General features: G+C 34.7%; 1 protein-coding gene across 2 annotated transcripts; it reads right to left on the bottom strand.

The window, feature by feature from the left end:
* Window positions 1-11554: 11554 nt before the first annotated feature.
* Window positions 11555-36707, bottom strand: LOC120092643 (protein KINESIN LIGHT CHAIN-RELATED 1-like). 2 transcript variants are annotated; one of them, XM_039050787.1, is made up of 9 exons: window positions 35216-36707; window positions 34186-34257; window positions 33994-34073; window positions 33775-33825; window positions 33489-33548; window positions 31921-32072; window positions 14540-15154; window positions 12833-13750; window positions 11555-11993 (listed from the first exon to the last, which is right to left on the bottom strand). In XM_039050787.1, exons 7-9 carry the CDS (start codon window positions 15118-15120, stop codon window positions 11756-11758), a joined length of 1737 nt encoding a protein of 578 aa, XP_038906715.1. In that variant the 5' UTR covers window positions 15121-15154; window positions 31921-32072; window positions 33489-33548; window positions 33775-33825; window positions 33994-34073; window positions 34186-34257; window positions 35216-36707; the 3' UTR covers window positions 11555-11755. The 2 variants fall into 2 exon arrangements, with proteins under 2 accessions (XP_038906715.1, XP_038906716.1); XM_039050788.1 differs by lacking the exons at window positions 31921-32072; window positions 33489-33548; window positions 33775-33825; ... (1 more) ...; window positions 34186-34257; window positions 35216-36707 and having other exon boundaries at window positions 14540-16863.
* Between the last annotated feature and the right edge of the window lie 35382 nt (window positions 36708-72089).

Raw genomic sequence — 72089 nt, 5'->3', positions numbered from 1 at the left:
TTCTACTAATGGAAGGTGTGTCGATCTAAAAGGGAGAAAATTATTTGGTCTTAAAAGTCATGACTATCATATTATTATGGAATATTTGCTTCCATATACAGTTCAAGGTTTGATGAGAAAGGAAGTTCGAGATGTATTGATTAAATTGAGCAACTTTTTTAAGATCCTATGCTCAAAAGTGGTTAAAGTGGATGATATAAATCTTCTTGAAGTTGAATAGCAAAAGTTCTTTGTAAAATGGAAATGATATTTCCTCCATTGTTTTTTAATATAATGGTGCATTTATTAATCCATTTACCAAATGATGTTAGATTTGGTGGACCAGTTCAATATATGTGGATGTACCCATTCGGAAGGTATTTAAGTAAGTTAAAAGCTTATGTACATAATCAAGCTCATCCTGAAGGTTCTATTGCAAAAGGTTATATCAGCAATGAATATGTAATGTTCTGCACTAGATATTTTCACACCATAAAAACTAAGTTCAACCAAAAAAGAATAAATGAAGATAATGATCATAATCCTTATGAAAGAATATCTATCTTTAAACTAGTTGGTCGTCCTATGGGACCAGGCAAACAAACAAGAAGGTTAACAATACAAGAGTGGAGACAAGCTCATCTCTATATTTTAAAGAACTGTGATGATGTGCTCCCATATATTAGGTATGTAAAAGTTCTCTTATTGATAATTTTTTTAAAAATATTTTTAAATAGAATCTAAAGTAACTTCTTAATTTTTTTAGTGAGCACATACAAGGATTACAACATCTTGACCCTAGAAACGCACAAAGAAAGCATGATATAGAGTGTGTAGAATGGTTTGAAGATCATGTAAGTGAGAAAAGACAATAGTTATGATATTTATTCATCTATAAAATTTCTATTCATTTTAATATATGATAGTATTTCCTATGTAGGTTACTAAATTATATATCGATGGAAGCAACAAAGTTGACAAACAATTATTAGATTTATCTCGAGGTCCATCACAAGAAGTAACATGCTACAAAGATGGGATTTATATTTCGTATCAAGAATGATGATGATTTAAGAAAAACACAAAGTAATGGGATAATACTGAGAGGAACTAATGATCAAGAGTACTTTGGTGTATTGCATGATATTGAATTGCAATATATGGGTGGAAACAAAGCCGTTTTGTTTAAATGCAAATGATGGAATATCAATAGTCTTGGTAAAGGAATTAGAGTCGATGATCATGGACTAACTAGTGTGAATATAATGTACACATTGGCTACAAATGAGCCATTTGTATTAGCATGCCAATCTAAACAAGTTTTTTACCTTGAAGATAGAAAAACCTCGCTTTGGTATTTTGTGTTGAAAATTGATCCAAGAGATTATTACAATGTCCCATTGATCATAGATGAAGATTGTCAAGAAGAAGATGATGAAGAAGACGGAAATAGAGGAATTTAATTCTTAATTTTTTTTTTCTGTCGTTTATGTTAGGTAATCTCTTTTTAACTTTATAATATATGATATCTTTTATTTCTTAAACTAATATTCAATTTTTATTATGTTATTTATCTAGCTTGCTTTTTCCAACAAGTTCATTATTTGTGTAAAGAATGAAAAAAGTAAGAAGTAGATTCAACAACAATACTAGTATAGATAGTCACGAGAATACTATGATTGCATCTACATCTAACCAAATAGTTTAGAAGCTTCATCATTGTTTACGAGAGAAATTGGATCAATTGCTAGTCATGAAAAATTTCTTAATAGAGGTAACATGTTTTTTATAATATATATATCATTTATGTTTGATTTGTTAGTAACTTACTTTATTTTCTTTCTTTTTACTTTAGAATGTTCTTTTATAGTAAGAAAAGTATGTGGTCCCACAAGTAATCTCAAATTAGTTAAACTACCTCATGGGACTAGATTTAAAGTATCATGGAGGAAGAAACGGCCCGTTGGAGATAATGCTAATATCTTTAAAAGACAATGCACTATCTTAGCAAGACAAGTCAACTTTACTCATTTACAAGTAAAAAGTCAGAGAGATAACGATACAACAACAAAAAGGAAACTATTTGAGCTTACATTGATATGTGAAAAAATAATAGTTATTTTTTTCTTTAATTTACTTCCTACATAATTAGATTAAAACTACAATTTTCTTTGCATGAACCATTTAGAGTTGAAGGTCACGAGGCTTCAGTATTGCTTCAAATTTACTGATCTTATAATAATTGGAGAGGCAGTTTAAAGAAAAAATTGTTGTACAAATATGATACAGTTATAGAAGCTTTAACAAATATTCTACTAGAAATTACAAGAAAAGATGCAAAATATCTTTCAAAGTTGTGGAAGTCAACTGAATATCAGGTTGTATTCTAATATCTTTTTCTTGTACATAAAAAAAGTTGTGCTTATTGATTTATTTTTTATTGATGCTCATACGCTACTTTTGAAATACAGGAGATGTGTGAAAGAAACCAAAAGAACTGTTCTAAATTGAATGTATATCACATATGTGGTTCACAAAGTATACAACAAAGAGTTAAAAAAAGAGGTAATTAAATGAAAAACTACATAAACTTCTTTTAATTTAGTCAAATTATCTAATATATAATATTTTTCACTTAAATAGGTTCGAGTCACTAATTAAGAACCGAGTTGAATTAGAAATTTGGGAGCTAACTCATTTGAGCAATAATGGATTGACTATGAATGAAACTACACATGAGAAAATGGTAAGTACAAAATAATGGATAGATATGATGTTATTGGTTAAAGTTTGAGTAAGGGTCATTAATTTATCATCTTTGTTGCTCTGTTTTGGAAATGATTGATTTAAAGAAGTCTTCTTAATGTGTGTTTTGATTTGAACTTGGATAGAATTTATGTAGTGTATAAATGTTGGGTTTGCTTTAGAATCTTCCAATTTGGAAATTTCTAACTATACTTGGTTGCTGCTGTAATGGGATAAAGAGAAGCATAGAACACATTAGCTTTCAGTGCTTTTTCTCAGTTTTTGTAAGTAAATTCTTTGTTGATCTTATTCTTTTTCTTGTTTTTAACATATTAGTCAGAAAACATTTGAATTAAAATAGAGAACACTACAAATTGGATTGAATAATGATCTATTTCTTATCCAATTATATTATATAACACAATTACACCCATTAATAGTCAAGAGTTGCGTTAAAGTTAATATATTATATTAAGGCATCAATATTTATTTTTTTTGTAATTGAGTGCAATTTGTTGTATCAATTTGAATGATAGAGTATATTTTGATGATAAATGATATGGAAAACCTTGATGTTGCTAGATGATGTATAGATTTTCATGAAGTGACATGTGTGTTGGGTTGTATGTCCTAAAACTTGTAGTTTTGTAAACAATAAACATATATGAAGTTTATTCAGACGAATGTTGTTGATTGTTTAATAACACTAAATCCAATAAACTATGAATTCTTGGCTATTGTAATGAATACTTAGACGTTATGTGGAGACATAAACTAGATCAAGTTCGAGTAAAATAGCCTAAACTGTCTATAGTACTTGGATTAGGTTGGGTACCTATTTTTAGAGATACTATTGAATACGACCCGCTTTATGATTGTTACAAATGTTGTAAAGTGTCATAAACGATGTGACGAGTTTGTTCATGTAGAGACATGTGAGTGAGGGTGTTCTACATGATGAGATTATATAAGACAGACGATGAAATAATCACTGTTACGTATTAACACGGTTTACTGTAAACACTGGTTAATTTCACTTCTTGATGACCTAGATAACTTGATCTGAATCCTGAGCTGTCTATAAACTCCTATTTATTCGCGATTGTCCATTGATCTGCATTGGTGAGGGTAAGCTCAACATTGTTGCTCAATATGCCTCCCGTTTCAAGGATAAAATCAGGTAGATAGCTGGGGATATAGAATTTACAAGATAGAATTCACTCCTACCCATTTTAAGGATAGTAGAAAGGTTGTTCCCTTAAGAGCTGATCTCGAGTCTTGACCAAGGGGCCCATCCTTTCATTGGCCTGAAAGGGAATGAATTTAGTGATCATGATCTTAAATCAATTGTTCATTAGAAGGACAATAGTACTTAAGGATGAAAAAAATGTAACTCAGGGTATTTCAGTACTTGATGTAGCTGAGGTTACGAACAACTTGTGAAGGATCAACTTATCGATGACGGTTATATCAAATGGACACATAATATATCTATGTTGGGGTAGTGAAAGTACAGATTATAGTAGACAGTCCTGTTAGTTAACGAATGTTGATTAACTAGGTTAAAGAGTTTGACTGATTAGTCTCGGATTGTTGGAGCCCATGATCTGTAGGTTCATCGGGTCTCCTTGCTAGCTCACTACGGAAAAAATTGAAGAACTAAGTGAAGTAAGAATTTGAAACGTTCAAATTCAGACTTTAAGAAAAATTGTATTTTATATGAGATATAATTTACAATCAAATAATTAATATATTAATTAATTATTTTTTAGAGTATTCTTGAACATTAGCATGAAAGTGCTTTTTAAACTTGATTTATATGATTAATCAAAGTTAGGTGTCAAAAACAATTTAATATATGACATTCAATTTTTTTTTTTTTAAATATGTTCTAAATTATGAAAATAATTTTTTCATAAAAATTGATTTATTGATCTTTTAAATTAGCTAGTGGAAAAATCCAATTAGTTGATTTTCCCACTAACTATGTGGACTTTGAAGTGACACTTCCCAAACTTGACACCTAAAGATTACATGCTGGTGGAGTTTGAGGTGGAAGACATGCAAGATAGGATTTTGCTTATAATTTGTCTATAAATAGTTTGGTTTTTGAATTTTGTAAAAAAACTAATGCTTCTTTGACCTTTGACCTAAACTCTTCCACCAAAATCTCTTTACTCTCCTTTTACTAAAGTGAAATTCTCTTGTTTTCACTAACAAAACGGCCCCACAACCGTATTCTTCAACCGGAGAATAGCGAGGATTTACCGTTAATGGTGTCGATCGAGTTCGGGAGAGGAAGATTGCGGTGGATTCTACAAAGGTTATAATTTCTAACCCTTTATGCATGCTTATTCTTGTTTTTATGTAATCAGAACGTTATCGATCTTTGCTTCCGCTATTGCATGTGTTCTTTATATTCCAACAATGTGTTTGTTGTAAACACTTGAATTTATATGTGTTAGTTTTGAATTATAATATGTGAATTTGTATTTGTAGTTGGAACTTAAAACATATGTTTCTCAAGTAATTGATGGTACACTTGACACAAACGAGGATGTGATTTTCGTATGAGTATTTGGATCGGAGAAACATGGGCGTGTTCGTGGTTATGGGGTAGGTGTTACTTCTTTTGAGTTGTTTGGATAATCGTCTACTATACGCAATCTTGAGCGTCTCCTTAATGAGTTCGAACAACGGTTTCAAGAATCTGAACGACAAAGAAAAGAATCTGAACAACAAAGAGATGTTGAGGTAGAAGCACTTAGGCGTCAAATAAACGAATTAAAAGATCGTTTTAAGGATAGATTTAATAAAATAATGACAGAGATGCGTAAAAAAATTGTTTCTAGTTGATCGATTGTAGTTTGATGTTATAAAATTTACATAGTCTTTTGGTGTACTTATATGACATATAAGTTTACTTTCATTCATGTCATTGTCTATTTTTTCTACTCTATTCTTATACTTTGTAATTTATGGTACTACAGGTAGATGAATTAGTAAAAACAACCTTCCGAGATTTGTCAATAAATGTGCTAAAAGGTTTTGTAAGAGAATTTTTGAAGGATATACAATTATTGTTAAATAAGCTTTTATGAAGGTTTTAAAATTTTTGAAAATAACATGATAAGCCTTTAAAAATAATGAAAACTTTAAAAAAAGGATAATAGATAATTATTGATAAATAATTTGATAATTATCAAAGATATATGACCTTTAAAAATAATAATTTTCGAAGGTTAATCAACCTTTGAAAAATAATACTTTTTGAAGGTTAGTAAAACCTTTGAAAAAGTTTTTTCGACGGGATCTATTTCGACACTTTGCAAAGATTGAGATAACCTTTGAAAAAAAATCTATCGAAGGTCTATTAAATATTTTTTCGAAGGTTTTGACCTTCGAACCTTCAAAAAAGGTCAATTTTCTTGTAGTGAGTGGCACAGAATTGACGAACTAAAACACTCCAAGCTTAAATGAAATTGAGGAATTAATGCAGGAAATGAGCTAATAGAACAGAATATTCTTGAATCCAAGCTCACAATAAAGTAGTCATTGCTTTCTAGATTTGGGATCGTAAAAATATCGTCAAAGTTTTGAAAAAATCGGAGCTTGAACGAATCTGACTCGGAGCTCGAAGATTGGAAAAGATCTTAGCTGAAATTGGGCTGGAAGAACGGTAGACCTAGCGAACGAACGGTGGACTTAACAAATCACTATTAGCAACAGTGGATAGGACGACGAGGACCTGACGAGTGGATATGAATCATGACACCTACGAGCGATTGCACGATTGATGGATTTGTACAATGAGTGATTGCACGATTGATGGATATGTATAGATCTGAAGATCTGCACGATGAGTAATTGTGTGACCAGCAGATCTACGTAAATCCGCAGACCTTCACAATGTCGACACTGAGTTGAAGCTGGCAAACACATCTCACGATGCAGATATATCTGCACAATGCCGACGTGAATCTAAAGGATTTGGTTGTGAGAGCGGCGGGCTGACAGAGACGGTGAAGGCAATGACAATGAGAGGATTTCGAGAGGAGGAGTGTTCTCCTCGTGAATTGAATCTAAAAGTGCTATAGATGATGAAGAAGCATGATAATAAGTGAATAAGATGAATGGAGATGAATGGTGGATCACTTCTTTTAAGTAAGAAAAGTAGGCGATATGTTGCAGATGCAAGTATAAATCTAACTTGGGTTTCATGGTAAGTCCAAGATCGAACACGGGATTTTAGGATAGTCTAACGCAGTCCTTGCATTTGCCTCATTTGTAAAGAGTTCCTAGATTAATGTGAGTGAAAAGTATTTACACTAACCTCAATGCACACATATAAGAAGACATAGGAGTTCAAGGGAAAAATAGGGATTTATGGTTGAATGGCGCTAAGTGTTTGGGATATACGTTGATTCCAAGTAAGATGAACAAGCATGTGTGAATGTGGTGAGAATGAGATGAAAATAATATGGTTGTGTGCTTACAAACTAAATGTATGTGTATGCGTTAGGGTTTTCGTCCTTAGATCATATTGTTCAACAATCCTCAATGCAATGGCACATGTATTCCTATCTATAGGGTGCATGCATTAGTCATAGAAACAGGTAGAAACGTAAGTACTTTTATCTCTATACCTACTATGTGTTTTGACTCAATGCGTTCAATAGTTAAGCTACTCTCTTAAATGGTTTAATTATTTAAAAACTTCAATCAAGTGATCAAGATGATTAAAGCATGAAATTCAAGTATATGTCAAGTCAGACAAGTGACAACCACATACAAATTTGAGTGTAAATAAGGAAACAAAGGTGGAATGATCAACTGCAAGATTGAATTTAAAGATAGCAAGTGTTTTTATAACAATCTCAACTCAATCGAATGAAATGTGTAGCGAAAGTAGAAGTAAACAGAAAGAAGTTAACCCCCAGAGTTCAATCTTTTGTCCAATTTGGCTTGATTTTAGTGCTTGTTGCGACCAACTTGGAAAGAAGTGATGAAGAATCCTCTCTTGAGCTTAATCTCCAACAACTCCTCTTCTCTTGATCAACGATGGAAATTGATCTTTTCCGCCTATCTTCTTCTTGCACCGGTAGAGCTTCTATTAACTATCTGAATTCTCTAAGTTTTCTAATGTTGTCTCTCCCCCCTTTCTTTGACAGCAAGCTTTCCTATTTATAAGCATTTCTTCAGCAACTTGTGACAAGATTTGCATTAAATTCCATATCCTGGTCAGCCGCTTGAATCTTTGACTTTTTAGACGCCGTCAGTCAGTTGTCCATACCTGCAAGTGGTGATTTTACATAAAAAGCATGAACAAATGTATCTCTTCTAAGTCGAACATTTCTGGACGCATGCCCTTGCATTAGCTTGGTCTACAACACTTAGTGAAATTTCTTGAATTCCTGCAATAAAATGCGCTAGTGAAGCAGACTTAACAAGAAAGCTACTTTTGGATGAGTTGATGATGTGTAGGGAATTCTATGTGTTTTTCCTTAGACTAAATGCATTTTTATCCCTAAAAATCCTAATTGTTTCAATCTTTAAGAGACAATAACTTGTATTTCTATAAGTTATCAAGGGAAATTTTTGTAAAAAAGGAGAAGAAATGAAAGAAAGGATGTTTACTAAAGAAAAAAAAAAGAATAAATGGTAGCTACAATGTCGGTTTTAAACTGACATTGTAGTCCCATTAAATATATCTTTAATGTCAATTTGAAACCGAAATTAAAGATCTTTTTTTTTTTTTTTTTTTTTTTTTTTTTTTTTTTTTTTTTTTAGAAATTGACATTGCAAATCCGTGTTTAGTATTTTTCGACCGACATCAAAGGCCAAATTTCTTGTAGTGTATGCTCTTGCCTAGTAAGTTGAAGGGTTATCCTGATTTAACTTCAAAACTCTATTTGGAATAACCTTGGTCATCTGCTCCTATAAGTAAATTATTGTAACTTTATTGATATAAAGTCCCAAACTGAATCTCAAACCCTTAAGTTTTCATATTAAATCACTCTTTGACTCAAGTATCAAAGTGTATATGCAAGTACCACACTAGTATGTAGGTTCCCTTCATTTTAGATCATATTTTTAACGACCCGACCTCCTAGGACTCAGGCTAGGCCGTTACTAAATACATGCATGCATGGAACTTAAACGACATCTTTGTATTGTGAAATAAATGCTAAATAAATAAAGTAAGTTCAAAAGCCCTTCATTAAATTCAAATATTAAAATCAACAATAGGATACCCATAAATCATAAATATTAATAAATAAATCTAAAAACAATTCTTAATAGTAAGTTTCAAACATCAAAACTTAAAGTTAAGCAAAATATGAAAAGAAATCTAAATCTCATGGGCGGAAGGATGACACTAGTTCTAGTGGCTTGATCACGAATTCTGCTTGTCAATTGTCGGTGCATTTCTACCTTTACCTGAAACAACAACATGAGAAAGAATGAGTATAAAATACTTAGTAAGTAACTCCACTACTGGAGTCGGGCTAGTCATCTATATCCTCTAGATGCCTACCTCTGGCCGAACATAAAAACTGCTCTAGTCCTCATTGGACACATACATACATGCAAAACTGGTTTCTATCCTATTGTAATTAAGTATGCCCACTATCTCTGGTGAATCCCGAAGGAAATACAACCCCTAGTGAATCCTGAAGGAAACACAATATCTGATGAATCTCGAACGAAACATAATCTGGTGAATCCTAAAGGAAACACAATTTGGTGTCCCGAAGGAAACACAGTTTGGTGAGTCCCGAAGGAAACACAATCTGGTGAATCCCGAAGGAAACACAATACCTAATGGGCATCTAACTAATCAGTAAAGACACTATCATAACCTCAATATCACAATTATCACAATATGGTTTCATAACATACATATACACCTCAACATCATGGCTATACAACATGCATATACGCCTCAATATCCTCATATCAAATACAACCTCAGTGAATCAAATATCATCTCTTACTAGCATGCAAGTATCTACATGCACAAATAAATCTTGTAGATTCTCATACAAGAATATATATCGGTCATACTATACTATCCGTTTATCATGTCATCGCTCTGTTATGATATTCGTCTATTATGCTAGCATATATCTAGTGTCTGGCCCGTGGGTAGTTCCAGTATTAAGATACTTATCTCAAATTTGGTCACAAATTAATCCAAGTAATTAACCCTCTTACAACTCTTGGAAGGCTTTGAATCCACCCTATAACATACATTGAGCACCCCTAGTCCAAAAATAATAAATCCAAAGTTTTAAACTCATCTTTGGGGTCTAAATCTAATTAACCAAATTATTTAAAGATCTTCAATTTAACTTTACCTAAATCGAAAATCCACAGATAATATCGGACAACCAAGTAAGACCCTGACATAAGAACGTAACCAAGTTTTAAAATTAAAACCAAGGCCTAATCACACATAATTGCCAAATAAATTCGAGTAAACTCACCCAAGGTGTGATATAAGGCGCACCAAATCTGCTAAAACAATTCCAACTTCACCTAACAGCACCTTAATACCTTCAAGAACATGAATCCAAAGTTGAAACATAAAGGCCTCAATCGATTGGTACCAAAATAAATGGATAGTCAAGAATCAACTGAAAACAACCCCAAACAGCAGAATCTTACCCAAATTGATAAATCTGATGATGACACAAGCACTGACAGTGATGACAGGAGGAAGAAGAGAGGGAATTTAGGTTTTTTATAACAACAATAATAATAATAATAATAAAACTAAAAAGGAAATAAAATAAACTATATTTTATTATTTTCCTTATTCCATTTTATATTATTAAATTCCTTTCCTTCCTAACATGAAATTAATTCTTGCTGTTAATTTCCAAATTGAATAATTTCAACGTCAACAATTAAATTCCCGCAATTATACTTGAAGTCCAAAATTCCAAAAATGCCCTCAAATAATAAAAATTACTGAAATTACATTATTATTAAAAAAATGCGGGGTGTTACAATGTTCTTCCCCCTTCTAAAAAATTTAGTGTTATTGTCACATGATTGCCAAAATCTTTAGTATATTACTACAAATTTGAGTTTCCATGATACAGATGTATAGCCAAATTGAGAGAAGCAAGAGAAAAATGTAAACTAAATTGTATTATTATCGTCAATATTGATGTATATATTGGGTTGAACTCTAAAATAAATGTTTATTTTTTTGTTAGGTCTTGCACGAACTCACTAAAGTGGTGACACAAAATAAGTAAATAACATTTTAGTTTGTAGTTTTTTTTTAAAATTTTAATTTAATTTTATTTTTAGTGGCAAGATTTGGTTTCAATATACTTACTTTTGGCAACACTTGTTCTATTTAGTTTCTTTGTAAAAATTACTTTACCAACTTTAGTTATAGTCTCTTTGTATATAGTTCCTTTTGTAAAAACAATGTCAATATGTTTCAAAATTGGATTAATTGATCATGAAAAACATACTTGACTGTTGGAGTATTAAAAAAGTAACTTTCAATCATTATAAGTATTTCTTTAGACACTTAACAAACAGTCTTTGAAATAAATTTAATTGACAATGTAGGAGTGTTATCATATATATGCATTTCAGTAACAATAAACATGTATTTTGATTGTATGATAATTATTTACTAAAAAATATATATTTTCATTGCCAAGATATTCATGATAATAAACAGTGACATTATTAACATGTTTGTGGCATTGCAAAAATACCAAAATATATGTTTTATTGACAGTACAATTGATAGTGACAGTTTATAATTGTCACTGTTAAGTCATTAAAGAATTAATTATGATAGTTTTAAAAAGTATCGTGATACTCTTACTTTGATGGTCGATTCAACGACAAAAAGAAGTCAAAAACGATAATTGAGTCAAATTTTAAGTGTCATGGAATCCAATTTTCTTGTAGTGAACAACAGTGGGAGTATGAAGATTTGACCAGTAAATTAAGAGTATATGGGAAGCTTTTAAATATAGTCCAAAGGAACATTTTGTCAAGCTCTAAAACTGAAGCCACCAGACCATCTCTTTGCTACTTCTTTCTTCATCCTTAGGGGGTTGGAGCCAAGCAAAATTTGTAATGACTTTGCCTTTTTATTTCTAGCCCTTCCTGCTTCCTTTAACAATTCCTCTAGCCTTCTTTTTTCTTCATCTACCTCTGGATTTGCAGTTCCAAGCATTTCTTCCCTCACTTTAAGGATATGTTCTAATATCTCAATTGCTTCTTCCACACTACATATGTAATAAATCAAATAAGAAAAATTAAAAGAGATAGACAAATTTAGTCTCTAAATTCCACACTAAGTATGTGTTTTAAAAGTGCCTAATAAATTTATGGAATTTTAATTTTGTGTCCAATAGATTCTTGAAATTTAAAAAGAATCAAGTTTTTAATTTAATACTTTGGTTTTTGTGTCAATATGTTCTTGAATTTTTCAACTTATATCTAATAAGTCTTAAACTAATTCATTTTACTAGACAAAAAATAAAAAATCTATAGTTTATTCCAGTTGTCCATATAAAATTAAACTTTATATTTAACAAACAAATTAATTTTTAGGAAATTTGAACATGTCAATGATCAATTTTGTAGAAAATCTCTAGAGACATATATTACATACTTTTTTAAAGTTTAAGAACTAAATAAATTAATTTAAATATAAGTTCAGGACCATAACCTAATAAAAGAAGAATGTTCTTTTGTTAGAAAAAATTCTCGAGCTAAAGCCAAAAGACTAAAAACTTCTAAAGGATGACCTGCTTCCTAAAAGGTAATTTCCTTTTGCACCTTCTTAAAGTGTGAAATTACGTGTGTACCTCAAAGTTATTAAAAATAACACAAAACTTAGTTACTTTTGTTTACTACTTGATTGATTTTGAAATGATTAAAATGATTTTTTGGGTTCAAAATCATTCTAAAACACACGTTTAAACAAAGTTTTATTATAGTATTAAAATTGATTTTGAATGCTTAGAAACATTTTTAGAGTGATTTTAAAAATGACAAAAGTGATTTTAATTAAGGACGACGGTACTTAACTAAAAATATATATAGTATGTAAATGCTATACCTTCCCATAGCATCATAAGCGGCAGCAAGATTGCTAGAAACAGCAAGAGTATCAGAGTGGTAGACACCATATTGTTCCTCTAACACCACTTTGGCCTCTTGAAACAGCTTAACTGCTTCCCCAATTTTGTAGAGCTGAATACAAGCCAATCCCATTTGATTCAACAAAACTCCAAACATTGCTGACTTAGCCCCAGCTCTTAGCTTCCCAATTGCCCCTTCAAATGCCTTCCTAGCCTCTCCATACTTCCCCACCATATAAAACATCACCCCCATTTGAGCCTCTATCCCGGCCACCGCTCCACTCCCGCTCCATCGTCCGCCTCCCACTCCCTGCTCCAGTACCATTGTCGCCCTTTGTAGAACCCTAAATGCCTCCTCCGGTTCGTTCGTGGCTTCATACACGCTGGAGATCTCCACTAGCCCACTCGAAAGCTCTTCACATGAAGCCCCCGATGGAGGCTTCAGGTAGATTCTCAACGCATTGTCCACGTATGACTTTGCCTCCCGGGACTTGCCGGTGCGGTTGTAGAGCTCGGCGAGACGGATGAAGAGTGAGGCGACGGAGAGGTGGGACTCCCCTTTTGTGGACTTGAAGATTGTGAGGGCTTTTTGGTAGGCAAATATGGCCTCGTCAAAGCGGCAGAGGGAGGCGTAGATATCACCAATGCTAGCGTCGATGGCAGCAACCTCGGTGTCGTGGCCGTGGGCGATCATTGCCATGCTAGCTAGAACTAGATGCTCCAAAGCAGATTCAGAATCGCCTAAAGCCTCACAAATTAAAGCCATTAGACGGCGGTCAGTTGCTTCTTGTGGGGATGCTGGTGGACTATGTTGTTTGTGGATGTCTAGTGTTTTCTTGCAATATTTCTTTGCCTTTTCGAATTGCATTGCTTGTACATGTGCCTCTGCTAAGTACCTGTTATTTTGTTAAAAAAGAAAAAAAAAAAAAAAGGGTCTCCATTAGTCTTAGTTTTATAAAATTTGAAAGCATTTGAATGATTTTCTATAAACATTAACTTCGAATAATATTTTAAGGTTGATTGAAAATAATGAATTCAGATGGAAAAATGAAACTCAAAGTATATATATGAAATAAAATTGTATTTTAATCTTTTATTTTCATGATATCGGTGAGTCATCTCTATCTTAGTTACTCTACTTAGAGACGTCCATTTATCTCGTAGGGATCCATCCCTAATGGGGTAGAAAATCTCCGTTTAGACAAGTAATGGGAGAGAAAGTGAGGAAAAAATGGCACGTCATTTATGGGATGGACAATCTCCGTTTAAGTAGGTAATGAGAGGAAGTAGGCGAAAAAAATTTCCTATGAACTAAATGGGAATGGATGCAGAAAATACATTCTTCATATCCTCGTTCCCCATTCCGCATTTTCCACCCCATTTGTTTTCATTATTATTTTTTAAAAAATCGTACACACACAAATGCGCACACAAAAATATTATACATGCACAAATTGTATTCTCCTTAGTGAGTCGATGTCATATGAATGTTAGGTGAGCTCTATGGACCAGATTCTGCCATCTAACCATTTGAATTCACTCAAAATTCTTAACAGCTAAACAAGCCATTCTATAAAGCATATATGATTGATCCAATTAGAAATTGGAAAATAAAATTACTCAAATCATCCCTTAAGAATATATATATATGTGTATATATAGTAAGCAAGTCAACAAGCTGGTACCTGCAAGTCTCAGCAACTTGAGGGTCAGAATCAGTAAAAGCATTAATCTGGATCATCAAACCAGCCTCATAACAAGAAATGGACCTATCCAACTGCCCCAGCATGGAATAAGTATCCCCAAGCTGCATGTACCCAGAATATTTCGCCAAAGCATGGTCCAGTCCGTTACCGGCTTCCGCAACGTCGATGGACCGCTCGAGAACTGAAATGGCCTCATCAAACTGGCCGAGCCGACAGTGAATGGCAGCGACCACGTGCAAGCTCATGGGCAGCTCGACGCCAAGGCCTGGAAATCTCTCGAATGACTTGGCAGCTCGGACTGCATAGTCCAAGGCCTTGGTTGGACTCTCACCCGAAATTATTGTGTCCCGAGCTAGCTTTAGTAGGTATGGACCGTGGTCCGGGTTGTCGAGCCAGGTTCGGTTCGGTTCTGATTTTTGTGGAGATGGAGATGGAGAGGGAATGAGTTTTAGCCATGGTGGTGTCATGGTTTTGTAATTGTTGTTTTGATGTTGTGTGTCATCGTTTACTATGGGTGGGACTTGAATGCGAAGATGGGGCGTTTTTGGTTCTATTCCCATTTTGATGATGCAAATTGGTGAAGTTGTGAGAAGTCTGAATTTGGGAGAGGGATCAGATTCACAAAAAGAAATGAAGCCATAATACCCTAAATATATGCGCTATATTTGTTTTTCTTTTTAAATAAAATTTGGTTGGTGATGGTTTCTTTTTCCAACAAAGTCGAGTGATAGATTGATTTTAATAGATCTCTTGTTCATTTAATTTTGTGTTGAAACATAATTGACGTACATTTTGAAATTACGGTGTATGAATAGAGATGTCTGGAAAACCTTCCCCGTCCCCTATTTCAATCCCGAAATTCCCTGCGGGATTCCCCAGCAAAAATTCTCCATTTTTTAATTAATTATTTATTTTTAACTACTTTTAAACTATTTAGCTCAATCTTAATAAAAGTTTATTAGTCAAATAGCTCATTTCCAATGCATTATTTTCAAAGAAAAATTTGTAAACTTTTCTAACAAAAACAATATTATTTTATGTGCAAAGATATACATAAAAAATTTAATCTCATAATTATTAAATGGGGACGGGGATGGGGATTACATTTTCCGGTCCCAATCCCGTCTCCGCCCCAACCCTGCGGGTTAAATGAATATCTCTAGACATGATACACAAGTGAATAATGAGAAGTTTAAAAAAATAAACAAGTGACATTTACGAGAAGAGAAATAATTGAAAATTTGTCAACATACAACTTTGAAGAGAAATTGGAAGCTTTCCTAACTCTTACTCTAAATTTTTGCTAACTCAGCCACTTAAATCAATTATAGCCAATTTTAACATTAAGGTATCAAATAAAATTGAAAAATTATTTAGATATTAGAAATTAGCTACTAGAACAAGTAGTTAATATAAGAACGGTCAATCTAAATATAATTCAATTGATAGAGTTATTATTATACAATTTTAAAGGTTTGGATGATGATTCGATCACTTACTCCTGCAATAGGGAAATTAAAAATTAAAAAGAAAAAGAAAAAAGAAAAAGAGAAGTGCCCATGTCAAGAAAAATGAAGAAGAAGGTTAAGATTTGTTGGTGGTGGGGCTAAGGTGTTAATTGTGGAAGGGTTGCTTAGAAGAAACTCTTCATGATTATAAGGAGACAAGCTTTTGTATGAAAAAGATGAGCAAAATTCATAATGAGTTTTGGAAGTGCATGTTGGTTTGGAGTTTTTGGAGCCTTTTTATCAACCTTTATCTTAAAACATTTTTTTGCTTCTTCAGCAATTCTTGCTTTTTGGGACTTAATATGAACATTGTATTCTAATTTAGTATCCAAATCAAAACATCTATCAAATTTATTGTGAAATCTCTTTGATTTTGTTAGTTTCTATGTGTGAGATGATTTTAAATTGTAATGTTGTTTTCTCTTTTTCTTCTTTTTGGTAATATAATTCAAGTGTAGTGGGTGTTGAACTTGAAAGTTGAAACTTTTGGTTTGGTTGTGATTCTTGTGAAAAACGCAAGAATAATACAAAACATAATTTTAAAAAAAAAATCTTAATTTTTATTCTAAATTACAGTTGGGTATGTTGGATAATGATTTCGGTCTTAGTTAGTAACTATGTGGCATTTAGTTTTTCAATTTTTGAAAATTAAGTCTATAAACAACGTTTCCTCATTTCTTGCAGGTGCGGTGCTAGTTGGTTATTATAATCAGTCATTATATTATGTAGACTATAAAAATTTGTGTTTGAGGTACATACTATTTTAGTCTAGGTTAAAATAGTCAGTGTTTGTGGTGAAGACTATGTTAGTCTAGTTAGAATATAGTAAACACGGTAATGAAGAGAAAAAGAGAGTATCAGTGGAAATAGTAAACATTATAACAAAAAGGAATTTCAAATGATAATATTGAAAATAATATTGGTGTACACTACAACAAATATCACACGATAGCTTTAAAAAACGCTATCATAGACTTTCCATAGTGTTTCCGAAATGTTATCGTAGTCCATGTTATTGAAAGTCTCCGACTTTCCATAGTGTTTTTTTAACGCTATAAAAAATCAACTTTTGATAGCACATATTTAATGTTATGAAAACGTTTCATAGCATTGGCAAAAAACGCTATAGAAAGTCTTTTATAACGTTTTTATAACGGTAAAAAAACGCTATAAAAGACTTGCTATAGCATTTTTATAGTGATAAAAAAAACTCTATAAAAGATTTTCTATAACATTTTAGGAATGTTGTTGTAGCCAATATTATTGAAAGTCCCTGACTTTCCATAACATTTTTTCAATGCTATAAAAAAAACTATGAAATATTCATTTTCTATTACATAATTTTAATGTTGTTTTCATAGCATTAAAAAAATGCTATAATTAGTTGCAGTTTTTACAATAAAAAAAAAAAAAAAAAATTAAAAGACCACATTACATTCTGATCTCGCCTTGATAGTCGGTTTTGATCAAATTGTATATAGTTTATACCAGTAACAAACTATTACAAATGAAGTTATAAAATCAACTGTAATCATGTAAATCTATAATATTGTATATAGTTTACATAGCACTTGCCCAAACAGCTACAACCTTTTTTTCTCACTTAGCAGTGGTGCTCTTTATTTCACTTAATAGCTACAACCTCTTTTCCTCGCAATTCATGTGAAACCTAGATTTCTATTTTCCTTACTTAAGCAAGTGATAAAAGGAATTAACTAAGTGAAAGTTAAAACCTATGTTAAAGGGAAGAAAATTTCTAAGTGTTAAGTAGTTTTTTCTTGAATAATTTAAGTTGAGCTTTAATTGGTAAAATTATAATGAAATTTGTATAATAAGTAGGTTGATGAGAAAGTTAGTATGGAATGGTGAAGAAAGGGATGGAAATTTGAAAAGAAAAATATGGAAATTGAGTTTGGGAAATTTGGGAAAAATTGGCTAAGTATGGAATTAATGTGAAATGCGTTATGACTGAAGAAAGGATTGAAGAACTGAGAAAAATATAGAAAATTATTTGGGAAAAATCTGGAAAATTCATGTAAAAGTGGCACAAAGTAGTGGACAAACGTGTAGAAATTGCACGGAGATAAACAAGGTTCACAGTAGCTAACAAAAAGATTAGCGAGATTGGAAAGAAAATAGGAGGAGCAAGATTGAAGAGAATAAGATCTTGGGAGAGAAAATGGGAGAGAGAGAGTAGAGAGAGCGAGATTTTGAGCGACAAAGTTGGAGAGAGCGAGACTAGCAAGAAAGTGGGAGAGAGCGAGAGCAACCTATGCATGCAGCAACGGCTCGTCCGGTGCTGTTTTCGAATGCCTCGCCCACGCAAACGTCGAAGGGCCTCGCCTATGCATTGAATGGCCGGGCAAGCACCTATACATTGAATTTAGCTGCGTTATTGTGAATTATGCGTTGAAAACCCTAAGTTGAACACATACGGAGGGTGAGGTAGGGAAAATGTCAGCCAAACCATGTGTCTTCTTGGGAGAAATTCTTACGGGCTAAGGAATTGTGGTGGACGCATATAAAAAAGACACTTTGGGCCAAGATGATGCAAGCTTGCGTTGATAAGGGGAGAGATAAACACTTGGCCATGCAGCCAAGTAGGTGGTGTCAATACCAGGGAAAGTTTGGACGCCTATAAATAGAGCCTTTGGAACTTCATTTTCAAATCACAAAATCAGCAATTTCGTAAAAGAGAGAGAGAGTAGTGAGGGTTGAGGAGTACGTATCAATTTGAGACGAAGAGATCTCCCAATCTACTCTTGTGTTTGGAGTGATTCCAAAGCCATCTGAAAGCTCTAAAAGTCTAGTTTTCAAAATGTGGCTGCCGGAGGGAAAAACTCAAAGGAACCGAGCTGGAGATTGAAAAGAAGGCAAAAGGGTCAGACTGTCGGATCAGTCTGGGCCAGTCTTGAAGATTCTATGATTCCGGCCAAAACACGAGAATTTATGAGCTGAAATTTTAGGGTAAGCTTCCTGAGACATTTTAGAATACGTTTGTAGAACGAAGTACTTCAAAATAAGGTTCAGAACTACGAGTAATCTAAGCTGTAAATTGAATCTAGATTCTAAGGGTGAAAAGGAGCCCGAGGACCCACTAGAGTGAAAAGCTCCTAAGAAATCAAGGTGAGTGGCTAAAATGTTTTGACTAAACTGTTTGATTACAACGTGTTATAGAAAGCATGTTTTCAAGAATATTCTCATGCCTACTAGTTTTATGAAGTGATTTCCAAGCAAGTTGTGAATTATGTTTGAACGCATGCATGTGTGAGAAATTGTTGAAAAACTATTTATATGTGTTGATTTGATCCAACATATGTAACATCTTTAAAGTCATGTTTTATATGTGTTATACTTTACATGCTTTAAAGAGAAAAGTCGTTTATGACTAGTTTTTATTAAAATGCGATATCGAAGGACATTTGATAAGGTATCCACCCAACTAGATACTGAAGAATATTTGAGAAGGTATATATTGGTACTGAAGGACGTTTGAGAAGGTACCAAGCCAACGGGATACTGAAGAACATTGAGAAGGTATCTGAGCAGAAGTACCTAATGTGTGAGGGTACATAGTGTGACCACAAGTGAATAGAGTCAGAGATTGAGCAAAAAGGTTCTCTGTGGACTAGTAGTTGGTGTTGGGATTGTTTTACCCACAGTAGGGTACATTGGATTGAGAAATGATTTTACTGTTTTATGATTAAAACAGCTTTATATGTTTTACACTTGGGAAATGTTTATGCTGCAGTACAAATACTGTAAAAGTTTATGTTTCAGTTAAAAACTCATTTGTGAAATCATGCATGAGAATTTACTATGTTTTCTCGGTCACTCACTGAGCGTAAGCTCACCCCGTTTTCAAATGTTTTTCCCCCCCACAAGTAGCGGTCAAATCCTCTGGAGATAGCTTTGCGTTTTCTTTGCCACTAAAGGACCAAAGACTTGTAACCATTTGCTAGGTGGTTACTGTTAGTATTGTACACATGTTACTATTGTTCATATAGAGACTAGGGTTTGTGGGTTTTGGGACTTGTAAATCAAGTGTTATAATGACTCCAAACATATTATGTTTCTAAGTTAATAAATTATGGGCCTAAAGACGTCCCATTGCATATGAATTATAATTGGTATCAAAGTTATTCTGCAAGAGTTATTAGGCAGTAAGTATAAGCCCAGGGGTTGGTAACTGCTACAGTCACGCTTTTCTCTAGGCTAAGAAGGTGGTCTAGGGGTATGAAAATTCAAGCATTCTAAAACTTGCCCAAATGTTCCTAAAGAGAACAAAAATAAGAACAGGTTATCGAACTTTGTGAAATAGACAAAAGAAGAAAAAAAATCATTACAACAACTCCGACTTCAACATGCATGATTCACATCACAAAACTCAAAACAATATACCTATAAATTTCATCAACAATAAAAGCAAAAGCAAACATTGATAAAAAGATAGTAATAATAACCAGATCAAAGCTCATAAGAGTGCTAAAAACCATTTTGGAGTGTTTATATAAATTTGTACCAAAATCTACAGCTCATTTAATAATGAAGCCCACAAATTATGTATAAAAGTAAACAATGTTATACCATTATTGAGATTTACGGCTTGCTAGTGCCAAATACACAACTCTCAATTTACTCTTTCTCAGTCTCTGTTCTAAGCTAGTCGACTCAAAGTCAAAATAAGATTACATCACACATGTTTGGAGATTGCATATTACATCTAGAAATCACCATTTTTTTAATCTTTATTTCTCTTTTGTTCTCTCATTGAATCTAAAAACTTTATGGTATAACAGTTGCATGGGTAGACCTAGTCTTGAACACACACACAACTATTGTGCCTCAATTATCTTATTATCAAGCTACCAAAAAGAAAATGAACCTTGATCCTGGTACATCATTGTCAAATTTGAAACTATCAAAACAATTAAATTTCTCCACCAATATGCTAGCCTTATAAGTAAATGTTGATGTGTTGTTGTTATCTAAATACATCTTTATTTCAATTATTAAGTTGGGCCAGAATACTCTCCTTTATATTCATTTGCAGGTGTGGGCTTTTGCTATGCATTAAAGTTGGACAACCCATTAAGAAAGAGTCTTGGATCCAACTCTTTGATAAGGCCTCATTGGTCTTCGACTACTGAGTTGGAAGAGGAGAATATTTCACCTAGAAGTTTGTTATGAGGGCTCAAAAATTCACTGAGATAGAAAATCTTCACCGGAGGAGCGTTGGCTTATGATAGAGTAAGAAAGGGAGCTAGAGGAAGCCATCTTTGTTTTTGTTCGTTTGTAAGGAGCATGGCTGGTGGGCAGTAGTATTCAAACCTTTCAGCTGTGAGTGAGTTTGTATTTTTCATATTATTGCTACTATTGAAAAGTGTAAGTCAAGTGAACATATACACTTTGTGTCTTCTCCCTTTCTCAATCATCTTCTTTATAACTTTGTTCACAAAAATCAGTAAAAGTGTTTGAAAGATCTTCAACAGTGGATGTAGTTCCCATCTTGGGATTGAACCACTTAAATCTTTTGTGTTATTTCTTCCTTTACATCTTAATATTTCTGTTGCTGATATCTTCGTCATTTTCTTTATTTGATCTTCGTTTAGTAGTTTTCTACTAACAAGTGGTATCAGAGACATCGAACTTGACTGTCTGGAATAGTTTTTTCAATTCATGTCCATGGAAGCCAAATTTCAGATCGAACGCTTTGATGGGAAGTGTGACTTTGCACTCTGGAAGAAGAAAATGAGGGCACTGTTGGTACAACAGAAAGTAGCCAAGGCTTTGGATGAGGACATTGACCTTACTAGGACCATGAAACCTGAAGAGATCGATGAGATGAAAGAAATTGCCTACAGTACGATTATTCTATATCTTGCAAATAATGTTCTGAGGCAAGTTAATGAAGCTAATACAGCTGTTGAGGTATGGAAACAACTCGATTCTATTTACCTTATTAAGTCCCTTACTAATAAGTTGTATATAAAGGAGAGATTCTTTGGGTTTGAGATGGATCCTGCTAAAGATCTTGAGTATCACCTTGATGAATACAATCGTGTATTGCTAGATCTTAATAACATAGGAGAAACCATGTCTGATGAGAATAGGGCAATTATTTTGCTAATATCTCTCCCAGATACTTTCAATGAAATAAAAATGGCTATAAAATATGGTAGAGATAGTCTCACAATTGATATAGTGTTGAATGCTTTAAGATCTAGAGATTTAAAGATGAAGAAGGGTAAGGCAAAGGAATCTGAAGTCCTGATGGCTAGAGGAAGACCTAAAAAGAAATCAAATAAAAATTCTGGGCGTGGTAGGTCAAAATCTCAAGGTAAAGTGAAAAAGTGTTACCATTATCATAAAGAAGGTCATATAAGGAAGAATTAGTTTGAATTAAAGAACAAAAGAAAGAATGAAAATAAGAAAGATGATTCTCAGAATGCTACTGTAATTAAAGATTATCAAGATGCTGAAGTGTTGATGGCTATAGATGGAAAATTTAAAGCTGAATGGATACTCGACTCAAGGTGTTCATTTCATATGAGTCCCAACCGTCACTGGTTTCAAAACTTCAAAGAGATTGATAGAGGTAAAGTTCTCTTAGGGAACCATCATGAATGTAGTGTCAAAGGAATATGATCAATTCAAGTAAAAATATTTGATAACCAAGTCAGGGAACTCAATCCTGTTAGGTATGTTCCAGACTTAAAAAGGGAAATTTACTTTCTCTTGGTGTATTTGACACAGCTGCCTATTTATGTAAACTTGAAAATGGTACTATTAAAGTTGTAAAAGGTGTGATGATGAAGCTAAGAGGGGAGCTACTTCATCCTTTATATGTTTTAGAAGGGCACACAATAGTAGGATCCACAACAAATGCTTCACAAAACCAACAAATTGAAGCTAAAGTGTGGCATCAAAGGCTCGATTATATTAGTGAAAATGGCTTAAAACATCTCAGTAAACAAGGGCTGTTGGGATCATCATCAATAGGAAACTGTAAGCTTTTAACCCCTGCAAGTCGAAATAAAATAGCAACAAACCCGAAGAAGAGAAAAACAGAGAACAAGAAAGGATGAAGATGATAGAAATGAAGCTTTACTACTCCTTGCTTTTATTTATAAACGATTTCTTCTAAAAGGACCTCTCGATATAGTCATTCAACCAGTCCCACTCGTCCTTTCCCCAAAATAGAGAAAACTTCTCCCCCAAAATGAATCTCCTCTGTCCTTCTGAAAGAAGAAATTACAAGCAAGGACACCTAAGCACCTTAGAGAGAGTTGGGCACTTCTCTCCTCACCAAAAGCCTTCTCACTTTCAGCAAATTCTTTTTCCTACCCCTTCAGTACGATCCCTGTCCTTTTGTAACAGCCTCGTGGTCCCCTCCATCTTCTCTCCCCACATTCTTTCCTTGGTCATCATTGGTTATTGTGTCATTTCCCTTTTTACCTCTCATTTTATAAGTATATATTATTTGTGGCCTTACAATACCTCCCTTCTCGAAATGAACCTTGTCCTCAAGGTTGAAATGTGGGAACTGCTGATTCAAGACTCGAACATCTCCCCAGGTCGCTTCATTTTCGGATATCCCCTTCCATTTGACCAACCACTCGTGTGTTGCCATATCTTCATTCCATCGTATTCCCAAAACAGTCTCAGGTGTCATTTGCAGCTCAAACTCCTCAGTCAGCATGGGAGGGTGTTGTTGGATCTGTTGGCTTTGTCCTAGCTTCTTCTTGAGCTGAAAGATATGGAATATGTTATGTATTTCAACTTATGGTGGCAAGTCTAATCTGTAGGCTACTTCTCCCACTCGTTCAGTTATTCTATAAGGTCCATAGAACCTCGGTGTCAGCTTCTCACTTCTTTTTGCCAATGTTTTCTGTCGGTAAGGTCTCAATTTCAAGTATACCTCTTCTCCCACCTCAAAACTCAATTCTCTCCTATGTTTGTCGGCTTGCTTCTTCATTCGATTCTGAGCTATGGCTAAATTTTCCTTCAAGGCATTGAGTGCTAAGTCCCACTCTTGTAACTGCTGTTCCACGGTGTTGTTGAAGGTCTTTCTGTCCCCATAAGTGATGAGAGGTGAGGGTGGTCTCCCATAAATGGCCTGAAAAGGAGTGGTCTTGATTGAGATATAGAAGGTTGTGTTGTACCACAATTCGGCCCATGCTATCCATTTGTTCCATTTTCTCGGGTATTCATCACAGAAATAGCGCAGGTAAGTCTCTAAACAACGGTTTACCTTATACGTTTGTTCGTCAGTTTGAGGATGGAATGATGTACTTCTTTTAAGTTTCGTTCCCATCATTGTAAACATCTCCTTCCAAAAATTGCTCACGAAGATTTTATCTCTATCAGTCAAAATAGACAAAGGTACTCCATGGTATCTCACTACTTCCTGAATAAAAATTTCCCCTACTTGCTTTGCTGAAAAAGGGTGTTTGAGAGGGGTGAAATGTGCATACTTACTCAAGCGGTCTACCACAACCATTATAACATCATACCCTTTGGCCTTTGGTAACCCTTCCACGAAATCCATGCTCCAATCCTCCAATATCATGTATGGAATAGGGAGTGGTTGAAGTAAGCCTGCTGGCATGAGGGTCTCGAACTTGTTTCTTTGGCATATTTCACACCCCTCAACATACTTCTTTACATTAGATTTCATTACTTGCCAATATAGCTCTCCACTCATTCTCTTGTAAGTTCTTAGGAATCCTGAGTGTCCCCCTAACACCGAGTCATGGAATGTATGCAATAGTGAAGGAATTAAACTAGATTTTTTAAATAGTACTAACCTGTCCTTGTAGGTCAATTGGTCATGTTGCCATTTATACCTCGGTATCCCCTCTGGATTTTCCCTCAAAAGGGTGATGATTTTCTGTAGTTACTCATCTTCTTCTACTTCTTTCAAAACAACTTCAATATCTATAATAGTTGGTACTGATAGTGCACGGTTCTCCTGTAGCTGGATTCTTCAGAACCACAAGTGCTCGCACTCTTGACAAGGCGTCTGCGGCTTTGTTTTGTAACCCCAGTTGGTATAGGATTTCAAAATCATATCCAAGTAGCTTGGTTAGCCACCATTGGAACTGGGGCTACATTTCTCGCTGCTCTATCAGGAATTTCAATGCCTTCTGATCTGAGATCATTATGAATTTGCTTCCCAACAAATAATGCCTCCATTTTTGTACTGCTAGAACTACTGTCATCAACTCTTTTTTATAAATAGACTTTCCTTGGGCCCTTGCTGATAATTTCTAACTGAAATATGCTATAGGCTTCGAGTCTTGGGACAGAACAACCCCTAAGCCGATTCCTGATGCATCTGTTTCTATCACAAATCCTTTTGAGAAGTTTGGGAGGGCTAGGACCGGGGCCGTGACCATGGCTTGCTTCAGATTTATGAAGGCTTGATTGGCTTCTTCACCCCATTTGAATGAGTTTTTCTGGAGAAGCTTAGTAAGTGGGGTTGCGATATTCCCATACCCTTGCACAAAACGTCTATAGTACCCCGTGAGCCCCAAAAATCCTCTTAATTCAGAAACATTTTAAGGTTGTGGCCACTCCCTCATAACTTTGACCTTCCTATCATCAACTTCTACTCCTTAGCTGATATCCAATGGCCTAAGTATTGGATTCGTGCCTGGAAAAAGGTGCATTTCTTTTGATTTGCAAACAGCTTATGATCTTGAAGCACATTGAAGACCACTCCCAAGTGTGTTTCGTGTGTTAATAAGTCAGGACTGTATACCAATATGTTGTCAAAGAAAACAAGTACAAATTTACGAAGAAAAAGACGAAAAACCCGGTTCATTAATGATTGAAAGGTGGTTGGTGCATTTATGAGTCCGAACAACATGACAAGGAATTCATAGTGACCTTCATGAGTTCAGAAGGTTGTCTTCTAGATGTCCTTCTCATTCATCCTGATTTGATGATACCCTGACCTCGGATCCAACTTAGAGTAGACTGCTGACCCATGTAATTCATCTAACAGCTCCTCAATGATCGGTATAGGGAATTTATCAGCCACTATTGCTTGGGCTACATTGCGGTGGCTCACGAGTTGGACTTCATACATACATTCCTCTAGGGTGGTTGGTTTTCTACTGATCACTTCGGCCTTCAAGGTTGGTTCCAGTCCATTTACAAACGCATCTTTGAAAACTTCTTCAGCCAGGTCGGGTAGGGTACCGAATACGTGACAAATTTCTTCACGTAGTTCACATAGGATCCTTCTTGCTTTATCTTCAATAACCTCGCGCCCAAGCTCCTTTCCCCGGTCGGTCTATAGTATTCAAACATCCTCCTTTTCAACTCCTCCCACATATTAATAGGTCTCCAGTTATGGCTCCATTAAAACTAGTCCTCTTCCTCTGGCCCAAAGTTAATGACCGCGACCTTAACCTTCTCCTGATCAGATAGCTCGTGGATTTCGAAATAGGGTTATGCCCTGTACACCCAAGACTCCGGGTTCTCTCCAGCGAAAACAGGTATTTCCAGCCTTTTGTACTTGCTTTTATCGGATCCTCTTCCTCCATTACTAGGGGTCGAATTGGTTTCGTCAGCCTTCCCTTTCATTTTCATCCTCCTCCCATCAGACGCGCCTGACTCCTCAGCTTTCCATGCCGCATTACTTTCTCTCATCTACTCTGTCAACTTCTCGATGTTCTTACACAGACCTAGCAATATTTCTTTCATCTCAGATACTTCCCTCTCATTCTTTTCCAGCCTTTCCTCTATTTTATTCTGAGCCATCACCCGCGTACGCCCCAGGATGAAGTGGCTCTGATACCACTTGTAAGCTTTTAACCCTTGCAAGTTGGAATAAAATAGCAACAAACCCGAAGAAGAGAAAAAAAGAGAACAAGAAAGGATGAAGACGATAGAAATGAAGCTTTACTACTCCTTGCTTTTATTTATAAACGATTTCTTTTAAAAGAACCTCTCGATACAGTCATTCAACCAGTCTTACTCGTCCTTTCCCCAAAATAGAGAAAACCTCTCCCCCAAAATGAATCTCCCCTGTCCTTCTGAAAGAATAAATTACAAACAAGGACACCCCAGCACCTTAGAAAGAGTTGGGCACTTCTCTCCTTACCAAAAACCTTCTCACTTTCAACAAATTCTTTTTCCTGCCCCTTTAGTACGATCCCTGCCCTTTTGTAACAGCCTCATGGTCCCCTCCATCTTCTCTCCCCACATTCTTTCCTTGGTCATCAATGGTTGTTGTGTCATTTTCCTTTTTACCCCTCCTTTTATAAGTATATATTATTTGTGGCCTTACAGAAACCTTGGCATCTGTGAGCACTGTATATATGGTAAATCAACAAGAGTATCCTTTGCTAAAGGCTTGCATACTTCCAAACATGTATTAGAATATGTTCATGTGCTAGCCTTTGGGGACTAGAACAAACACCAACTATGGGTGGACCTCGATATTTTCTGTCAGTTGTTGATGACTTCTCAAGAAGAGTATGGACTTACCTATTGAGGAGTAAAAATGAGACATATAGGAAGTTTGTTGAATGGAAAAATTTGGTTGAAAAACAGACTGATAAGAAGCTGAAGACTCTGAGAACAGACAATGGTTTGGAATTCTTGAATAATGAATTCAAATTGTTGTGTGAGAGAGAAGGTATCCAAAGGCATTTGATAATTAGAGGCACTCCTCAACAAAATGGCTTGGCTAAAATAATGAATCGTACATTGCTTGAGAAAACAAGATGTTTGCTGTCAAATGTTCATTTGCCTAAGATTTTTTTTTTTTAGGGGGGGGGGGGGGGAAGCATTGGAGATTGCAACCTATCTTGTCAATCGTTGTCCTTCATCTACAATTGAGTTCAAGACACCAATGGAGAAGTGGACTGGACATCCTCTTAACCTATCAAATTTGAGGGTCTTCGGATGTGTAGCCTATGCACATTCAAAAGAAGGTAAATTGGAAAATAGGGCAAGGAAATGTCTTTTCCTAGGTTATCCTCAAGGAGTAAAAGGTTACAAGTTATGGTGCTTAGAAGAAGGACAAGAAAAATGTATTATAAGCAAGGATGTCCTCTTTGATGAATCTAAGATGGCAATGGCTAATAAGAAAGGGAAACAAGCAGTTGAAGATCAGCAGAAAACTCTAGAGACGTATGTTGAGTTTGATGCTCAAAAACCATCTTCTGATGAAATACAAAATCAGATAAATGTAGAGGATTCTTCTTAGGTGGGGACCATAGAGGGAGAGCTTTCTCAAATAGAAGATCTCCAATCTTATAATCTGGCCAAAGACAGAAGAAGAAGGCAAATTAAACCACCTACTAAGTATGCAAATGCTGATTTAGTTCATTTTGCCTTCACTATTGAACTTGAAGCCATTCATGAAGAACCTCTGACATTTGAGGAAGTAATGAGAGCAAAAGACAGCGATAAATGGTACCAAGCAATGTAAGAAGAAATGAATTCACTTATTAAAAATCAGAAATGGGTGTTAGTAGATAAACCAGAAAAGCAGAATAATTGCTTGATGTAAGTGGATTTATAAACTGAAATTTGAGGCTCTAGGGTTAGATTCTCCAAGATAAAAGGCAAGACTTGTTGCTAAGGGATTCAAACAGAAAGAAGGAGTGGATTATAATGAAATATTCTCTCCAGTTGTAAGACATACATCTATTAGAATGTTGTTGTCATTGGTCACTGAATTCGATATGGAATTGGATTAATCAGAAACAATCTACATGAAACAACCCTCTGGATTTATAAGAAAGGGAACAGAAAATCAGGTATGTCTACTTAAGAAATCCTTATACGGTTTAAAGCAAGCTCCTAGACAATGGTATCTTAAATTTGATTCTTTTACGCTGTCTTGTGGTTTCAATAGAAGCATGCTAGATCACTGTGTATATTTTAAACATAATGATAAAGGTCATGAAATTTTCTTGTTGCTTTAGGTTGATGATATGCTGATTGCTAGTATAGACAAGCGAAAAAGAAATAAGCTAAAAGATGAGCTGAAAGAGACCTTTGATATGAAAGATCTAGGTCCTGCAAGGAAAATACTAGGAATAAGTATTGTTAGAAACAGGGAACTTGGAACAATGAAGCTCTCACTGGATGATTATTGTCTAAAAATGTTGACAAAGTTTAGAATGAATGAGTCAAAGTCTGTTTCTACACCCCTTGCATCTCACTTTAAGCTGTCACTTGATCACTCACCTCATACTGATGAAGAAAGGGAAGAAATGAAGTCTATATCTTATGCAAATGCAGTAGGGAGTCTTATGTATCTCATGGTTGGCACAAAACTTGATTTAGCTCATGCCTTAAGTGTAGTTAGCAGATTTATAACCAATCCAGATAAACACCATTGGCAAGGAGTTAAATGGCTGTTGAGATATGTAAAGGGTACTGCTTCTTATGGACTTTTGTATTCCAAACACTTAAACAATAGAGAAGTACTCACTAGCTTTGTTGATGCAGATTATGCAACTGATAGGGATAAACACAGGTCATTATCAGGACTTGTTTTTATGTTTTATGGTAACACAGTGAGTTGGAAATCTTCTCTCCAAACAGTGGCTGCTCTTTCAACCATTGAAGTAGAATATATGGCTCTTACTGATGCATTCAAAGAAGCTATTTGGTTGGATGAATTGGCTGTAGAGTTTGGGATTAGTTTGGAAGAAAAATCTAGTCATTCGTTGGGACAATCAAAGTGCAGCCTTCCTCACAAAGAACCAAACCTACCATGAGAGGACCAAACATATAGATGTTCGATATCACTTTATAAGGGTTGTCATTCAAGAAGGGAAAATCCAAATGAAGAAGATAGCATCAGCTGAGAATGCTGCTGATGCTCTTACAAAAACTGTGCCAGCATCAAAACTTGAGAGCTGTTTGAAGGCTCTCAAGATTAGTTCTTTTTTAACTGATCTGTTAAGGAAGACCTGCTTCAATAGTATTTTTACTGATGTATCTTGTAACAAGGTGGAGAATTGTTGATGTGTTGTTTCTATCTAAATACATCTTTATTTCAGTTATTAAGTTGGGCCAAAATACTCTCCTTTATATTCATTTGCAGGTGAGGGCTTTTGCTATGCATTAAAGCTGGACAGCCCATTAAGAAAGAGTCTTGGATCCAGCTCTTTGATAAGGCCTGGTTGGTCTTTGATTGTTGAGCTGGAAGAGGAGAATATTCCACCTAGACGTTTGTTATGAGGTGGTTTTGTGGGCTAAAAAATTTGCTGAGATAGAAAATCTTCATCGGAGGAGCGTTGGCTTATGACAAAGTAAGAAATGAAGCTAGAGAAAGCCATCTTTGTTTTTGTTCATTTGCAAGGAGCATGAATGGTGGGCAGTAGTATTCAAACCTTTTAGCTGTGAATGAGTTTGTATTTTTCATATTATTGCTACTATTGAAGAGTGTAGGTCAAGTGAACATATACACTCTGTTTCTTCTCCCTTTCTCGACCATCTTCTTTGTAACTTTGTTCACAAAAATCAGTAAAAGTGCTTGAAAGGTCTTCAACAGTGGATGTAGATCCCATATTGGGATTGAACCACTTAAATCTTTTGTGTTATTTCTTCCTTTACTTCTTCATATTTTTGTTGATGGTATCTTCGTCATTTTCTTTATTTGATCTTCGTTGAGTAGTTTTCTACTAATAGTAAAGTCTTTAGAGTATTAAAGAAGAAAGTTATCTAAGATTGTGGCTCACAAATTTCCTTGAAAAAGTACTCTTTTCAACCATCTCGGGTTGTATAGGTGTTGTGATTAGAGAGCAATCTGCCAATGATAGAAACAACATAACTAAACAATAATAACTTCTATATTGATTTATAGGTTTACATCAAATGGATTAGAACCATCTAAAAACAGTCACTAGAACATAATCAAGAGCTTACCAGTGAATTAGAACCATCTAACAAAAGAATGACTTATATGTATGATAAAATTACACCAAATTTATACTTTAAGTTTGTTGTTCATTATTCCCATAGGAATCATGCTTCCACTTGTCATCTTATCTTTGTTTAGAATGCATATTGTATGGAAAAATGAAAATGCAAAACAAAACATGGAAAACAAAAGCAAACGTAAACTAGAACCCTACAATTACTTAATAAAAAAATAGATGAAGAATAATTAAGAAGAAGAAGAGAAGAACCAAATAATGAAAAGAACAAAAGGATGAGAATAGCAAAAAGTTGAGAAGAACAATAAGGTCAGATAAACATTCATAAATAAACAAACAAAAAAACTCAATTAAGTCCCTTGCCCCCAATGTTTTTTTTCCCCGCAAAGGTATTGTAATTAAAGTAGGGTGGGGGAATCAAACCTCTAACCTCAAGATCGATAGTACAAGTACTATGCGAATTGAGCTACACTCATGTTGGCCTTACCCCCAATGTTTGTTTCTTTATTTTTCATTAACAATTAAGGGCCAGACTAACATTCATAAATAAACCAATCAATCAATTAGGTTTGCTAAATAGAACCCAAGCATGGTAAGCTTCTTCAAGTTGATAGTCTTTCATTGGTGATACTGAGTCCCTTACTAATTTTAACATATCAACCAATAAGGAAATAGACAAAGCATGACCATCAAAACAAGTATTGGGGGAGAGAAAACAAAACAATTTCCTCTTAGGTATTTTCTCAAACACCATACCTGCATAACAGGCCAAATTAGTTTTAGACAAGGGTTAAAGTATTAGTTTCATAAGTGTGTAGTCGGTTGATCTTAAAATGATAGGTGTCATCAACATTTCATATGCTCAACCCCAAAAGTAAGAAACACAGATTGAAGATAAAACCCCTAAAGAGAACGAGAAGGTTTAGTAGTAGAGTACCATTGAAGGAGGAAGTTTTAAGCATCCTTTAATTCAGCTTCCTATCAACAAATTGTGTATTGACCTTGTTTAGCCGTGAGACTTGCTGAGAGGTGATTAAAATGCTACCAGAATCGAGATTCAATTTCTTGAATTTTCATACAGACCTTGCCCTGATATACCACAAACGCTATGTAAGAAAATAACAAATAAACCTCAAAGTAATGGTTTAAGGCAGGGGTCTTCGTCAAGGAAAGAAAGTCCTTAAGGCTTTAAATTTTCCATTCTTATTGAGGAAATAATATTAAAGAAATAATTTAAACCAAAAGAAACATTATCAAATAAGCTAAAAAAAACTAGGATAATTTTACAATGTCAACAAATCTAGTCAACAAGTTAACTATCAAATCATCTTTTTGTTTGCCATCTAACTTTCAAAGACTTTTTAGAATCATCTCAAAACAAACAATCAATTCTTTAAACTTGGGGTCAAACAGAAGTTGATCTTCAAACACAGACTAAAAGTGTATTTTGTCCATCTATCAAGTAACAAGGATGTCAAAGAAATAGAAAGAATGCAAATACCATTCTGAAAGTTTGAACTGTAAGCTATGTATTTCTAATGTAAAAGAGATCAAAGTAGGATTGTATTAACATTCGATCGCATGTACTTTTCTTCGTCCCATTTGTTTAAATGTAGTTGAGAATATCTGCTTATTCTTTCCAGTTTCTATAAGGTGATCGATGATCTGGTATGATCATTTAGATTTTGGTCAGAAACAATAATATTTCAAGTTTGTTCTTGAATTTCAAGTTTAGATTTGAAACCTTAGCTTACCCTATCATATGGTCTTGTACTCGTAACTAAATAAAGCTACATCATGACAATGTTCAAAATAGAAAATTACTTAGTCTCTACCATCAATAATGAGGAAGTAAAAGGATAATCATGACGTTTCAGTACAGAACCAATCATGACCAAAAATTCTGAAAATCTAGTTATTGAAGTATTTTGAACCCGTAATCACTTGTTTTTCCACAACCTCACAATACTCATCATGAATTGTTTGACAAAGGGCCTAAAATATGATATGAGGATAAGAGAAGGTAAATAATGATATCAACAATAACAAAAAGTGTTAAATCACTAGTCAACTCAAAAATTATATCAATACTCTAACATTCTTCCATTTATGGGCTTGAAAACTTGTGGAAAGACCGAAATAGATACCATATAAATCGTTGATCAATCTAGAAGCTAAACATGAAATGCATATTGTCTTTGAGATAAGTGTCATAACAGGAAAAGAAAGTGGTGTCTAAAACTAGAAGACAGACTTGCACCAAAAGAAAGATGTAATTAACGCCATTTGAAACGTCATCCCACCCAATATTCTTATTTTCTGAGCACTTATAATGACATTCAACGATCAATAGACAAATAATCAAACAAAAATGAAACAACCCAGAAAAGTTAACACAATCAGTTGAGTTGGATGCTTAGAAGCTAGAGAATAAGAAAAGGAAACTCCTTTTCTAGTGGATGCTTACAAGATAGACAAAGATGTAATCAATAGACAAATGCTTACTTTTTCTAATGGTGAAGGATCAATTGGAGAGACATAAGAGAAGGATACTCTTACCACCATCTGAGCAACCAAATTGAAAAGAAAAAAACATTGGGTAGCATTATAATGTGAATCGAATAAATAACTGAATACAAAGAATGTAATATATCGATAAAATGTCATAGAAAGTTGAGTTTTTTTACATGCAAATGTGAAAACAATTAACTAAAAGTTTAAAAGAGGTACTCAAACTACATCAGAGTGTTGAATTTATAATTAAAACTAAAAGTCTCTACAAATGGCATACCTTGAATTTTGCTTCCAAAATCTCTTCTTCAGGAGCATGATCAAAAATAATCTGACAAGTAGAATGAAAGAAAAAGAAGATAAAACTTCATATACAGAGTAAATTAGATTAAAACAGAGTTTTCCTTGTGTGACGGTACTTGAAAGAAAAATGTAGAGAGATCATAACATAGTTTAAGGTAAACTATGTTTTTATCAAAGAAGCTAATTGTAAACCTACTTATCACTTGGAGTGGTGGTTGCAATGCCCACCCAACAAAACTGTGTTTGCTTAACTTCTGTGTCATGCTGATGAAAAATCTTTGATGAACATCAATGACATGAAAAGAGGAGAAAGAATGAGACTACACCTTTTTGGCTTAAAAGCATACATAAAAGCAAAATTATTTTCACAAAGAAGTTGACAAAATACCTTCAAATAGATTTAAGCCAAGTTCTCAAGGTAATTGAATTTGAGTTGGTTGATTTCCCAGATTTCGCCTTCCTGACAAACTATGAAGCATAAACACAGATACAGCTACATGATATGGATACAATCGGATACGACAATTCGTCAATTTCTAAAAAACTAAGATATGGATGCGTCATTTTTTATATATATTTTTTAATACATATATTTCTAAAAAACGAGGATACTGATACTTTGAAAATGTATTTTTTTAAAAAATAAATCTAGGATATAGATAAATTTAGCATATAAGTTAATAACAATAGAACAAAATAGAATACAAACACTGAAATACAATACAAAAAAAACAATATCTAAGATGTTGAAGTACAATAGTTAATAAAATGCAATAGAAAAGTGACTCATATTGGAAAGAAGAAGAAGAAGATTAAAGGGAGAAGTATGAAGATAAACGAATAACTTTTTCATTAAATTGTTGAAGCTAAACAAATTGTTTATATTTTGGTAGACTTCGTGGGGAATCAAATGTGAAGATGGAGATTAGATGATTCTAGTCTAAGGGTTGTCCATTATTTTATTTATTTTTTTTCCTTTTAGTTTTGGACTCGAGTAGTAAGCTTTTTAAATAAGTTGTCTAGTTTTAGATTGGAAAGATTAAATGAGTTGCTTATATTTTTTCTTTAAAAACAAGTACGCGTAGAAATAAATACGTCAAATCACATGTCAGATATGTATCTGGGAAGTATCTGGAAGTATCGATATTCGATACGTATCTAATACTAATTCTTTGTCTCATATGAAATATTTGTGCTTCATTGATTGTGCTTATTTATTTAGTTACTTATTTTAGCATCCAAAATCAACCTTTATGGATTGAATTTAGAAACAAAAGCACAGTTAAGTACCCATATAAAAAATAACACATCATTTCTAATGTAAATGAACTCAATTGAGGAACATATCCTTGTTCTCCTAAAAAAAATAATCCTTCTCTTTCCGAAACCATTTAAAATCCAAGAACTTAGTTAGTAACCTTTCAGCAGCCTCCAACAACAATGCCTTCCCTGTCGATTTGGCCAACAAGTTCTTGCTCTTGAAATGGAGATTTTGAAGCAAGTCTTCCTTAAGAACTTGGGTGTAAGGATACCATAGGTTTTCAATAGAGGATCAAAGGTTGCTTGCCAAAATGGAAACATTTGTAACGAGTGAACAAATCAAATAAAACATGATGTGGCAAATAACCATGCACATTGAAGAACATATGAAGGCTGTGGAACGAATTTTGAGATATTTAAAGGCTTCTCCAAGCAGGGAATTAATATTTAGAAAGTCAGACAGACAAATATTTGCATACAACTTCACACGCCATTTATTTTAGTGACGAAAATCCAATTTTGAAAAGAAACTAGTGGCTTTTCACATGCCATTTATTTGCATACAACTTCACAAGCAATTCATTCCATACCATCTAATCATAACAAATATTTGAGTTTCTCTATTCTAGAAACATCAAAAGTTGCACATGAACTCCATATATTAATCTAATTACTCAAAAACTGTTTAGATTTTACAAACCGCACAAAAACCTAATATTTTACAAAAGCCTATCCAATACTCTTATTTAAACACCATTATTCGATTCAGCAAGCTTATAAAAAATGAACACAAAAGTTAATTCCACGTAGTTTTCATCAATCAAATGCACAAAGAATGAGAATGAATCCAAAAAAGAACAACCAAAATTAGTAACAAATCTATAATCCAAACATAAACTGTCATTAAAAATTTCGTAAGGTTTGCCTAATGAAAATCTGGATATCAGGCAGAAATGACTAATCCAAAAAAAATGAATTTCAAAAAGAAACAAATGAACACAACACGTTATAATAATGAACACCTTATATTTCAATCATATATTTAACAAAAGTGATTGATATATATATATATATATACACACACATCATATTATGACATACCTTCACAAAGTTTTTAAGTGCCTTAATCGATCTACTGGAAGAAGTAAAAACCCCTCAATAATACTAGTGAATTAAAGCATCTCTTTGGAAAGCTTACTAGCAGCAATACGAACACCATGAGAAGCAGGAATTAAAAAGCGATGACAGAATTAAACGAAGGCTTTAAACCTAGTCTTCTGCCCGACTATGTTTGTTTCTGCACAAGGATGATCTCCATGTCCTCATGCTTGAGGTTAGGGCCGATAAGAGTGTCGACGATCAGGTTCCTTTTTATTGGGAGAGAATGGAGGTAAATCTTTTAAGTGTTTGAATCTAACCTTCCTTGACAAGGCAACCGAGCTTGGTGACTGGAACCCACTTTTCCTTATCATCACGGGTCCCTTCGCAACAACGACAACTACCATAATCGCCTTGCCACTACAACCTCTGTTATTGAATCCTCTGCCAAACCTATCGCGGTGTCGTCCTCCATATTCAACCAAAGATTAGGGTAAGCAAAAAGAAATAGCATGGAAAATTTGAGCTTTTGTGTCGCGTTTGTGTTCTGCCTTTTTTTCCTTTTTTTTCATAGCTGTTTTTTAAAAATGTTATAGTGAGATGCCACAAAAAGCTATTTTTGTTGTAGTGGTACCTACCGCAAGTTAAACGTTGTTATGAATAATGTTACAACATTTCACAAAATTTCAAACAGACATAAACAACAGATAAAAGGAACACCAAAGTTTGGTAACACAGTTCAGTGAATACCACCTATGTCTAGGTATAGTATGCGCAGAAAGATAACTTCACTAATATAAATGATAAGCAATTACAACATAATACTTATCTATAATGACAACATGATTACAATGACTTCTGTAGAGCTTAATCACTCAATCATTCACCTAGGCTCTCCCTAGATTTGAGTCTCTATCTCTTGGTAACTTAGGCTTCCCCTAAGTAGAAATATTAGTAAAGAACTTCACAGGCTCCCCCTAAAGTCGAGACCCCTTCTCGGCTAGCTCTTTATCTTTCCCTTTCGAGCAGTGACCACTTCACACGTTTCAAGCTCCTCTAAGCTTGATAATCTCTTCCTAAAAAGTCAACCGATGAATTATACAAATATCTTGGAGTACGTCTCCAACCTCACAACAAAACAACCTTTGACGCCTTCGAAGATTGACATAACACTTGTGACAAAAAAGTACTTCACAAGACAACGACACTCAATATCTTTCGTGAAAAACTGCCAATCTAAAACAAGATGTTGAAAGCCTTTAAATATGCATAGTAAACACAAAGATGAGCAATCCTAACTTCTAAAAATAATTGCACAAAGCTAAGATAATGTCTACAAATATACGGTAGATAGAATTTTCCACATACGGAAAATATTTTGCAGAAACCACATTTTCAGAAGACAACCTTTAGTTAGATAAGTCGAAAGAAGAGACAACTCAAACAACATCAGCCCGACTTAGACAAATATTGCCAACACACCATTTGTAACAAATATTGTAGTTAATGGTAGATTTTAATAGTTCGAAATACTATCATAAATAGAGCCCTAAACATGGAATGAGTTATAATAACTCGAAGTTGGGCCCAAAAGACCCCTTTAGTTTCTATGTTTTGTTGCCTACATTTTAGGAGTATTTTCAAAATCAAAGTCAAATTTTGAAAACTAAAAAAAGTAGTTTTCTAATTGTAGCTTTTGTTTTTGAAAAGTGGCTAATAATTACGTTTATATAGAAAACACAAAAACATGAGTAAGAAAATGTGACAAAAAACACCATTTTTAAAAAATAAAAAAACCAAATGGTAACCAAACAAGACCATCAATTTTAGTTTTTTGTTTTCAAAATTGAGCTTGTTTTCTCATTTTCGCTTCTTTTAAAAAAACCATTTGATTTTAGAAAAATTAACATACATATATATATATATATAAACCTTTTTTTTTTTAGTTTTCTAAATTGGACTTTGATTTTGATAACTCCTAACAACAAACTTTAAAAAAACCAATAGGTGTAGTGTAGTGTCTAGAAATTTTGTTAAGAGAATTTTATTTAAAATTCAATAAAAAAATTTATTTGTAATAAATTCCAAAATTTATAAATTAACTAAACAATTTTCTTTTATAATTTCCCAATATATAAAATGTGAATGTTACTAAATGTACAAAAGTAATTGAAGCATGAAAGCTAAATTTGTACGAGTAATTGAAAACATGAAAATTAAATATACCTTACAAAAGTAATCTTCAAGTTGTACGTAACAATTTGATTTGAAATATGAAAAATGCAAGTGTCGGATAACTTAAAAGAAGTTTCTTTTTAACACAGAATCTACATATCGTTGCTCTTGCAAATGCTATTTCTGAGTTATTAGGGCTGTATTGACTTCTTTCTGATATGGGTGATCTTTGATAGTATGCTATTATACTTCATTGTGACCATCGTACTGCAATCCAAATTTTAACAATGATGTATTCCATGAGCGTACCAAACAAATTGGAAATGATTGTAATTTGTATGTCAGCATCTCTTGGCAATACTATATATCCTCTTCCAATCTATCTCCATTATAGAGCAACCAACAGATATCTTCAAAAAAGAAAAAAAAAAGTTTTTTCACTTAGTCGCTTTCTTTGTGATAGCATAAAAATATGTGTTATATTCCTCTACTTAATTCAGATTGTTGCTCCATTTAACGTGCTTAATTGATGATTTTACAGATCTCAGACATCTAAAAGGTAGAGCAAGGCGTTTTGAGCAAAATAGTGCTAAAAAGAACTAATTGGAGCTCAATTGTATCAAGGGTGAAAGAATGAGGCAAAATTATGAAAATACCCCTGAGGCTAGCGCACCACTATGCGTTGCATTTAAAGGCCAGGAGCACCTATTTATTAAACTGGGAGAGCGTTGTGGCGCTATGACGTTCCGTAACTTGACGTGTAAGGCCTACTCGCATCGAATTGTCACTATACTACGCATAGGGAAAGGCTACGCTTCACAAGGGGACCTCCCAACCCTCTAGTGTCGCAGCGCCTGTGCATTAGTATAAAAGAAATTTTTGCCCGATTTGATGGGGATCGTATCATTTTTCCTCTTTCATGCCTATTTTCTTCTCTTCTCCACTGTTAACACGGTTGTTTAACCATTTTTGTCTCCATTGAGTTTAATCCCTCATATTTTGAGGATGATTAAAGGCTAAAGGTAACACTTCTAGCTTGGGTTTGATAGTTTTCCCCTTTCCAAGGTTAATTGTGAGACTTGTTCTACATCTTACATTGTTCAAACTCTTGTTTAAGGATTTATATTCTGAATTCTCTACTGCGAATTACATTTTTATGTATTTGATTGACAACCAATACTTGTTTATGTGATTTCATGCTTAGGTTTAACCTTGATAAGACAATGAACTATTAGGAAGTAAAAAAATTATATTAACTTATTTGATGTGAGTCGACCCTTATAAGTAATGCTTGAATCAATCTTGAGGTAGAAATCATATTGAATGAGTTAATTAGACATTGGAAATTAATTTGTTCATCATAGCATATCCTTAGAGCTTAATCGATTAGTTAATGTGTTTAGAGCATATTCGTTTTCTATGCATCTTGATTAATTAGATAATAGGACGGTTGATTAGAATTCTAATTAATTTGGTTAGGCTTAATCAAAGAATGTTTGATCTAGAGTTCCATGATCAATTAATCTAATTGATCAATAAACCCGAGCTAGATCTTTTCACTATTAAATTTCACAAATCTCTCTCTCTTATTTCATTTAAATTTCATGTAAATTTATTTTCGAATGAAACAATTCCAGTCAAACCCTCCATCATTTCGGTTACTATACTATGAGCTTTTCAATTAAGGAATTATTGTGGCTCCCTCTGGTTCGACTCCGTATTTCACTTTAATACCTATTTTAGAGTAAGGCATGTGATATTATTTGATTTGGATCGGAAGGTGTTTACGACACCCTTTCGGTTCGATCAAGTTGGTTACTACTCTACCACTTGATGTTAGAGTACACATTCAACATGCAAAATGAAGTTTCGATCATAAGCACTCTAATTATATCAATTTTAGTAAATAACCATACAAGGTCAAACATAACAAATTAGGGTTAGAGTGCAAAACCTTTGTAGAACTCCAAAAATGATGCAATCCCTCTTTGTTTTCTAATCACAAACGATTCATAGACAACCAAAAGAGTCTTCCCCGCTATTCTCCGGCCTTAGAATGAATTTTGGAATCCAAATTGTGAAGAAATTGAAGGGAATTGGGACTGAAGAGATTTTGGTATGAGAATTTGAAAGAACAAAATTCTTTCATAAAACAAATTTGCACGAACTTTTTCCTCCACCAATTTTCTTCTATTTATAGTGTGATTACATGCAAAGAGACTTAATGTCAAATTGACTCTTAAATTTGCATGCATTAAATGGAATTTGAGGTGTTTTAGTAAGTGAAAAAAGTTGGATAATTCCACTCACTATGAATTTGGGATAATTCCACTCACTTGAAAAATGTATTTAATATTTTGAATTTCAAAAAAATCAATTTAAATAAATTTTAATTTAAATAAAATTAATTCAAATAATTAATTTTAAATAAAATTCATTTCTTTAGAACTAATTTTAAATAAAATTAATTCTAATAATTAATTAAATAATTTAATTAATCAAATTAATTTTAATATTAAATATTAAATTAATAAAACACCAATCCCGAACGTGAATCCCCATTCACGTGTATAATTTTTAAATCAAATCTAAATAGTTACAACTCTCCAATTTTGTTTAATTCAACAATTATACTATATAATTACGTTAATTATATCATATATCATTAACGATTATTCCTTAAACTGAATTGAACGTTTCGAATTCTCTCATCACACTATCCTAAGATTTAATCCGATATGAGCTATCAGGGGGACCTAATGGACCTACATATTATGAGCTCTAACGATTCGAGATTAATCGGCTAAACTCTTTAACTTAATAAACTAACATTCATTAATTGTCGGGACATTCCACTAAACCCCAGTAACTGCACTTTTCTCACTGTAGATATATTTCTGTCCACATTATTTAACCATGACTAGTAAATCGATTCTTCACAGGTTGTTCGTATTACAATTGGGTCAAAATTATCGTTTTACCCCTATAATTATATCTTATCCTTATGTTCCACCAATCCTCTAATGAACAATTGGTTTGTAGTCCAACCACTAAACCGAGTCCTTCTCGGGTTAATAAGAGGGTGGAACCCCTTGTTCAAGACCCGAAGTCAACACTTAAGACAGTAACCTACTATCCCTAGAATCGGGTAGGAGTGAATTTTGACTTGTAGGACTATGTCCCCAGCTATCTACCCAGTCTTACCCTAAAATGGAAGGCCTATTGAGTAGACGATGTTGAGCCACTCTTACCCATGCAGATTAAAGGATAATCCTGAATAAACAAGAGTTCATAGTTAGCTCAGGATTAAGATCGAGTCACCCAGGTCATCAAATTGAAATCAGTAAAAGGCATTATAAAGAAAAGTGACTATTTCGTGGTCTGGTCTTATGCAAAAATCTTTTGCATAAGCTGTCCCCACTTACAGTCCCTACATGAACGATTTCAGGATCATATTGTTTGTATCAAATACAAAGTGGGTCGCATCCTTAGTACCCCCAGGATAAGGTACCCAACTTTTTCCTTATATTTATAGACCGTTTTAGCTATATACTCAAACTTGATCCTCTTTATTTCTCCACATAAAGTTTAAGTATTCATGCTAAAGCTAGGGGTTCGTTAGTTGATTGGATTTAGGCTTTAACATGTGAAATTTACATATTCAATAATAACTTTATTAAATAAACCTCAATAACATCTTTATTCTAAATAGAATATATTTAATGTTAATAAATTGCGAGTTTAAGGACATACAACCCAATAAACTCCCACTTGTACGAAAACTCCAGTGAGTTTGCATATATATATATATACAATGTTAAGCATGAGAAAATAAAATATAACTACAATAAACTAAGGCATAAGATACCCATGAATTCTCCCACGTGTCTTAGATTTATAAATCTTGTAATCCTAATCCAACTAGGTGATCCTCGAATACTTTAGCCGTGAAGGCCTTTGTAAACGGATCAGCTAAATTGTCTTATGAGGCGATTTTCATGACGATCACATCTCCTCGGTATACTATCTCCCTGATGAGATGGTACTTGCACTTGATGTGCTTCCCGCGCTTATGGCTTCTTGGTTCTTTTTGAAGGAACCATTGAAGGTCCCTTGAGCGGTAAATGGGATCGAACCCAAACCCAAAATTCACAGAAAATCAATTTTTCAGCAAAAACATATATAAATTATGCATCTGAAATTAATTTACAGTATGCTAAAACTAATTTACATAAAAGTAAAATGGGTTTCAGAAACCCTTACCTTTGAAGATCGATTCTTCAAGAAAAACCCTTGAACAAGAAAGACACCACCACGAGAATTCCACCGTATTCTTTAGATGAGAATTCAGGAGGTCTGGGCTTTGGATATTTTGGAAGAGGGGGAATTTTAAAGAGATGAGAGCAAGAGATGGAGATGAGATTGAACAAACTTACATAACCTTTTTGTAATTTTTCTTCAGGAAGAAGAAGATAAATAACCAGCAAAAAAACAAAATTAAAACTCACTCTCACGTTCTAGAGAGAAAAAATGAGAGGGGTTTACAACTCCCTCCCTAAAATTGTTTTTAAGATTAAAATTAATATAAAAAAATTAATTTTAATAAAAAATTTAATATATATTTATATGATAACAATTTTATCGTATAATATATATTAAACTATATGTTATATCAAATATAACATATAACCTATAGTTTAATATTGTATCCAATACAATATAACTTATAATTTAATTTTTCAACAACGATATTTAATATAAATCCAATTTATATTAGATTTAATTATATGAATCCAATTCACATAATTAATATTTGAATCATATTCAAATATTTAATTTCTCTCAAATAAACTTTATATTATAATGAATCAAATACATTATAGTAATTATATCATATATAATAAAATAAAATTAATTGTATAATTAATTTCTTCAATTAATTTGAACAATTCAAATTAATCCAAAAATTGAATCTAATTAATTCCTGTTGAATTACAAAGAGGACCTCATGGACCTGTAGCTTGAAGCTCCAACGATACGTGAATAATTAATTAAACTTCTTTAATTAAATTATTCACCATCCATTAACTGTTGGTCACTCCATTAAAGATCGAAAGTTATACTCTTCGCACTACAGATATATATTTGTGTCCATTGGATATAATTAGTCACCAGTATGATGATCCTTCACAAATTTCTCATAAGTACAGCTGAGCCAAAATTACCGTTTTTCCCCTGTAATTACATCTAACTCCTTAAGTACCACTGATCCTTCTAATGAATAATAAATCATAGTCCAATTTGTTGGTCTCAGTAGCAGCAGAAGAAAACATAATCATTAAGCACTCTAATTCATCAATTCTAGCTTCAAATCAAGCATGCTCATATAATATGAAGAGGATTTTCAAAAATACCTTTGAAAATCTTCTTGAAGTTTCAAAATCAGTTGCAATCTTCTCGTCTACTAGTTGTGAACCACCACATGATCTTCCCTACTATCCTTTAGGAACCTTAGATTGAGTTGTGGAACTCAAAATAAGCTAGATCAGGGGAATTTTGAGGAGAAGGTCTGATTTTTCTGCAACCTTGAAGAATCCTTCTTCAAGCTCTAGATTTCAGCAAAATCCATGGTTTTTCATTCATCATCTCTCAGCATTAGGAGTTGAATTTTGTATCAGCACTTCATGCAATCAGCTTGCACACAAAATCAACAGCTCCTACTTTGAGATTTGCATAGACTGAGAGCGAAAATGTGAGTGAGGTGTTTCAACTTTTGAGTGGGAAAATCCAACTTTTGCGAGTTTTCCAAATTCCAAATTTTCTTTTTAATTTTGAAAAAACTTTTCAAAATTAAAACCAATTTTTTGGTTTTATTTCTTTAATTAAATTGAAAAAAATATTAATTTTACAAAAATAATTCAATTATTTTTTAAATAATAATAATTAATTAATTAAACAATTTAATAAATTCTATTAATTTAATATTTAATTAAACACCAATTCCACCACCATGAATCTCTATTCATGAAATTAATATTTAAATCATATTTAAATATTTTCCAATTCTCCAATTTCGTTTAATTCTGTAACTAAACATGTAATTATATCATATAGAATTACTAATTCTCTTAATTCAAATTTGAACGTTTCAAATTCACTCATCACGCTATTCTAACGTTTATTCCATTTGTGAGTTAGTGGGGGGACCTAATGAACCTACAAATCATGCACTTTAACGAACCGAGATTAATTGGTTAAACTCTTTCAACCAAATTAACCCTTATTCATTAACTACCAGGTCACTCCACTAAAGCCCAATAGTTGCGTTCCCCTCACTATAGATATATTGTGTCCAATCGATATAACCATAATTAGTAAGTTAACCCTTCACAAGTTGTTCATAATAACGGTTGGGTCAATAACTATTTTACCCCCGAGATTACCTCTTATTTCTTAAGTCCCACTGATCCTCTAATGAACAATTGGTCTAAGATCCAATCATCAAAATGAGTCCCTCTCAGGCAATGAGAAGGTAGGACCATTTGTTCAAGACTCAGAGTTAGCATTTAAGGGAACAACCTCTGTATTAACCCTAAAGCGGGTAGAAATGAATTCCATTTTGCACCCTATGTCCCCAGCTATCTACCCAATCTTACCCCTAAAATAGGAGGCTTATTGAGCCGGTGTTGTTGAGCCAACCCTCACCCATGCAAATCTAAGGATAATTTCGAATAAACAAAAGTTCATAGTTAGCTCAGGATTAAGGTTAAGTTACCAAGATCATCGTTTTGAAATAGTCAGTCTTAAATAGTAAATAGTTTTATAAAATAAAAGTGACTTATTTATTGGTCCAGTCTTATACAAACTCATTGCATAGGATGCCCCCACTCCTCATGTCTCCACATGAATGAATTAAGATCACTTCGTTTGTAGCATTTTATAACGATTGTAACAACTACAAAGTGTGTTGCATCTAATAGTATTACCAGAATAAGATACCTAACCTTATTCGTATACTATAGATCATTTTGGCTATTTACTCAAACCCAATCCACTCTTATATCTCCACATAAAGTTCAAGTACTCATGTAATAGCCATGGATCTTAAGTTTATGGGATTTATTTCTAAAACGAAATGAGCAATTCATATATTCAGTAACTATTTTATTGAATCAAACTTCAATAACATCTTTATTGATTAACAAAATAAGTTTATTATTTACAAACTATGAGTTTTAGGACATAAAACCCAACACAACTATGACCAAACCCCTCTCGGACCAGAAAAGGGTGTAGCATCACATTGTTCAAGCATCAGAATCAGCCTTTAAAGGAGCAATTTATCTACTTACCCCGACATTGGGTTAGGAGTGAATTCCTTCTTGTGTAGTTGTGTTCTCAGCTCCACAATCAGATGAATCCCTAAAATGGTAGGCTTGTTGAGTCAACAATCTAGTCACCTCACCCATGCAAATCAAAGGACCACCTTCATAGGCAGGAGTTCACAACTCACTCAAGATTCAGGTCATATCACTTATGGTCATCTTGGTGAAATGTAAGTGTCAATTATGAATGACATTATATAATAAGACTAATAATTTTGTGGTCCGATATTATACAAATTCCTTTGTATAGAATACTCCCGCTCAAATGACTCTACAGAAATGATCAAGATCAGGTGATTTATAGCACTTTAAACAATTGTAACATCTACAAAACGGGCAGTACTCATAGTGTCACTAGGATAAGGTATCCACTACTACAGATCATTTAGGTTATTACTTAAACATGATCCACCCGTATATCTCTACATACATGTTTAGGCTACAAGATAACCTTGGATATTAGTTTATCGATTTGTGGGTTTAATGCAACTAAATGTCAAATAAAATATCACATATTTTATTAGATAAATAAGATGTTTGTACAATACAATTACAAACTATATAACCCTATAGATTTAGGGCACCAATCCCAATACTTTCGAATTAGCAACTGCTCCACTATTATCACAATACAGTATGATAGGCAGATGCATATTTGGAACTACTTCCAAATCAGTTAAGAATTTACTAAGCCATACCGCTTCTTCCGCTGATTCACATGCAGCTACATACTCCACGTCTATGCTGGAGTCTGCAATATAACTCTACTTTATACTTCTCCATACTATACCTCCTTTATTTAGAGTGAACATTGATCCCAAAGTTAATTTCCTTGAATCAATATCGGTTTGAAAATCAGAGTCAGTGTATCCTTTAAGGATCAGATTCTTAGCATCATAGACAAGCATATAGTCTTTCACTCTCCAAAGATACTTGAGGATGTTCTTAATGACAATCCAATGATCATATCAGGATTGGACTGAAACCTGTTGAATATTCCAACTACATAGCATATGTCTGGACGTGTACACAACATGGCATACATCAAACTCCCAACTGCTAATGCATAAAGAATTTGTTTCATAACCTTAACTTCTTAAGATGTCTTAGGACACTGTTCCTTAGATAGATGAATTTCATGTCTGAAGATAATAGACCTCTTTTGGAATTTTGTATCTTATATCTACACAATATATTGTCTATATAAGATGCCTGAGATAAGGTTATCATTCTGTTCTTGCGATTTTTTAGCATTCTGTTCTTGTGATTTTGAACTATTTGGATTCTAAGAGCATATAGAACATCTCCCAAATCTTTCATTTGGAACTGTGATGCTAGCTCTCTTTTAACGTTAGCAAGGAATCCTTCCTCATTCCCAATGAGTAGAATATCATCAACATATAATACCAGAAAGGCTACAGTTTTGTTGACAATTTTCTTGTAAACACAAGGTTCGTCAACATTCTGTTCAAAGCCAAAAGATTTGATCGCAATGTCAAATCTTATATTCCATGATCGAGATGCATGTTTCAATCTATAAATGGATCGTTTGATCTTGAAACCTTTTACTCTTGACCCTTTTCAATGAATCCCTCTAGCTGAGACATATAAATACTTTTTTCAAGATTGTCATTTAGAAAGGCTTTCTTGACATCCATTTGAAATATTTCATAATCATAAAAGGTAGCAATGGACAAGAGTATGCTAATTGACTTAATCATGGCAACCGAAGATAAGGTTTCTTCATAGTCCACCCTTTCTTTGGGTAAACCCTTTTTGCCACAAGCCGAGCTTGGTAGGTTTGTACCTTACCAGCTTGGTCTCATTTTCTTTTATAGATCTATTTACAACCAATAGGTTTTAACCCATCTGGTTGATCTACAAGTTCCCAAACTCAATTGATGTACATTGACTCTATTTCGAGATCCGTGGCTTTTATTCACTAGTCTCGGTCTACATCTTCCATTGTCTTTTTATAGGTCAATGGATCTTCTAAGCCATCATCAGATATGATGACTTGAGTTTTTATCAAACCTATGTATCAGTCAGGTTGTTGAACAACCCTCCCACTGTATCGAGGCATTCTCAACCCTGGAGAAGGATATGACTGACCATACGTACCAGTTTCATCAACAACTCTTGTTGATGGACTGGCTTGATCATCAACTCTTGTTGGTCTCTTTTGTAGTTTCCTTGGACATTTCATTCAATACTAGTTTACTACAAGGTTGATGATTTCTTATGTGGTACTCCTCCAAGAATGTAGCATTTGTCGATACAAACACTTTATCATCTTTAGTATCATAAAATAGACCACTTTTGTTTCTTTGGTGTATCCTACAAATAGGCATACTTTTGAACAACAATTAAATTTCTTTGGATTCTGCACCAACACATGTGTCGAGCATCCCCAAATCCTAAAGTGAAAAAAACTACCTTTACACTCTCTCCATAACTCATACAGTATTTCAGAAACACTTTTTGAGTGAACCATGTTCAAAATATATATACTGCAGTTCGTACTGCGTATCCCCAAAATGAATTAGGTAATTGAGCATAACTCATCATTGAACGAACCATGTCTAACATGATTCTGTTTTTCCTCTCCACTACACCATTATGTTGAGGTGTACTGAGTGTTGTGAGCTAAGACTAAATTCCGTGTCTATCAAATAGTCCTAAAATTTCAAGTCCATATACTCACAAACATGATATGATCGAAGTGTTTTAATCTTTTTACCTAATAGATTCTTAGCCTCTGCCTTATACTCTTTTTAACTTTTTAAGAGTTTCAGACTTATGATGCATTAGGTAAACATAGTCATATCTAGATGAAACATTCAGATCCTCCTCGAGCCTTAACATTCATAAGACCACAAAGGCTTTAATGTACAAGCTTTAGGGGTTCTTTGACTCTTAGACATTTTCTCGTAAAAGATCTGTTGGTCATTTTACCCTCAAGACATGATTCACATGGAAGTAAAGAGTTGTCTTTTAACTGATTTAGGAGTATACTCTTAACTAATCTCCCAATCTATTGAGATTTATGTATCTAAGTTTTAAGTGTCAAAGATACGTATTAGAAGAAATTTTGCATTTTCTATTTTGAGTTTCAGATGTTTTAAATATCTCTATATTTAAAATAGCTTTTGACTCAATTAGTTTTAGTACATACAAGTTATTTTCAAGTTTAGTAGAACATAATTGAACACATTTTGAACTAATGAACACTTCATTGATTTCAAAAAAAATTTGTACATATGTTCTAATAAACAAGAGATTGATATAAAGTTCCTTCTCATGTTAGGTACATAATAATCATTTTCTAACGAAATGTAAACATCTCCAAAAAAAAAAAAAAAAAATCAAATCTCCCACTGCATGGGCTGAGATGACCTCTCTTGTTCCCACCTTGAAAGTCATCTTGCCTTCTGCAAGTTGTTTCCAAGAACTAGTTTCCTAAATAAAAGTAAGGATATGGTTGGCAACGCTCGAATCTAATATCCAGGTCAAATGAAAATTCTCCACTAAACATGTTTCAATAACAAGTAAATCGTATTTATCTTGTTTTTCCTTCTCGACTTTTTTTCTCAGCAAGATATCCAAGGCAATTCCTTTTTCAGTGCTCATCTTTGTTGCAATCATAACGTTTACCTTTCGCAACCTTAGCCTTACTTTTCTTTGCAGGAGCTTTCTTTTTCCTTTTTCCCTTCTTCTTCGTCGGGATACTCTTATCCTTAGAAGTTAAAGGTCCAGACTTTGTACTAGAGGATTTAGTCCCAGAGAACGATCCTTTATGGAATTTACTAGGGGTTATAATATTTGCTTCCCCTTCCTATCCCTTATTTTTCATCATAGATTGATAAGTCTAAACCTCATTTAGAAGAGTAGGCAGATTATATTCTATTTTGTTCATCATTGCATTTGTTCTAAACTGTAGGAAACTCTTCAGAAGAGATTCCATGATGAAACTAACCTGGCTCTTCTCATCAATGAAAGACTCATTTGCCTCTACAATATTGAAATAGACCATCATGTTCAGGACATGTTTTTTAGCAAAGGTCCATTCCTTCATACAGGAGTTGTAAACGTATTTGAGAGTATCATGCTGAATGGATGTGGACGATTGCTCAAACATCGCTTGTTATGAATCCATGATCACTTAGCGGTGACTATGCTCTCATGCTTCTTGGTTAAAACATCTGATATGCTTGCTAAGATATAGGCTCGAACTTTCTCATTTTCCCTAACCCATTTGTCATATCCATCTCGAACATTTCGGTTTGCAATCAGGCTGGGAGTTGGAGGACATTCCTCCTTTAAAATAAACCTCAAATCATCTATTACTAGTATTGTATTAATATTAAATCTCCAGGTATTCAACAATCTTCATTAAACTTATTGGAAGCTAAAACTTGAATGATAGAGTTCGACATGCTGAAAATATAAAACAATTCTATTATTAAACTTCTTTTAAAATCCAATTTAATTTTAGCAAAAATAACAATGTACCCATACCTCATTATTACTTGCAACAATAATTTAAGGAGTCACAATAGATGCTATCGAGGGGCAGTCAAATATTCCTTCACTGAAGCAAGACATTCTTGACTAAATACTAAGGTCAGAATAACTCTTTATTCCTATAGTCATTTAGCCATCATTTTTTGTCAAGAACTTACTAACACTTAGTAACTCTTGTAAGTGTGACCCTTCATTTTAAGATTTCAGAGAATGGTATCAACAAGCTCCCGAATTGGAAGACAATGCTGAAGAAGGAACTAAGAGATCCTACTTATTTCTGAAATTTGCGGTGTTTCGATCCCTATGTTACAACAATCAGAATTGGTGGTCACCTAAAAATGACAAGTAGATGGAACATAGGAACTCGTAACCTAATAGAAGAGACCGCAATATACGTTGATACATTTTCTTCACTCATTTACTATGAACTACTTCCCTATTCACCTTGTTATTGACTCATACAAACACTTTCTGAATGGAACAGTCACAATAAAAGCGACATAAAGCCGAGCATGGATCTCACGGTGTGAACTCTAGGGACGTGAGAGCAAAAAATAATGTATCATATATATAATTAATCTCTCACTAAAGTGTTCTACTTATTTGAGTATATATTTACTTAGAAATATTCTGGTAAAAACAACCTAAGTTTAGGTATTTATCTAAGTATAACGTTTATATTTGGATCTAACCTACGATGTTAAAGTGAGAAACCAATTTATTACCTCAAATCACTCATGCATGCTCATAAAATCGAGTTAACAATACTCAAGAACCGACAAAAATTCTCAGGTAGCAGGTATTTTGTAAACCGTCAACTTAAGTACCTCTAGCCTTAGATAGGATTTAGCCCAGGTGCATTTGTAACCAAAGTTTTACAAGATAGCGACCTATTTTAACGTTTTAAAGCATCTAATAAATGTACAGACTCTTAATCATACATTAAGACCCATAAACAAAGAGCCAATTACAACAATTACAACGTAATTGAAGAGAAATCTAATGCCAAAACTATAATATATCCATATCAGCACCCATTTCATACAATTTATGAAAAACACCCATCAAACTAAAAATAACGTAAATTGAATACTTAAAACATACTCTGATACCAATTGTTAGAGTTGACATTTAACATGTGGAAGAGATTTGGATCTTAAGTACTCTCATTATATTAATTTTAATAAATAAGCAAGCAAGGTCATACATAGCAAATTAGGGTTATAATGTACAACCTTTGTAGAACTCTAAAAATGATGCAATCCCTCTTTGTTTTCTAATCATGAATGGTTCATGGACAACCACAAGAGTATTTCCTGCTATTCTCCAGCCTTGGAATGGATTATGGGATCCAAATGTGAAGAAATTGAAGGGAATTTTGGGATTGAAGAGATTTTGTTGTGAGAATTTAAAAGAATAAAATTCTTTCAAAAAACAAATTTGCATGAACTTTTTCCTCCACCAGTTTTCTTTTCACTACAATAAATTTGGTCTTTGATGTCGGTTGAAAAAACTAAACATGGATGTATAATATTGCTTTCTTAAAAAAACGGATCTGTAATGTCAGTTTTAAACTAACATTAAGGATATATATTAATGAAGCTACAATGTCGGTCTAAGACCGACATTGTAGGTGACCATCTTTTTAATCCCACACAATTTTTAAATTTCATTTTCTGTTTCCCTCCCTCCCCCATTCTGGTTACCCTCTCAAGTTATTGTTTCCTTCTTGTTCATAACCTTCTTGTCCTCTCTCTCTTCACAACATCTATCTCCCCGCCAAGCTGTTACCATATCTCTCACCACCGGACCATCGAAGCTCCATCAATATCGCCACCAGTGCGTTCAAATCACACGCTGCAAGCTCCATCAAATCGTTCGCTGGAAGCTCCATCGAATCATGAATCGTACAACGCTAGATTCATCGACTCGTAGCTAGATCCATCCACTCCGTGCTCTTTGTTCATTCAAATTGATCTTCAATCTTCTTCTTGAATCTAAATCTCACGAGCCCAGTTCGTTTTTTGTTCCATCGAAGACCTATCTCAGGCTTAGCTAACGAATCTCTGCGTTCACGCTTCAGAGCCAACCGATGACAAGGTTGTTGAGACCCCACGTAAGAAGACAGTGGGGACGTTGTCTACCCACGAGAAATGGATTTTGAAGAGCTGGAAATCGAAGAAGGCTTTGCAGCTTCCTGAGTACCTGGATCAAGCTTCTCTTGAGTCTGTTCTTAAAACCATCGAATCGTTTCCTGGTGTTTGTTGGTGAGGCTAGGAGCTTGGTTGAGGTAAATTTCTATTTTAATATTACTATCTTATGTTGTCTTTTTATATTTATAGCTGAATTTTGAACCTTACTAATTAAAGAAGTCTTTCCTATTTATTATTAGGTCTTGCAAAATTTGATTCCAATTGTCAAATATTTTTCAGGTCCAACAAAAAGCCAATCCACCTGTCTGTAAAATTATGGACTTCCACAGAGAGAAGTAAAACCAACAAATAAGGGAAAAAGATTGTGTTAAAAGCAAGGTGACTTTCTCAAGACTCTGTACATATGGGTTCGTGACTATTGTTAAGACAATGAATCAATGATAATGCATTTAGTCTAGACATGGAAATAAAAAACATTACTCATAAATATAACTTCTATTATTTGTTTCCATGTTGATGTTGATTCGTATTTTATCATCAAATTATATGTCAAGTTGGTTTTGTTAAGTTGTTCGTTTTATTAATGAATCGAACGTGATATAAATTAGCCAAAGACTTTGATGATTGAACACACCTAACATTTTTGCACTAGATTCACTACAAGAAATATGCTCTTTTATAGCTTCAAAGTAAAGTATTTTTGAAAATAGGCTATAAAATCAAGTGAAAAAAAAAAGACTAAGAAAAAGAAAATGAAAAATTTCTGATCGTGCCCAAAATATTAGAATTTGCTAGCATGTCACCAAGATTTTGTTTTCGTTTATCTTCTCCTTATTTACTCGCAAAACATTTAGGGTATCTAAAATTCTCTCATTTCTCTCCTCTTTTGTTTCTTTTCTACTCATTTCTCATCATTCTTGTTTACATCTGACAATCCTATTATTTTCTCACCGAAGGAATCACCAATTTTATCTCTCCCAATTGCATCTTCTTCCCACTAATGTATCTAAAGAGTTGTCTCCCGCCATCAATTTCTTCGATGTCGCCACCGGCAATGCCTATCCCTCCATCAACGCCTCATAATTTGGCAATGTCAAACACAACAATCCTCTCTGCTCCACTCTTCTCCATAACTTCATCTATAGCCAGGTGATTCAACTTCTTGTTGCAATTCCTAGGGCATTTTTTATTCTCTTTGCTTTGGTTGTGTAATTTGAAATCATGGTTTGATTCAAGGTTTCGTGCAGGCTGAATAGGTAGATTGAGATCTATGTGTAGAAGATATAGTAATGAAGTACTTGAATCAACAACGATGTTCAAAAAGCTCTCCATGCGAAGTTTGTTAGATTTTCGAAATGGAAAATCTGCAGATTTATGAAGCAAGTCTACTATTAATATTTTGTTTTTGAAATCTTTTCTTTATGTATTATTATTATTTTTCTTTTTTGAGATATTGGGTTTGATTTTTAATGTTGATTTTTGAATATAGATAACTATTATATATATGAAGAAGCTGTGACTCAAATACCTCAATTTTTTATTTGTCTATAACTAACTTTGTGATGTAATGGTCAGTTGATATGCTTTATAAATACCTCTGATCAGTAAAACAAAAATAGAGAGAGTTATCATCATTTTCCTAGTTTTCTGTAAACAACAAAAGTTGTATGCAATCTTAACAACAAAAGTTGTATGCAATCTTCAATAGTAAAGAACTTGAATCTTCCCGTAGACGTAGGCAATCTTGCCGAACCACGTAAACCTCTGTGTCTCTTCTTCCTGTCTTTATCTTTCTTGTTCATTCGTCTTTGTGATGAAACGGTCAATCTTTTTTGCAAATCGCGTGCTATATAATTTCATTTCAAATCACATTGAATAACAAAGTATCAAGTTGAATTGTGCATCGATCTTTGCTATCGAGTAGCTTCGAGCTGATCGCTTTCACCTTCGAGTCGCACCGAGTATTCATCAAGAATCATCGAGTAAAATCGAGTATTAATTCAATTGTCATCGAGTTCATCCGAGGATTTAACAGAGACTCGTCAGACAAAGAAGGGAATTCTCATCGAGCATCGAGTAGGAAGAGGATTTGACAAAATATTTCTTAGCCTTTTTTTCATCTTTCCAGTGTTGTTCTTGAGTATTTGAGTCTAGTGAAGAGTGGTTAACCCAACAATATAGTTAATCCCAAATACCCTTTTAGATTCTAATGTGACTTTCTCACTAAAACCATGAGCTTTAATGGAAATGCAATAAACAAGCAATTGCTATCTTCTACTAATAGTATTTGAGACCCCATAAAATCTAGCTGGATCTTTTAAAAATTTTAAGTGTACACTGTATGACTAAAGTTTAGATAACATTTTCAAACCGCATCTCAATCTCGTTAACTAATTCTTGAAAGCTTAAGCATACAATGATGTGCAGGGATATCGACAAGTTGAATGTTTTTCTTCTAGAGATAAGGGAGCCAAGAAAAATATATTAGAGCTTAAGTTTCATCCTAAAGTTATTGCACGAGTGAGAGTGAATGTTTTTGGCAACTGAAACTTTTTCTAGATCATTTCTATTATGAACTGTTCATTTGGTAAGAGCAGCAACATAATTTCCAAATGTAAATGATAACATCATATTGTAGTTTATTTGCATTCTATTCTTCTAAATTGGTGGTCTTTTTAAGTGGACAATTTAGATTTGTTAACTATCTTTTGAGCCTTAACAATATGATAATGATTACAACCTGAAATTCAAAACGTCATTCAAAGCTCTGCATTTGATTTGGTAATTGCCAACTAGTTAATTTTTTGAACTCTAGTGTAGTCTTTGCTTTGAACTAACACTCAGTCGTTTCTCTTTTTCAACTTGCAAAGTTCATGGCTCGAACCTTAAGAGTCCACTTTCAAGTTGTTTTATTCCACTTTGTAATATTTTAATGTTATGTGTTTGTTAGGGTCGAAATATTCTCTTAAAGAGTGATACAAATGAGAACATGTTTTTGCTACACATGCAAATTTCTGTTTACTTTTGTGCTTTGTTTTCTAATCTTATTGAATTTTCTCGTGATAGTTTTCTACTTCTATCTAATGTATAAAATTGTTTGATTGAAAACCATATTTCTTGATTGGTGAAAATAATTTATTAGGCTGTTTGTTAACGATGTTAACGTAAATGTTTGTTTTCAATCTAAGAGGTTTTGTAATTTTCTATTTATTTTAAAATCTCTCTTATTCTTAACCTCTGAGCTTTATTGTCGTAGGGTTATGTATCAAATATGAATCTTTATGATTTGTAGTTCTATAGAAAATTTTTTATGCCCTCCGATTTCAAATAGGTTTTCTAAACTTGGACATGGAGTTTGTTTTTTGCTCATCAGTTAAGGATGATTTGTTCTTCTCAAGCTTAATTTTGAGTTTATGTTTCCATTTTTTTCAAAAGATGTATTTTTTAATTTTGATACAATTTTAGCTAGTGAGTATGGTATTGGTGTGTGGCTAGTGGGAACTTGAGGAGAGGTTTGTGTAGGAGTTTGTTATGAAAGAGGTATGAATTATTTTTCACTTATCAATTCTCTAGATTTCAATACTATCAATTTGAATGAGTTTAAGTATTTGATCTCAATATCGAAGTATGTGAGGCTCAAAACTTATCGTAGGCATGCCAAAATTTATTTCCATTTTTCATCCATTTCTTGTATGATTCTCAATTAAAATCATAGGTTTTCAAAAAATAATCAACCCCCAGATATTTTGGTGAATCGATTCGTAAACAACAGCCCTTTGACAGGTACCTTGAAGTAAACTCATTGCTGGTTATTTTGATTCTTGAAACCATCAGACAGTTTTATGTATTCCATACTTTATTTGTTTATTTATACAAATGCACTATTGTTGGTAATATTTGAATCTTTCATTACATTATTTTCATTTACTCTTAATTTACTGTAACAAATTTTTTCATTCATACAATTCCTCTTTCATTGATCGAGGATTTGATTTCAATCTTCTAAACTTTCAATAATTTTGAGGTTTCTGTCGTCTACATTTGATAATCTTTATTCTTTACCTTTACATAGATTAGTTGGTAACATGGGAACATTAAGGAAGTTAAAGTGAAAATGCAATTACCCATTGGAAAAAATGATTGAGAAAAACAACACAAAAGTTTCATTGCTGAAATTAAAATTCCATTGCATATATGTTACATATATTTTTTTCTTTTTCTATGGTTAATTCTTTTATTCAATTTTGGATTCATGCAGTCTTTGGTGTAAGATCTCATTTCAATAATTTTATTTTTAGATCTTGTCATTACCATTTTAGATCTTTTATGCTAGCGTTTATAATCTAATTCAAATACATTTGTTGTGAAAGAGGAGGCAAGAGTTGAGTTCCAGCTCAGGTCAAGAGGTGGAAAGCACTGATTCTATCGTATAGTTGGGTTATCTTGTTCTTTTGCGTATTCCTTACTCAGTCCTTCTTTGCATTTCAAGACTATCTCTTTAAGTTTGAGTATTTGATTTCAATAGAACAATGAAATCTGAGACAATTCTTGTTGTTTGGAAGATATATTGCTAGCTTTTGTGCAGATAAGGTAGATTTTGTTGAGATATTGAATCTAAAGTTGTGAGATATGAGTGGATGTGCTTTTTCTTTTACCTCTATATATGATTTATATTCTTTTAGAAATATCCTTATACAAACTAGTGTCTTTGTTGTGGATTTTTTTCCATATATGTCTATGATTACCCCTATTTATGATTTATATTCTCTAATGGTCGCTTTCATTCTATTTATTTTAATTTAGTCAAATATTATGATTTAATGGCTTTGATTGTATTCTATGGACTTAGCTATCTCAAATATGACCAGTTGTTATGGTTGCTTCAGTTGCCCCTTGGATGCTCATATATCCCCTGCTTGTCCAAGTATTGGACAGTAGTTGTTTTATTGTCAAGGAGGACCTGCAATGATTCCTTTCCAATTAGGCTCAGTTATCTTACAAATAATTTAATTTCATATTTTCTCTTTCATTCTTGCTACACTGAATCAGTGGTCAATTCTATTGATGTTCTTATTTATTCACGCTTCGTAACTCAATCCTTGTACCTTGGCTTCCGGAAGGGTGTGATGTGCATATGATTAGCCATCGTTGGGTTGCTCTTGCTCTTATTTCTCTTCTTTCTTGTAAGGATTCTTCTGCTACAGATATGCTTCATGTAAATACATATATAATTATAATTTTAATCTATGTTTAAGAGATTTGATAATTGTGTTAGTTTGATGCCTTTTTATTTGTATTTTTTTTATGTGTTAGGATGTTCTTTGTACAAAATTTGTGTATAGTGTCTTCAATTACTAGGTGGTCACTAAATGGTGTTGAAATATTTTTATTTTTCAATCTCGATGAGTGGGTTCTTTCTTCATTTGGAGATTTATTTGGGTTATTAAGTAATTGTGTTCAGTGGCTGGTATCAACTTAGGGCTACTATCCTTAAATCTTTGTTGTTCTTCCAGATCATAGATGAGGGTAGATTTTGTCTTGCATTCAGGGCAATATGTTTAAAATTTATTAGATGATTTCTTTATTTAATTAATTCACTATCATTGGCATTCACATAATTACATATTTATATATTTTTTATATATATTTATGTAGGTAAATGAAATGCTATCTTACTCAAGCAAAGGAATCAAAGATAGCAGCTCAACTACACGAAATTGAAATTTTGAACATTTGATGAATTTTGTATTTTGTGAACAAATTTATGTTAGTGATTACGTTCAGTAAATACTTTATTTTGTAGTGTTTGGATAATTTCGTTTTTCTAAGTAACTATTGACTACTTTATTTTGTAATGTTAATAGATTATGAAACTTCAATTATGAATAAAAGTTCATGTTATTTAATATGTTATGAAGTAGTTATTATGTGTGGATTCAACTAAAAATGAGTACTTGGAGTAGAGTTTACTAAAATTTAATTAATTTAAATGATATTTCAAAAAGAAAATGAGTTTATTGTAACACCAAAAATAAATTATATATAGAAAATAATTGTTGAGAAAGAAAGTTAGACCTTTTATAACCACGAGTAAAAGCTATAACAAAATTTATATAGCCAAAAAAAGACAATCAAAATGTTATTACAATAATTATAATAATTATAAAAGAATGAAAAAAAACTTATCATAGCATAATATTAAAGCTCTAAATACAACATTATAACGGTAAAAAAATGTTATTATAAGTTAACAATAGCATATTATTTTAGCTATATAAACATACTATAGCTTTAATATAAAATGCTATTAAATGTTTTATAGCAATGTAAATAAGCTATACCTTCATACCCTATTATAGCATTCATTATAGCTTTACAAAAATGCTATAAAAAGTTCTAGAGTTTTAATAACATAGGCTGTTAAGACCTTCGAAAAGGGCTATAAAAGTCTTTTATAACTTTTTTCATTTGCTGTCGTATCTATTATTTCTTGTAATGCTTTATGGTTACTTAAATAAAATGCAATATCAAATTTGGTTGTTTGAGCTTTACTATTGATCATATGAAAAAGACTATTAAGTCATTGTGCCTTTACTTTGTTAAGTTGGGTGCTACAGAAAGTACAATTAATTTGCTACAATAAATTTTGACCTTTTTAAAATCTATTACAAATGAAAATCTCTAGAGCTTTATGTCACGGGGTCAGTGCTTGAGACAACTAACTATGCGGTACTTGGGCTTCCTAGCTATCAAAGGGCACTAAATAAACATTGAGAGAAGAGCTTGTGTCTATTCAAGACACTTAGGTACACACCTTAGAGAGTTAGAGAGTGTTGGGCAAGTGAGTGTGTTTGAAAGAATGTGGAGAGGCTTTATTGATGTGTGATGTTGGATTGAATACAAATGAGGCCCCTTTGGTCTATTTTTAGAGGTTTTCCACCGACCTAAGCCTCCTTTCTAGATACTACCCAGACGTCTTGACATGTTTCTAGCATATTTTAGGTCCTTCCATACACTTCCAAGTACATACATGACCCTTCTAGACTCTTTCTAGACAATTATAGACCATAACAAAGAAGTTTAGAGTATGTACATTGATGACATTCAGAAATGCATGTCATCTTAGGCCTTTTACTTAGAATTATGAAGGTTGTTAAGCAGAATATGCGGCAATTGTGCTAGGAATTCATGAAAAATGAGTTTTCATCGATCAGCATTAAAGAATCTCGGCTAACCCATTATTATGTGTTATTATGCGTTTAATGTTCTATTTTTGTAACTAATACAGGAAGTGAAAGCAAACGCGAAAATCGGACCACCGCATAGACGACCGCATGTGAAGAAACTCTCAATCGCAAAGGCGAACGCATCGATCAACACATGAATGTTGCGGTAATCAACTGTATGCATCCATCGCATGGACGTTACGCTCGTCAAGCGATTGCAGTCATCGTGAGAGTTGCGATATTAAGCGAATGCGGTCATTAAATGATCGCAGCTATGCGATAATGAATACTAATGGGATCAACACAAGGTTGGTGGAATGAACGCATCAACGCATCTACCTCGAGAAAATCATAAGCTGATGCTAACATTTCACCTACCACGCCATTGGCGGCAGAGGTTCAGAAAAGGACTAGCGCGCCGAATGTCAAACTCAGAGCAGTCCATTAATGTTATCAGTGATTAAAGCTCTATAAATAGAAGCAGATGAGCAGAAATCAAGTTATCCAAGGTTTTTTCCTGAAGTTCGCCTAGGGCAGATCCTTGTGATCCAGACAAAATGCGTGAGAAGACGCTTGAGAGTTCTTCACCTCCTTCATCCACTCCGAGTGACGACCGGAGCTAAATCTCGGGAGAGTCAGCTCCACCGCCCATCCATGGCACCACCGGCAGCCTTGACGCACATCCGTTGGAAGGAAGTCTTTACTTCCAGTCGGTCATTTCATTTTCCTTTCTTTTCTTATATTGTACTGTATACATTTTGTGATTAAGGAATTAATATATTTTGTGTTCAATACATTTCTATATTTCCTTCGATTCCATCTCCATCTTCTTTACTTAGCATCTTTAAATTCATTGCATCACTTAGTGAGATTGCTTGAGTATCGCATACTTAGTCATGTGGATTAGGGATATGAAGCATGTAGCAAACCACCAAGAGGTGTCCGTTGTGCAAGTATATGAGAAAACCTTATTTGCTTAGTGTGAAGCTGTGGCAATGCCTGTCTATAGGCTAACGCATTTCTTGTCTATGAGTAAAGTCAGCAACAACCAACTACCTGGGAGGGTAAATGGTTGGTCGCATTAAGCAATGTAAGTCATTATTCATTAGGGATAGGAACAATCTTAGGTCAACCAAGTTCATGCGGTTACCTTGTCCTATGAGCGCATCATTCATCATTTAGGCATACTTGGGAGAGTAGTCTAAAACCCAAATCTAAGATTCGGGAAAGCGGATTGGAACACATAAGCAAGAATAGAGATCTTAGAGATAAGCTCTGTTTGCTTTCACACAGCATATGCACCCTACGGATGGGATATTGAATGCATCCAGGAAGTAGGATATGGTGGATGTATGCGATCATCTCGACACTATGCATACCCACTGCATATGTCCTAGATTTAGGCTTTTAGTGTGTGTAGCATGATCGCATGGCTTGTGTTGACTAAGGTTGCCCTTGCGGTTACTCTTAAGTATTACAATGAAGACATCTCCGCATTTTATCTATCTTTCCCATTCATTTGTTTTATGTCAAGAGTTATCGTCTCTCTACCTCTCATGCATATTCTCATTGCGTTGTCTATTAGATAGGAATAGGAGTAGGGTTAACTTAGCAACCTTCCCATCTGTTCTTGTATTTAAACCGTCGCATGCACATTACCGCATTCATTTTGCTACAAGTCCCTGAGTTCGACCTCGGATCACCCGAGAAACTTGCGTTCGCGTTATACTTGGCGTGAGTGCAAAAAAACTTGTGACAGGATGCATGACCATCGACGCATGACTATCAACGCATATCTTAAGAACATGCATCGCATACCGCGTCCAAAGGATTTTAGTTGTTGAATAGTTTGACTTCTAATTTCCCTGTCATCATACATTCGAAAAGGTGCTGGGACGTTCTAGCATGTCCATGAGCCTTCCAGAGTCATCTGGCACGTTCTGGTACTGTCTAGACCCTTCTAAAGACTTCTGGGGTTGTGTGGGGCTGTCTAGCCCATGTTGGCACTGTGTGTCACTGTCTAGATGCCCAGCACAGTGTCAAGCTGTCCAAGGGCTTTCAAACGTCTCTGTGTGATTTTTGTGGGCGCTGGCACTGTCTCGAGCCTTCTAGATCCTTAGGTGAGCAGTCAGGCCATGTCTCATGCCTTCTAGATCCTTCCAGAGCCGTCCAAGACAGAAACGCGTCCTTTAGCATGTTTTCGAAGCGTCTGGGTTGTGGGCATTGATGATGGGAAATTAGATGTCAATTACTCGACAACTAAAATCTCTCAAATGCAATATGTGATGCATGTTCTTCAGGTATACGTTGATTGTCATGCGTCAATGGTCCTGCGTTGGAATTACTATGCGTTAATAAATGTATACGATGACCATGCGTCCTGTCACAAGTTTTCTTGCTCTCATGCCAATTATAATGCGAATGCAAGCTTCTCAGGTGATTCGAGGTCGAACTCAGGGACTTGTAGCAAAATGAATGCGGAAATGTGCATGCGGCGGTTTGAATAAAAGAATGATGGAGGGATTTCTACACTAACACTACTCCTACTCCTAGCTAACAAACAACGCAATGAGAATATGAATGAGAGGTAGATACACGACAACTCTTGACATGAAACAAATGAGTGGAGAAATAGATAAAATGCGGAGATGATTTCATTGCAACCCTTAAGAGTGACTGCAAGGGAAACCTCAGTCAATGCAAGCCATGCGATCATGCTACATACACTTGAGCCTAACTCTAGGACGTATGCGGTGGTTATGCATAAGTGTCGAGATGACCGCATACAACCACTACATCCTACTTCCCAGACACATGCAATATCCTATCCGTTGGGTGCATACGTTGTGTGAAAGCAAACGGAGCTTATCTCTAAGTTCCCTATTCTTTCCTATGTGTTCCAATATGCTCTTTCGAGTCTTAGATTTGAGTTTTAGACTACTCTCTCAAGTATGCCTAAACGATGAATGATGCACTCATAGACAAGGTAACCGCATGAACTTTGTTGACATAAGATTATTCCTATCTTTAATGAACAATGACTTACATTGCTTAATGCGACCAACCACTTACCCTCCCGGGCAGTTGGTTGTTGTTGACTTTACTCATAGACAAGCAATGCGTTAGCCTATAGACAGGTATTGCCACAGTTTCACACTAAGCAAATAAGGTTTTCTTACATACTCGCACAATGCATACCTCTCGGTGGTTTACTACATGCTTCATATCCCTAATCCACATGACTAAGTATGCGATACTCAAGCAATCTCACTAAGTGATGCAATGAAAGTTAAAGATGCTAAGTAGAGAAGATGAAAATGGAATCAAAGGAAACATAGAAATGTATTGAACACAAAATGTATTAATTCCTTAATCCCAAAATGTAGTACAATAAAAAAAAATATAAGAAAAAGAAGGGAAAATGAAATGACCGGCTAGAAACAAAGACTTGCTTCCAGCGGATGCACATCAAGGTTGTCGATGGTGCCATGGATGGGCGGTGGAGCTGACTCTCTCGAGATCTAGCTCCGGTCGAAGGCTCCGGTCGTCACTCAGAATAGATGAAGGAGGTGAAGAACTCTCAAGCATCTTCTCATGCATGGATCACAAGGATTCGCTCTAGACAAACCTCAGGCGAAAACCTTAGATTCAACCTTGGGTGAAAACCCTGGACAACTTGAATTTCTGCTCATCGACTTCTTTATATCGAGCCTGGATCGCCGACAGCATTAATGGACTGCTCTGATTCTAACATTCGGCGCGTTTAGTCCTTTCTGAACCTCTGCTGCCAACGGCGTGGTAGGTAAAATGTCAACATCATCTTTTGATTTTCTCGAGGTAGATGCGTTGATGCATTCATTCCACCAACCTTGCGTTGATCCCTTTGCCATGCGTTATCGTAAAGCCACAATCATGTAGTAACCGCATTCACTTGATACCGCAACTCTACACGATGACCGCAATCGCTTGACGAGCGCAACTCTCATGCGATGGACGCAAGGGGCTGATTACCATAACATCCATGTGTTGATCGAATGCGTTTACCTTTGCGATGGAGAGTTTCTCTACATGCGGTCGTCTATGTGGTGGTCCAATTTTCGCGTTTGCGTCCACTTTCTACGTTAGCTACAAAAATAGAACATTGAACGCATAATAACACATAATAACGGGTTAGCTGAGATTCATCATGTTGAATGACGCAAGCTATTTTCTCATGAATTCCTAGCATAATTGCTGCATATTCTACTTAACAGCCTTCATAATTTTAAGTAAAAGGCCTAAGATGACATGCATTTGTCATCAAGCGCACGCGCAAAGACTGTCGTGCGCCTGAGGCATGCGTCCGCAGTGTTGTGCGCATGCCTAGGCATTCGCATCTGTGGTGCGGACAGGGACATACACGCGCCTGTGCTTGAGGGTCGTGCACAGATGTAGCATAGATGTTGCCTGTGGGCTGTACCCACAGGCTTTCGGGCACATGCGCATGTCGCACGGAAGTTGCCTGTGGGTCGCACGTGCAAGCTTTTGGGCGCACCTGGGTGTGTGCGTCTGGACTCACGCACTCTGGACAAGACCACGCCCTTGGCCGCCTGTCTATGAGCTTCCTTGTCCTCACACAAGGCCTTGCCTCTCCTGAACGTGTGTGCGAGCTTGGTCGCTCACATGTTGGTGCATATGGGCCCTGTCCTTAGCATCTGTCTCGCTGAGTTCCCTTGCCACGCCCTCGTATGCCTGCACCTGGGCATGTAAGCACCCTGACCAAGGCACTTCTGTCTCGTTGTGCTACCTTGCGATGCCCTCGTATTCCTTCTCCTGGGCATGTGGGCGCCCTGACCAAGTCAGCCGTGTCAACCTCCCTATCTTTTGGATGCCTTCTAATAGGTCTTAACTCCCTCTTGGCCATGGTATGGGAGTCTCACAACCCTTAGTGGTGCGATTTGAAGAACAGATTTTGTGGGGCATAAATCTTTCCCCCACTTGATTTCACAACGTCCTCATTGCATTCTTCTTCCTTGAGTGTCTTCATTTTCTTGTGCATCCTTCTCTTGGTTGCTTCGTTGATTCCATCTTTGATGCCTCAAACTCCTTCATGTCTCCCTCATTATCCTTAAGGGAGGCTAACCTCGGCCATTTACCCATTTTACTTTTGGGCTTTGTTTTGGCATCTTTGGTTTCTTTCTCTTCATTCCCTGAAGAGACCTCCTTGATTAGGGCACCCATCCGGTATATGAAGCCCATTTTTACTTTTTTCTGATGGGACTCGGTGACTAGGGCATTTAGCTTCTTCCTAACTGGGTAATCCCTAGTCCAATGTGTCCCTTTGCGGAGGAAACAAGGCTTAGGTTTCTTAAGCTTTAAGAGCTTACCTTCGCCTGCATCAATAGCCTTCCCTTTTCCACCATTCTTGGCATTGCCTTTTGCCTCATCCTCATTATCTCCATCGGACTCCGGCGTCTCTCCTTCATCTTTCTTGATCTTCTTCCCCTTGGCTGAGAAATTTATGAGCATCTTTGCGGTGGCAATGGCATTATCAAGCGTCTTCACATTGCACCTATCAAGTTCAATTCTCGCCCATTCCCTAAGACCATCTTTAAAGTGAAAGAGTGCTTCTTTGTCGGATAGATCATCTATCTCGAGCATAAGGGTTGTGAATGCCTTTATATACTCGGGAATGCTTTCGGTCTATCTCGGCCTTCTAAGCTTTCCTCTTGCTTCCATATCAGCGTTGTAAGGAACAAAATGCTTTTAGAGTTCTGACTTAAATTTTTCCCATGTTCGCAATGTACATAGGCCATGCTCTCATTTAGCATGTTTCCTATGCTACCATAGTTGGGCTACTACACATAGGAAGTTCAGTGCCTTGGCAATCTTAGCACCGTCCTTGACGACACCAACAACTTTGAAGTATTGTTCTAGGCCAAAAATGAAGTTTTCCACCATCGTGGAACTATGTGTGCCATTATACATGCAGGGCTTTTGAACCTTCAATCCATAAATTCCACGGGTATGCACAGCAGATGACAAGTTAGTAGATGCATAATGATGACTAGCTCTTCGATTGTCCCGACATTCAACACGTATGTCGTCGAGCTCCTTATGAAGCTCATGGAGCTTACCCTCTATAAACTTACGTAGGTTATCAACATCACTAGTTAGAGAACTTACCTCCCTATTGAGTGTTCATCCAAGCTCCATAATCATCTCTTTTGTAGCCACACTGATCTCGGTGTTCTCTCGGACTAAGCCTTCGTAATCGTCACTCAACCTGCCGACCAACGTCTGTACTTCCTCCCAGCTTTGCTCCACGTTGGCCAGGCGAGTGTCCACATGTTGTCTCGCATCGTGGGCCTTGGATTTTTCTTGCTTGGACAAAAAGAGTTGTGCTTTACGTGCACGAGTTGTTGGTCCTTCGATGACTTGCTCAATCGGCGAGCAATATACTTCCTCGAATGTCATCGAGTTGCTAGGCCAACGAATTGTGTTTGGGGTACCTAGGTTCCAAGAACGTGGCTCTGATACCACCTGTCACGGGGTCAGTGCTTGAGACGACCAACCGTGCAGCACTTGGGACTTCTATATCAAAGTGTACCAAGTAAGCCTTTAGAGTAGAGTTTGTTTCTATTCAAGACACTTAGGTTCACACCTTAGAGGACTAGAGATTGTTGGGCAAGTGAGTGAGTTTGAAAGAATGTGGAGAGGCTTTATTAACGTGTGATGTTGGATTGAATACAAATGAGGCCCCTTGAGCTATTTATAGAGATTCCCTACGACCTAAGCACCCTAAAGTCGGTTATGGCCCTTTCTAGATACTTTTAAGGTGTCTTGACATGTCCCTAGGCCATTCTAGGTCATTCCATACACTTCCAAGTACATACATGACCCTTCTAGACTCTTTCTAAACAATTCTAGACCATTACAGAGAATTCTAGAGTATGTTCATATGAAGAGGTGTTGGGATGTTCTAGCATGTCCATGAGTCTTCTAGAGTCATCCAACACATTCTGTACTATCTAGACCCTTTTAGAGACTTCCAGGGTTGTGTGGGGTTGTCTAGCCCATGCTGGTACTGTGTGGCACTGTCTAGATGCTTCTAACATAGTGTGGGGCTATCCAAAGGCTTCCAAACATGTCTGGGTGCTTTCTGTGGGTGCTGGAATTGTCTCGAACTATTTAGGACCGACTGGGACTGTCTAGGCCTTGGGTGAGTAGTCGGGCCATGTCTCGTGCCTTCTAGATCCTTCCAAAAGCATCTAGGTCAGTCATGCGTCCTCCAACATATTCCTGAAGCATCTGGGTCGTGGGCGTGCTCAGGGATTATTCTATGCCTGGGGCAGGCGTGCGTAGCGTTCTGTGCACACCTGGGCGTTCTCGTCTGTGGGGCGCGTGCAGAGACGTGTGTGTGCCTGTGCCTGAGGGGCACGTGGGCATGTCGTACGATCGTTGCCTATGGGCTGCACACGTAGGCTTTTGGGCGCGCGTAGTTGTATGCATCTAGACTCGTGCACTCCGGACAAAGGCACGCTTGGCCTCGCGTCCATGAGCATCCTTGGCCTCAAACGAGGCCTTGCCTCTCCTAAGCATGTGCACGCGCTTGGTCGTGCACACATTGGTGCATATGGGCGATGTTCTTGGCACCTGTCTCACTGAGTTTCCTTGCCACGCCCTCGTATGCCTATACCTGGGCATGTGGGCGCCCTGATGAAGGCACTGCTGTCTCGTTGTGCTACCTTGCTACACCCGTATGCCTTCTCCTGGGCATGTGGGCACCCTGACCAAGGCAGCCATGTCAGCCTTGCCTTTCTTTAGGATGCCTTTCAATGGGTCCTGACTCCCTATTGGCCATGCTATGGGAGTCCCATGCCCCTTAGTGGCGCGATTTGAAGAACGAATATTGTGGGGGCGTGATATTTAATTTATTGAAGGACCATTTTGAAATTATGCCAATTTTAGTTACCTTTTCCCTGCAGAAAAACCTGTTAGTAGTAGTACTTCAGGTTTTCAGAAATCAGACCTTAAATTGATATTAGAAAAAGTGTTGTACATATTGTGAAACAGATTCATATTCTTTCTGGCTGAAGTGAGATTAAAAAAGGGAGATCACAAAGAAGTCCACTTCCCTTGAAAAACTGTAAGTAACTTAGTTTTGAATGTTTAGACCTTTGTTGCCTAGAATGTAATTTGAAGACTCTCTGGTGGTGAATTGCCTTACTGATGAGACATAAATTAGTAATGCTTTCCGCAAGGTGGTGATTGTGCCAAGAGTTTCAAGGAGTTTAGTGCTAATAATGTTAAGGATACCTTTAGGATTCTTCTTCAGATGGATGTTGTTCTTATATTTAGTAGACAAATGCTTGTCATTGAGGTACAATCCATCTCCGCTTTTTCTTTCAGATTCTTTTTTTTTTGTCTGAAGCTTTCTGGTTGTTTAATCATAGTGTATGTTGTGCAACTTCAACATTGATTTAAGTGGGAAGAATGGCTGGCCAGTTTACAAAGTCTAGATCACATCCTCTTTAGGTGAAGGATGGAGTAAGCATTTTGTATATACTTCTATTTTAGTTACTTTTTCAAGCTTCTATTTTTAATTATTCTGTNAGATCCATGGACACAAAAATATATCTATAGTGAGAAGAGTGCAGCTGTAGATCTTTAGTGGAGTGTACCCACAGTTTATATATATTTATTAACTTGGTTAGGTATTACATTGCCTAATGATTAGATTGGGTTCTACGTTGCCATTGGTGTAAATAAGTTAGTTGTGAAAATCAAGCATATACGAAATGCTATGCAATTTTGAAGTTTGAACTCTTAAAAAGCTTGTTCTTGCTGTTAAGGACCTATTGGACTATCCTAGCAGGAATTTAAATAAGTAAAATTGAAGTTGTTAGGAGTGCACTAGTTATGTGAGGCTAAGTTTTTTATATGACTTTCTATTTTTAAGTTCAAGCTAAGATTTCTCTAGAATTATTACGTTGATCTTGAATGTTTGTTAATTCTTAAAGAAGATAAGAACATTTTTTATTATTTTCACTTTTTTCTTCTAGCATATGATTTTAATTGTTCTCTTCTAACATATGATTTTGATTCTTTGTTTTGTTTGTTCATTCCCTTTTAGCTGCGGTCGGTGGTTGTTTCTTCAACGCATTATCTTTTCCAAGTTGTTATCGAAGGAATCATTTTCTTGGCCTACACCTAAGTCCAAATGCCGCATTTAATGGGCATTAAGGTAAATGTTAGTTATTGACCATCAGTTGTTGATGCTAAAGTGTTCGTCTTTGGACAAAACTAGGAGTTGAATTAGTTGGTAAAGATTGAGTGACTCTTGTGCGATTCTTTCTTTTGATGTGATCATTGACACTTATAAGATTATTTCTTTTGTTACATGAACATGGAGGGTTGTAGTTTTGAAGGAAACAAATTAGAGTCCATTCATATAGGTTTCTTGCTTATCATTTCATTTCTACCATAGCAACTAGCTATGCTCGCTTCCAAGATTCCAACCAAGTAGTAGAATTCTAGACTACTTAATGCATTTTAAGGTATTTTTGGAGTAATTTAATTATTACTGTTCTTAGAAGTGTTTATAGGAAAGATTTTCACATAAAAACAATACTTTTAAGTCATTTTAAACTTATTATAATTACTCTAAGACTCACTTGTGTTTTATATGCTTAAATTACATGAGATTTTGATATTTATTTTACACTATCATCATAGTTTTATGTTTGGCAAGCTTGCATTTATTTTCTATCCTACTAGTTTTTCTATTACTCTTCACTTAGGGTAATATTATGTTTTGTTTCCTACTTATTTGTTCAAATTGTTGTTTTATCTACTTTGTAAGAGGGAGAATAGTCTCCAGTTCCAAATATTGACATTAGAGAAACTTGGGAAGACATCGTTAAACACTCCTCAATTATCTTCAATTTATTATTAGTCATTTTAACCATCTTGTAATTCATTCATTTTGAATTCTATTCTTGTGTGCAACATAGTATGTATACTCTACTTGTTCGATATAGAATATATATGTATACTTCATGGCTGATATGTAGGGATTTGGTGCCCAAACCATATAAGTTGATTTGGATGAAAAATATATTTTATCTTTGTTTTGGAGTTAAATTATCATCCAATTTTTCTTTTGTGACTTATTAGGGATTTGTGAAAGCAATTGAGATTTTATTTTGTGCATATACAGGTAAAAGAGAAATGATTTCCATGGCATAAGCAAAATATATATATATATATTTATTTTTTAATGAAAAAATGATGACAACATTTAATATCGGATAATTATTGACAAAAAGTAGGTGAAAAATCGACATTGAAGATAGTATTCAATGTCGATTGAAAACAGACATTAAAAATAATATTTGATGTCAGCTGAAAACTGACATTGAAGATAACTGGCATTGAAATTTTGATCATCTATAATGTCGGTTTAAAACAAACATTAAAGACAACTGACATTAAGACTTTTTATAACACGATCTTTAATGTCAATTTTAGACCGACATTAAAGTCCAGTTTTGTAGTAGTATCCATTTATAGTGTAATTACATCCAAAAAGACTTTATCTTAAATTGACAATTAATTTTGCATGCATTAAGTAGAATTTGAGATGTTTTAGTAAGTGGGAAAAGTGGGATAATTCCACTCACTATGAATTTGAGATAGTATATAATTACAACTCTCCAATTTCGTTTAATTCAAAATTTAAACTATATAATTACGTTAGTTATATCATATATAATTAACAATTATTTCCTAAACCGAATTTGAATGTTTCAAATTCTTCCATCACGCTATCCTAACGTTTAGTCAGATATGAGCTAGCAAGGGGACCTACAGATCATGAGCTCCAAAGATTGAAGATTAACCGACCAAACTCTTTAACCTAATTAACCAATATTCAATAACTACTGGGACACAACACTAAAGCCCAGTAGCTACCCTCTCCTCACTGTAGATATATTTTTGTCCACATGATTTAACCATGATTAGTAAATCAATTCTTCACAAGTTGTTTGTAATTACAATTGGATCTAAATTACCGTTTACTCCTATAATTACAACTTGTTTCTTAAGTTCCACTGATCCTCTAATGAATAATTGGTTTGTTGTCCAACCACTAAACCAAGTCCCTCTCGGGCCAATGAGAGGGTGGGGCCCCTTATTCAATACTCGGAGTCAGCACTTAAGAGAACAAGTTATCTACTATCCCTAGAATCGAGTAAGAGTGAATTCTATCTTGCAGGACTATGTCCCCAGCTATCTACCCGATCTTACCCCTAAAATGGAAGATATATTGAGTCAACGATGTTGAGTTGCTCTCCCCCATACAGATTAAAGGAAAATCCCAAATAAACAAGAGTTCATAGTTAGTTCAAGAATAAGATCGAGTCACCTAGGTCATCAACTTGAAATAGTCAGTTTTAACAGTAAACGATGTTATAAAGAAAAGTGACTATTTCGTAGTCCGGTCTCATGCAAACATCTTTTCATAGGATGTCCCCTCTCGCATATCTTTGCATGAACGATTTCAAGATCAGATTGTTTGTATCTGAATAATATAAGCTCATACATCAACATCAAGAAGATGTTTCACATTTCTTTAATCTTTACAGTTAGTTATTGTAATTACTTGTTTCAGAAATAATATTTAAACTCATCCTTTACAAATTTTTTAGATACAACAACGAATACAAAGCTTCAAGAAAAACTTGAACAATCTGTAAAAAAAAGAGGGTCTGTGACTTAGCTTCATAATAAAACTATCTCCTTCCCATGGACGTAGACTTTCATAGTCAAACCACATACATCGCAGTGCATTTCCTTCTTCTCTTCTCATCGTCTACAAGAATCGTCTATCTCTCTTCGTATCGTCTAGAGAACAAAACGATCGTCTACCTTTCTTTAAAGCAATTGTCTACACGATTGCGCGAACGGTCACCTTCTTATAAGCAATCGTCTACACGACTACGCGATCGTCCATCTTCCCTCAAGCAATCGTCTACTCGACTGCACAATCGTACATCTTTCTTCAGAGCAATTGTCTACACGATTGCATGATCGTCTACATCTTTTTTTATGCCTTTGTCTACCCGACTGCAAGCTTTCTCATCGTTTACTCATAAACAATCGCACAGATCAAAGAAAACTCATTAGGGTTAGAAGAAAGGAAGAACACAGAAAGTTGATAGATCGAGAGAATCAGAAAGAAAGCGAGAGAAAGAAATTTCATTTTGCACCTAACAGAAATAAAATTGTTTTCATTTTTCCATCAGACAAATTTTAGTGGGATCATCCACATGCTAGCCATTAGCTGGAAAATCGTGGTCAATTCTTAACCTAGTTCTCTACCAATCAAGTTTTTGGGGCAAAGAATCCGGGCTTCAAGAATTGGGTCAAGGTAAAAAGGGCTTTTATTTTTTCATCATTTGGGCTAACATTCTTTTTCTTTTGCAG

The sequence above is a fragment of the Benincasa hispida genome, chromosome 12, assembly GCF_009727055.1.
Source record: "Benincasa hispida cultivar B227 chromosome 12, ASM972705v1, whole genome shotgun sequence".
NCBI lineage: Eukaryota > Viridiplantae > Streptophyta > Magnoliopsida > Cucurbitales > Cucurbitaceae > Benincasa > Benincasa hispida.
Note: the sequence above shows the minus strand (reverse complement) of the source record. Positions and strands in the feature narration are given on the sequence as shown.

Bases quoted from the DNA above. Each gene is read 5' to 3' on its own strand.
- LOC120092643 (XM_039050787.1), bottom strand. From the start codon at position 15,120: ATGGGAATAGAACCAAAAACGCCCCATCTTCGCATTCAAGTCCCACCC. The intron at 13,751-14,539 runs GTACCAGCTTGT...ACAAAATAACAG, and splicing joins CAAGTTGCTGAGACTTGCAG to GTACTTAGCAGAGGCACATG. The intron at 11,994-12,832 runs GTATAGCATTTA...TTACATATGTAG, and splicing joins GCTTATGATGCTATGGGAAG to TGTGGAAGAAGCAATTGAGA.